Source organism: Papaver somniferum, chromosome 1 (genome assembly GCF_003573695.1).
Source record: "Papaver somniferum cultivar HN1 chromosome 1, ASM357369v1, whole genome shotgun sequence".
Lineage (NCBI taxonomy): Eukaryota > Viridiplantae > Streptophyta > Magnoliopsida > Ranunculales > Papaveraceae > Papaver > Papaver somniferum.
In genome coordinates, this window is record NC_039358.1 from 198,453,323 (window position 1) to 198,525,411 (window position 72,089).

The 72,089-nt window shown below is 37.7% G+C and overlaps 3 protein-coding genes and 2 pseudogenes across 4 annotated transcripts; 4 read left to right on the forward strand and 1 right to left on the reverse strand.

Moving 5' to 3' along the window:
- The first annotated feature begins 24,825 nt into the window (after positions 1-24,825).
- On the forward strand, positions 24,826-26,718 carry LOC113334986 (magnesium transporter MRS2-I-like). Of its 2 annotated transcripts, XR_003353090.1 has the most exons (2): positions 24,826-26,131; positions 26,285-26,718. XR_003353090.1 is itself a non-coding variant. In XM_026581208.1 (1 exon), exon 1 carries the CDS (start codon positions 25,044-25,046, stop codon positions 26,061-26,063), a length of 1,020 nt encoding a protein of 339 aa, XP_026436993.1. In that variant the 5' UTR covers positions 24,826-25,043; the 3' UTR covers positions 26,064-26,271. The 2 variants fall into 2 exon arrangements, 1 of the variants encoding a protein (XP_026436993.1); XM_026581208.1 differs by lacking the exon at positions 26,285-26,718 and having other exon boundaries at positions 24,826-26,271.
- Positions 26,719-29,133: 2,415 nt separating this feature from the next.
- Positions 29,134-30,752, forward strand: LOC113334997 (magnesium transporter MRS2-I-like). Its single transcript, XM_026581223.1, has one exon. It carries the CDS (start codon positions 29,389-29,391, stop codon positions 30,556-30,558), a length of 1,170 nt encoding a protein of 389 aa, XP_026437008.1. The 5' UTR covers positions 29,134-29,388; the 3' UTR covers positions 30,559-30,752.
- A 101-nt stretch (positions 30,753-30,853) lies between these two features.
- On the forward strand, positions 30,854-32,456 carry LOC113357385 (annotated as a pseudogene).
- A 1,029-nt stretch (positions 32,457-33,485) lies between these two features.
- Positions 33,486-38,178, forward strand: LOC113357394 (annotated as a pseudogene).
- A 14,018-nt stretch (positions 38,179-52,196) lies between these two features.
- Positions 52,197-52,970, reverse strand: LOC113357404. Its single transcript, XM_026600779.1, has one exon. It carries the CDS (start codon positions 52,968-52,970, stop codon positions 52,197-52,199), a length of 774 nt encoding a protein of 257 aa, XP_026456564.1.
- Positions 52,971-72,089: the final 19,119 nt, after the last annotated feature.

Here is a 72,089-nt window from a genome sequence, read left to right on the forward strand (position 1 = left end):
GTCATTTTCAGATGCAGCAATGTACGACGCTGCATTATACAGTCATTTTCATATGTTATTTATACGACGCTTCTATGCTTATCTCCTCACATAGTTCCAAAACCACTATAAGAAAAAGTACCGTCATAGATTGGTGCCTTTCGTTTATGTGATCTGTATTGCAGAAATGAGGATCTTTTCCTACTGTCTTACTACCTAAAAGAGAAGAACTGTTGGTCAATAACCATAGAGAACAAAAATAAATGAAACACAAATATTGCCCCCCCCCCCCCCAAAAGGAAACCATCAAATTGAATGTGCAGGGCCTTTGTGAATGGCGCATGTAACCAAGTAAAAAGGGATAGCTAGGTTTGTCATCTTGAGGACAACATGTACTTTAGATTTGGAAAGATAAAGAGGTGAAACTTTTAACATGTGATGGGGTAACCCTGGCGCATCTATCTGTTCCATAAGAATGGCTAATGACAGTATGACTGACTCCTAAATTTGTTTATCTTCACAGATCTGCCATGATTTTGCAAGCCAGTAGTGTATTGATAATATAACAACAAACAAGTTTTATTAATAACAGTGAATTAACTTACATAAAGCTGCTCCTTATTCAGACCAAAATAACTTAATAAAATGTAAAATACTGGAGAATTTTTTTTTTTTTTTTGATCGATCAAAAAAAAGCAACCCCAACCAAAGCAACCAAAATCTAGGGTTAAACAAAAAGCAACAAAGGCCTCTTGTCAAACCTTAGAAACTAAACAACCATTATTACTTGCGAGCTAAAACAAGAGCCCAAGTTACATTTAAATAGGATTTTCATCAACCTCATTCATGGTTATACCCTTGTGATTTTTGGCCATACCACTGAACATTTCTTGACGGTTTGCCTTGGAAGAAGGAAAGCTTAACCCCATTATTGAACCAAACTCCATCAAATTACCTGCTGAGATCTTACTAGGACTAGTAAGAGATTTTGAAGGGCATTTATTTTTGCTGCTAATGTCTCATTGGCGAAGAGACCAGTCACTTTTGACTTTCTGCGCAACCTAGTGTTGGCTCCTTGAACCGGCTCGGACACTGCTGGTTTGGTAATGCTAATGTCGGCGTTTTTTGAAGCAACCTCATCTTCTTCTCGGTTATATGTTCCGAATCCAGGGGGAATTGACGGATCCGAAGAAGATAAATTTGCCCCTTGTTCCATTTGATGCAATTCCTGATACTCATCCTCGAAACTAGGAGAAACTCGTGACGGTATACTAGAATCTGCCTTTGCCACTTCACAAGTTTGGTCTTCCAAAGCATCAACATGTAATTGAATTCCATGTATGATCATCTCCGTAAATTGTTCTTTTGAATCTGGAATAGCTGTCCTGTTAGGGCTTAAAACCCCTTTTGCCATATCAACTATGCAATACGCGCTAATTTATGAACATTAATAGGTAAACAAGTCGATGAACCTCTAAAACAGCCATTAGCAATTTCATGGTTAACTCTTTGAGTTGGATGATATCCATCCCAATTGCGATAAGCATTCCTGTTCGTGCAAGGTGTCTGATTCGGAAGACAAAGCGAACTCGCATTTGAAATGGAACAAAATGGCGCATTTCCTCCAGAAAAGCCTACAATTAGCATAAGGGTTTCTAACTAGGGAGTTACAGGTAGACTTCTCAACATGAGGAGAAATTTCAAGTAATGAAAATTTTACCATATATAAGAGGATTTATGTCTTGCTGGTAGGTCTTTTCAAAGATATCACCGCGAACAAAAGTGGAGCCTTTCAAGGTGGATGTAAGTTCTTGAATCATATTTGTAATTCCAAAGTTGAAAATCTTAACCAAACTATTAACACATTCTAAACATGGGGTAGTTGGTCTTGGATTAACACTGTTAACAATTGACGGTAAGCACCCAATTGGACCCAATTCAAACACTACAAATTTCTTTGCACCAATGTTGTATATATTCTTTAGATGTTATTTGAGTGTTGATACCAAGAGTGCACCGTATTGTTGAGGTGCATATATTTTGCTGCTGTTATCATTGCTACCTATAACAACAACAATAACAACAACTATGGACTTGGACAAGTATATGGATATCTTTTTTTCGAGTTTTCAAGGATTTAGGTAAGTCAATTTGGACAGTTTGTTTGAAGTAATTCACTTGTTCTTCAAAGATCAAGTTGTCTCCCTGCATTTGAAAGAGGCAATAGTAAGTGTTTACACATTAAAAACTTTCTTACGGATGAATAGTGCAATATATGTGCATTTTACGATGATTTAAAATTGAAAAAGAATAAATCAAGTGAAATTATTGTGGTCTTACTGTTGAGGTTCCTCATTCAGGAAGAATGCCAGCTGCTCCAGATGCATATTTTATACGTGTTGTTATTTTTCTCTTTTGCACTTTTGACAAACCTAAATATGGGGGTACGAACGGTAATCCAAGCCATGCAGCTGCCAAAAGAAACCAATTTATTAGAAACTTGAAAATGGAAAGCTACCACTTTGGTAACAGACACTCCTAGAGAATTGAATAGTCTGCGGTAGTGTAGCCATTGGTGAACCTTCCACTAGCCCCATAATTGACTTTCGCAGTGTTTTAAGATAATTGTTGTTGCCACTGTCAACCCAGGAATCCCCAAACACATACAATGCTGGTGCAAGCTTATTTCTGTGCATTACTGATGCAAGAACAAGACCTTGGATGGATGAAGAGAACTGATGAATTTGAATGAGAACTGAAGTAGTTTCAAACTTGTTTGCTTTTGTTTATAAGAGGTTTTTGAATGAATGTAATCAGTGTATGGGGTGTATCATTTATTGGATTAAATAGAAGTTCTAAGGTTTTCTACTTTTTCAATGATCAAAAGTATATTACATTATCATCAACTAGAGTAGAGCTGGCAAACGGGCGGGTCGAGCTGGATTGTTACCAACCCGCGGGTTACGGGTTAATACGGTCCAAAGCTTGCTGGTTGAAATTCTTCACGGGTGGTCATTTTTCCAACCCGCACCCTTCCCGGGTAAAGCTTGCGGGTTCATAGGTTAGTCCGGTTTATTTAATTAAAAATCAAATTATAATTTAATTAAGTTAATTTTTGACGAATTACAAGGATTAAACACAATTATTACAAGGATCAAACACAAATCCTTTCGAATCCTTCCCTGTAACACCTAATTACTCCATTTTCATCCCAACCCATCTTTACTTCAACCGCAGCAAGAACTTAATTAAGTTAATTTTTGACGAATTACAAGGATCAAACACAATTATTACAAGGATCAAACACAAATCCTTTCGAATCCTTCCCTGTAACACCTAACACACGTTTAATTACTCCATTTTCAGCTAACCCATCATTACTTCAACCACAGAAAGAACTCTTTACACAGTTGTGTTCTCTGCTCAAACTCAGACTCATGCAGATCAACCAATGACAATCTCCAACACTTCAATTCCATAACCTGCAACACCTTCAATTCCATAACCGTGACACCAAGAACACTGCATCACCAACACCCAATAATCCCAACAGTAAATTAATCAAGTAATGATAGTAGATATGATTTAGAAAAATGAAAAAAGAACTTTATGTTTCTTGAAACAAAATTCCTTAGTCTTATCTTCAATACTCATTCTAAAACAACCAAAAACAAAATTCAATAAATCAGTTAACCGAAATTTTGAATCAAACTGAATCCATTACTCGCATCATAGAAAACCCTTAATCAAACCAAAAAAAATAAAAATCATCTTTCTTTAAGTATGTGAATTACAACCAGAATCAATGAATAATAGTTTCAGAGGATAATCAAACTAGAGATACTGTAACCCTAAAAAATTGTTCTTCTTTCAGATCATATACTAGGGATACTGTAACCCTAAAAAATTGTTCTTCTCTCAGATCTATTATAATATATTCTTCTTCTTACATACAAGAGGAGATAAAGAGATGAGAAAGAAAAAAAACAAAACAGAAGAAAGATGCAGGTGGTGAATGGTGAGGAGGCGCATCACAATAGAGAAGAGAACACAGTTGAGGAGAATAAAGAAAAGAAAGAGGAAGAAGAAATGACCCGTCTGCTAGTTTTTTTTTTATCATTTTATATCTTAAACGTATGAATATGATTAATCCTAGATGATTTGACGGTGGAAATTAAATAATACTTATTACTTATGGGTTTTTGACCGGTTGACGGGTTAAACCGCGGGTTTGCAGGCCGGTCCGGGATAACCCGTTTTCCTACAAGCCGTCATTTCTCCAACCCTAACCCGACTTGTTTAGACACCAGTCGAGCCGGTTGCGGGTTTTTTACGGGCCGGGACGGGTAAATCCGCGGGTTTTGGCTTGTTTGCCAGCTCTAAACTAGAGGTTCTATAATTTGACAAGATTAGGTTAAGTACGGATTAGTTTAATGGATGCTTTTTACAAGAAATTAACAACTATTGAATGGAAAAGAAATCTTCAAGAGAAACGTGCATCCACGTTGGTTGGATATATTCTTTTGACGAAGACTTGAAGAAGTGAACAAGTAAGCAGCTACAACGACAACATCATCCTTCCACTTGAAGTTAGTGATATTTGACTTGAACTGTTTCATTCCCTAACGTATCTTTCAAGTCGTGCATATTGAAAATGTGTGGGTAAAATACCCGACGACCACGTGTCAACATCCCAAGGGATGAATACATAATAAGATGAGGAGGTTGGAGCACCGAATCATTCGTTGAGAGAAGGATTTGTCTCAGTCGAGGCAACTACACAAGCGCCACATGAATGACGCGTGTATGTAAAGGTCTAATCTGCTCAGAAGGTCAAGTCTAAAAAGCAAGACCGTATTTAATGAAGGATAAGAACAAGACTTGGGTAGTTGGGCATCGTGACGAAGGACCCGGACAATCTATACTATGACCCAGAGGCGGTGGAACACGAGGCTCTCCACAGAAGGGCAGCATAATCCAAGGGAGAGCGAGACAACTCGGAGGGAGGACCAAGTATGCCATCGTGAGGGACGGTATATAACGAGTCCGAGGGAGCCAGGACGATGGAAGACAGCTCACCCAACTCGTACGATCAAGTGACCAGGAGTTTATTTTGTCTATAAATACCAGTCCATGTACCAGGAGATGGATAACTTATGTAATATTAAATGGTTTTTCCACAGAGAATTCCTGAGAGCGATTTAGATAGAGAGAAAGTGACAAATCTAGAAGAGATCTGTAACACTTTCAAGGGTAAGACCTTATAATCAATAAGAAAACATCTTTTTCTCCGTGGACGTAGGTCTTCATGGCCGAACCACGTTATATGCTTGTGTCAATCTTTACATTTCATGCTATTTACATCTTGTTCATGATGAATCTTGTATGTTTAAGTAATTTTTAGTCTTTAATGTTACTTGGGTATAGTAGTCAGAAAATATGCAGCTACAGAAAACATAACTGCAAAGCATAAATGAGTATACTCTAGTTAGACGTATTATTAAGGAATACAATATGAAATATAGCACTTGGGGCAGTGCTATCCCGCACGGTCGTGCGGGAAAGCCATATGAGCTAGCGGGTTGATAGCCATCTGATTGAGCAGATCTTTTATTTTCTGTTTTTTGGTCAAAGTTACAGCTGTTAATCGCTGTTAAAAAGAAACTAATAATAAATCCTCACACCTATTTCACATTTACTAATTACTCCTGACGGCTGCTTTGCTCTGTGTCTCCATTAACAGAATTTTACCATTCTTTGATTCAAATGATAAAGATTGTAATAAACGTTGACAAAAAATTAACAAAAAAAACATAGAATTAAAAGTTAAATTTCGACCAACTTAATTAGGTTGATTACTCAGTTGGGTGTTTTTACGGTATCGATGAGATTCAGGTACAACAAAGATAAGCATGTGGAGATTGGTTTTATATACCAAAAACAACAAACTTGAATCCAGTTAGGAAGATAAGATCACCCAAGAATACCAGGAAAACAACAAGAAGAATGAACAACACATGGACCAAATTTTATAAATGACCACTAACAATCACGATATCTGGAAAAAAAATTTAATCAATTCAGTAGTTTCTTCGACAGGGTTCAGGTTGATCGATAAATAAGAATGGGAAACTCTTTCAGTCTTTCTTCTCCACCATTAAAGTAACAGAAACTTCATCTTCTTCTTGACATTTATATAAGATTGGATCTTGTTATTGTTTTCACTACCTGGACTAAATGGGGAATTTTGTCGAAAATTTCTGAATAGCCATGATTATTCATGTTCACCCGAGAAAGTGAGATTTCCCTAACTCACTTTAAAGATTCTCATAAATTAGTTTTAGGAGAAGGCTTTTTAATAAAAATTTAGAACACAAGGAGAGCGTTTGAATTTTTCCTAATTAAAATAGATGGTTTATTTATAATTAGTGTATGGCTAGTTGTACATTTTTCATCAACGTCTAATATAAGTTATATATCAAAATCCAAAGTCTATCAACCCGCTAGCTCATATAACTTTCCCGCACGGTCGTGCGGGATAGCATTGCCCTAACACTTATCTTTTGAACTTCATATATGAGACATCGATAGTTTGAATGCTATTGTGGTTATGTATGGGTATGAGGTGAAGATTTCATCCTAAGAAACAATGTTTTACATTCGTTTAAAGGAAGTAAATTCATGAAGTTGTTTCGTGAATCGATAGGGAAATCGCTAGGCTTATTGGTATTGTTATTCATTGCATATCTTTTGAACTACCAATATGTGTGATTCGTATAACCGCTAATGACTTTTTTATGTTCTTGGTAAAACTATTCACAAGGCCTGACTTTTTTATTGGTATGACTTTTATTAGTGAAACCGATCTGAAGTAATCACCTGAGATGGTATGATCGATTTGTTGTAATTGGTATGACCAACTCTAGGCAAAGGGGAACTGATCCTAGTAAGAGGAGCAACCGATTACAAGAGGGGAATCGACCCTTGTATGAGGTGCAGCAATTTTCTAGATATTGGGAACCGATCCTATGAACTTGTGCAACACGTTTTTAGATATTGGGAACCGATATTATGGACATGTACAACAAATACAAGTTACATACCATATATATGTGGATACCGATCATAGTAGCTAGCCAACCGAATTTTGGAAAGCTAGTGTAACTAATTCCAGTACCCACATGGAGGTAGAACCGAAACTTGTTTTGGTAGAACCGTGAAACCCATGTTTGGTGATTGATTGTTCTTAATCAATCACATAGTTCTTGAAACTCAGATGAACCAATTCTAAACTTGTTTGGAAGTGTGGAAAATCGGTTTCAAGATTGTAAGTATTAAAGAGGACTTACAAAGTAAAGATGTCGACATTATTTGAACATGTGAAGTAACGCTTATCTTTTATTGTTCAAAGATATTCCTTAATAGCTAAAGAAAAAAAATCCCGGATAGAAAAATAAATTGAGAATCTTTTAATTAAGGTTTTTAATTTTATTTTTAGAAAATGATAATTAGTAATGTGCATTTACTAGTTGGAGATTTTCTAAGAGATTTTCGGTGTATGTTTGGACAAAGCATTTAAAGGAATTATGGAAACCGAATTTGGAATATGTTGCAAATATTGAGAATATTTTCGGTTTTGGAAATTCCTTGGTGTCCAAACTTCCTTGGTCTATAAATATCAAAGTTTGCATTTCGAGCAAACTAATCCTCAGAGCCATCCAGCAAACCTACCTAGTTGTGTTATTACTCGTGGAGCCGCCTATTCAGAGAGGAAAATAACCTAATTAGGCAAAATCTCTTATGATCGCTCGGTTTAAAGACTTCTTTGGGACTGAGAAGCTCTATTAGTATCGTTGGTGGGAAACTAGATAATTGCGGCTTATTATGAGTTTTCTGTTGATTTGACCAACTAATGGTTGTTGGACTTTGATTGCACCTAGTTTGTTTATGCTTGAGAATCTTCTCTTCTGATATAAGATGCACTCAAATTAGATCGAAGTTTCGACGGGGATCTTTAGACTGTTTGTAGATCTAAAGACGTCTTGTGATAATCCATAACAAACTTCGTTATGTGCATAATTGATCACAAGAGATTCAAGTTGATTGTGTGCAGGTATTTATTGAAGATTTAAGAAGATTTGAAGACGAAGAAGATTTCTGATTTGGGTTCATAATCTTTGTTGTGCACAATACTTGTTTCTGTTAATGAGGATCCAACTATAATCGGTTTATACTTGTGGTAGATTGGATTGATTAGTTGAGAAGATCAGCATCAATACAATTCTTTGTGATTCAAAGTATTGATTGCAAAATCTTGACAATTACTTTGGTAGTTGTTATTAGATAGATCTAAGGACCTGACAAAGGAGTTTATTGGGATAAACGAAAGAGCCTTTTGTCGAACTCATATCACTTGGTTGAAAAGAGTTGTTACCAAACAGATTTGTTGTTCCTTTACTGTTTGGAATACAAACCAAAGGAAGTGTTCCAAGTACGTGAATTATTACAAGTTGAAGGCGTGGGAATACGACAGAACTAGGTGAACTATAACTTTAGTTGCTTGGTTTCAAACATATGAAGTTGGTTTGATTTTGTATAGCGGATTAATCCTAAGAGTATTCAATTCTGGACAAGGTCCCAGAGTTTTTCTGCATTTGTGGTTTCCTCGTTAACAAAATCTTGCTGTGTCTTTTACTTTTCTATTTCCGCAATTATACTTGTTTTTATTATAATTAGAAATAAAATACACATATGTTAATTCCTATTTACTTGATAGTAATCCTATTGTGTTTGGTTTAGTCCGAACCATTTATCAAGTAAACATACTTCGTTGTTATATTGTCTCGATTTCGTATCCATAGACGATCACACGAAGTGTGAACTGATTAATTGTAGTGTCTCGACTCGGTTTATAGACAATCACTTTCGGAGAGAGTACTTATAGGTGGAAAGGTTTTAGACTGAGGTATATTTGGTTAACCTCGTCTTTTTACAATGTCTCCTTCTTCCTCGTTCGTTAGCTTCATCTTCTCGCTCTTCCCTTTCTTTGTGAACTTCTCTGCGATGTCGCACTCTTCCTCGCCCTTCGGCTGTTTCATCATTCCCTCCTTCATTCTTCTCTCGGTGATGTTTTATACTTTATATAGATGTGGCTCTGGTAGTCTGGGTTTTCGATCTCGCTGGAGTATGTATGATTCTTTCATTATTGAGACGATGGTTCTCTTCCAGTAATTCTGCGTGATGTCGCACGAGATTTCCCTTTCTCGTTCCATCTCTCTCTCCATCCTGTTTTCTTGAGATAGTATTTTCCTTAGTTCTTTGATAGTCATGTCCTCTTCGTCGTCTGTTTCTCCTCTTTCACTAAGAACCGGTTGCTCTTCTTCGTCCATGGTTTCGGTGTCGGTCATGTAGACTGATCCTTCTGTGGACATGTCACTGTTTGGGTTAGCATTTGGCTGTCGAACTGCCCCACATCTTTCTCCGACTGATGAAGTTTCCGCAACGTTCATTCGTATTCCTATCATTTCTGTAACTATCCTTCTTCTTCGTGTAGCTATCAAGTGATCTTCCCTTGTTATTCTGGACTGAAGTTTGTACTGCTAATAATCTATATCCAAACCCTAAATCGTACGATTCAAAGTATAGATCTGTGACTCGGTACAAAGATATTCTCTGGTCTTACTCAACTGATAACAGTTTCGATATATCCAAGAATTAGAAAATAAATGTCTAATGATTGAGACTCTCAAATAAACAAAGTCCTGCTGAAATCCGTGACACAAAATAACAAACTCTTTACTCTCAGATATAGACAATGACACTTCTCCTTTACTTGAAAATTTGATAAGGCTTGACAAAACCTTAAAGGTTTCCTAGATCTACAAATCCAAAATGAAATACGTCTGAAAGTTTAAAGATCTGATGGAGTTTGAAACCAAAAATCCATAGAACTAACTTTTTGCGTATGAAAGATAAAATCAAAACGACGAACAAAAAAGATAGAATATACAAAAAAATGGATCTATCATGATGAAGAAGAAAAATTAACAAAACTAGAAAAACTCAAACCATGATTCTTAAAGAAAAATAACTCACAGGTTCTTGTCCCTTTGTCTGGTGCCAAAATGTAGCTGCAAGAAATCCTACAACTACACCCAAATGATAAATCTCGAACAAATTACTAAAACTAGTGAAGAAGATAAGATTCAACTCAGTTTTATTAGTTTTTCCAATTAAGTTTCATACACAAAGATTATGATATCTCTCCAAGGATATAAACCCTAATTCTCTCTTTACAACTTTTCTCACCAAACTTAGACTCCTAAAACCTTATTACCCTCTACAATGCCCTCTTCTTCCTAATATAGGGCTTTACATAGTGGATATTAACTAAGAAAGTAGTTTCTTCTCCTACAAACTCGGATACTCTCCGATGTCTCTTTATCGCATAATTTGGGTCAACGATAGTGGTGCAGTCATGCTTCTCATGTGTTCTTCCATGATTGTCGATGTGGTGTTCATATCGAATGTGATGAGTCATCGAAGTCTAATATTATCGTGTTCCTTCTTCATCGTGTTGCTTTCTATTTACCTTATACTTGACTTTCCTAAATATGGCGAGATAATTCGTATCCACAATTCAAGTTCATACATGCTATAATTTCTTTCCATCGGAGTTCCACGAGAAGATCTTGGGTAGTTTAATTGGTAATCCGTACTTTACCGTTTTGGAACTGGGATTCTTCTGCTGGTATGAAAATATTGTTAGTTTATTGAAGACTAATTATTTCCTAAGTTAGCCGTGACTGTTTTGGTAAAAGGGTTTCCTAAAACGGCTAGAATTCTTGGTGTCCAAGTTTGTAACCTATATAAATAGGTAATTAGGCCTTGTAGAATTGTATTGTGTAGAAAACTATTAAGAGACCAGTGAGAGATTTCTTGTATAGCTTTTATGTCTAAAGCTTAGGTTTCGTTGTGAAAGCATATTGGTGAGGAACAAGAGACAAGGTTATCGTCTCGGATAATTGTTGCGGTGTAACCAAAGGTTTGCTGGGATTCACACGACATTGTAATCGTTTCTTCATAGTGGATTGAGTTGGTGCGGCTCAAAGTGGAAGTAGACAATATATATAAGTTGTATGTATTGGTCGAACCACTATAAATCTTGTGTCTTGTGAGTTGATTTATCTTTCTCGTATTATTATTGTTGATGTGCTTGGTTTACTTTTTATTCATCGTAATATCTCAAGATCTGTTATTGCGCGGTTGTTAGTGATTTCATAAGAAAATCCTGCCAACTGGTATCAGAGCTCGGGTTAGAGCTTTAGGGTTTATCGTAGTACGATTGGAGTGGGAGTTATGGGTGATAATAACGAAAGTACGGTAGCTAGGGTTAAAGTTTTTAATGGGAAGAACTTTGCGTTTTGGAAGTCTCAGATGGAAGACTACCTATATGAGAAAGACCCTGCTGATCCATTGGGTGGAGTTACGAAAAAGGGAGCACGCAAAGACGATAAATGGAATACTCTTGATCGCAAGTGTGTAGCCGAGATCCGTAGATGTCTAATGGAGGAAGTCTACAATAACGTACAAGAGGAAACTAGTACGAAGGATCTTATGGATAAACATGAAAAGTTGTATCAAAAGTCATCAGCCTCGGGGAAGACTATGTTTTGTGAGCAATTATTTAATCTGAAGATGCAAGAAGGTGAAGCGATTTCAAAACATCTTGGGAAGTTTAAATTAATTATTTCTCAGCTTTCAAAAGTTAGTATTACTTTTGATGATGAAGTTCATGCTTTACGGTTGTTGTCGTCATTACCAAAGAGTTGGGAGACTGCAAGGACAACCATTAGCAATTCCGCAAGGAGCGAGAAGTTGAAGCTTGATGATGTGCAACAAAGGTGAATTGCTGAACATGAGAGAAGAATGAAAAAGCGGGGGTCTAACAACACCACCCAATATTTCTCTTAGCAATATGTATGTACTAACTCGAATATACTTTTAAGAGAATCAAAAAGACTCAATCAATTAAAAGTATATCAACAAGTTTATATCTCTCTCTTGTTTTTTATTTACTCAAGCTAATAGAAATCAACGAGTCCTAATCAAACACAAGGAATAACTTGGACGGTACCAAAGACCAATGTCCAAGGATCAATCAATATCAATCAACAACCACAAGTCATATTTCTAATTTATTGATTCAACCGCACAACCTGTATTATTTCAATTATATAAACAAATATAATGCGGAAATAGAAATAACACAGATACCAGATTTGTTTTAACGAGGAAACCGCAAATGCAGAAAAACCCCGGGACCTAATCCAGATTCAATACACACTGTATTAAGCCGCTACAGACACTAGCCTACTCCAAGCTAACTTCAAACTGGAATATAGTTGAACCCCAATCAGTCTCACATTGATCCAAGGTACAGTTGGACTCCCTACGCCTTTGATCCCAGCAGGATACTGCGCACTTGATTCCCTTAGCTGATCTCACCCATAACTAAGAGTTGTTACGACCAAAATTTGCAGGCTTTAAAAATAAACAAATCTGTCTCACACAGACAAGTCTATCAAAGGATCAATCTTTCTCCCACAGAAAAACCCTAAAAGTTTTAGTTCCATCTTTTGATGATAATCAAGGTGAACAGGAACGAATTGATAATCCGGTGTTATATTCCCGAAGAACAGCCTAGATTAATCAATCACCTCATAAAAATCTTAATCGTATGGTAGCGAAACAAGATGTCGTGGAATCACAAACAATGATACAAAGGTGTTTGTGATTACTTTTTATATATTTCCTATCTGAGAACTGTCACGATCTCATCCAATGAATATGATTGTATTGTTACGATAGAAGATGCAATATCAAATCACACAACTACGATAGAAGTAGTATATGTAAGTCTTTAAGTCGTTAACCTAGTTTTAGAAAAAGAAAACCAAAGGTTAAATGAGAAACGACTCTAGCAGGCAGACTAGTATCACACGTAAGGTGTGGGGACTAGTTTTGCACAATACTAGATGTCTCCTTTATATAGCCTTTCAAATCAGGGTTTTGCCTTAGTTACAAAGCAATCAATATTCACTGTTAGTTGAAAACCTGATTTAGATTCAAGCTAATATTTCTCAACCGTTAGATCGAAAACTTAGCTTGTCATACACAAATGACTGTACGCTTCTAGGTTTGTTAACCGCACCCAAACGTGTACATTGATGGTTCAACAATAGTCTACCCAAAGAGGTTAACCATATGAGCATTTCATACCAACCATGTTCTTCTTCACCATAACTAGTTCAATTGACTCAAATGGACTAGTTAAGAGAGTTGTTCAATTGCAAGGAAATCTTATGTAACTAAACAAGATATAATTGAAACAAAGATGATTTGATTCACTCGAATTAGTTCATGAACTTTAATAGCCACGGTTTGCAAATGCATTCATTATACTTTTATGATTAAGATCAGAAATCGTCTTTATATATATATAACCTTCTCAAGTTCGCAGACTAGGTTCGCGGACTTAAGACACCGGATAGAGTTTACAAACTCCAGCAGAAATTCTCGGGGTCGAGAACCACGCCAGTTCGCGGACTGGGTTCGCGGACTTGGCTCACGCAAGTAGTTTGTCAACTCCAGCAGAAATTCTTGGGTTTGAGAACTTCGGCAGTTCGCGGATTAAGTTCGCGGACTTGGCACTTGCCATACTTCCGGTTTTCTTGATAAACAAAGTTCGAAAACTTCAGTTCAAGGAATCCATTGGTTATGTAATCTAAAATCTCATTACAATCATTGGAACATTCTTAGAGGACGTTATATAATTGTCACACTATTTCTCGTCAAAGCAATTTTCAAAGTGATTGAAACATTCATGACTTTCGTCACTAGGTAAAGATAAACTTGGTCGAAGCAAAAATCTTATCAACACATATTTCGAGATATAGATAGGCAAGGTATACTCGGCTCGAAATACCAAATGTGTATCATCTAGTCTATATATATAACATACGACTTTTGTCTCAAAGATTAGGAGATACAATAGGTAAACTTTTGAGTGACAGATAAGTTCAAGTCCCCACATACCTTTTTTTCGAGAAGTTCCACTGGTTCCTTGACTAGATCTTCTACTTGTATGATGAATCTCCATGAAGTCGTTGAGCTCAACTACACTTACTATCCTAGTCCGAGACTTAGCTATAAGAGACTAGAAATCAAGACTTATAGTTTTGATCACTAACATTGACAAACATGCTTGAGATAGCAACGCATGCGAGTTTGACCGATCAGTGCTCTAACAATCTCCCTCTTTTTCAATTTTAGTGACAAAACTATCAATACATATGGAATACAAAAAATATAATAAAACTTTAGTAGCTCCTATTCCACATGTCTAATCTTCAACATTCCTCGAAATCTTCGTCACTTCCAAGTACTCCAATGATCCAAAAGGTTGTAAGTTTAGCACCATCGTTGTTGAAGATCCGTAGCCATAACAATGAGAAGCATCGGTCTCGATCATTGTTATATAGTGTCATAGTATTATTACATAGTGTCAAAGTCCGATTGTATCACAACTTCAACAATAATACTATGGTGATATGTATCACTCCCCCTTAGTCAATACTCCATCTCACATGAAAACCACTCCTCCTTACGCAATGATCCGAAAACCATATGTATTTGTAGTGTGAATTACATATTAATTCTCCCCCTTTTTGTCAATAAAATTAGCAAAGGTACAAGAACGGGATCATAATGAAATTTCAGTAAAATACATTTCATGACTGAGAGAAAAACACACACATCATCTTATTTATATGCAATCATATAGCCGAAGCTAACAACATTCATCAAGGAGTTTAAAGATACAAGATAACCCCTCTAAAATTCCACAGCCGCACACCCCTCAAGATATGACCATTAAGTACAAGTTCAAAAGAACTCTCCCCCATTTGATGTCATTCCCAAAAGAACAACAACGAGCGACCTTAATTTCAAGATAAAAGAAGGATTTTTATTGGACACCAAAACCATGAGAATGATTTTTATATCCAAAACTCAATCAAATTATTCACAAGTAAACCCATGAATAATTTAATCCGAATACATAATCAAATTAACCACAAGACTGATCAATTTAATTCATTGTGCTTAACATAAGTAAACTTACGGAGCAACGACTAAGTTAACCATACAAGAGAGTAATTGGCTTAATCGTTCATGTACTCAACACAAGAGAACTTGTGGAGTAATAACTAAATAACCAAGAAGATGATTAATTTAGTTCTAAATGCTCAACATAACGTATCTTACGGAAAAACCAACCAAGCTAATCAAAAATAATCAACTTAGTTGTATCGTACTCAACATAAGACAAATCACGGAGCTTCACGGTAATACAAAAGTCTATTCATTCTTAAACCAATATGTGAATACCGATCGTGAACGACTTTACTTTTGAAAAAAATATGGACAACAAAGTTCACGAACGTAAACAAAAATATCCCATAACAAGTTGCAATATAACAAATCAAAAATATTGCAAAACATCATCCTCCAAATAGTTTTATAATTTAAACCAAAAACCTAAAAACAGGAAGATGAAAACAATAGCTATGTATAGTCACAATCATCACTATTCAAAGCATTAGTTATTCTTCCAACTAAACCAAAAAGAAGACATACTAGGCAACAACACTAACACTGGAAGCTTGATTTAAAACACCTTAAACCCTGTCAGCAACGAGAGATTGAACATAGACGAGTTCATCAGTTGCCTTCTTTAGTTCGTTTTTCAGAAAACTAAGATTCCTTGTTGCAATCCCGAGATGCTCACGAACAACTTCAAAATCATGAAGAAGATTTCCTACCAGTTGTGAAGACAATTGAACTGGTAGTTTTTTTTCATGATCAACAACATGGAAGCATGTGATGGAGACATCAATCAATTCACTGGTCTTGTCCTGCTTGACTTCAACAACCTTGTTGTTTTCATCCATTGTGTAAAAAAAGAATTCAACTGAATCTTTTAACCTTATGGATCACAATATTTATAAAGATTTCAGAAACCCAAGGAACCATAGTGTTCGTGTGGGTCCTGTACGTGTACAAGCGGTCAACCGTCAGTGAGAGGGATGAACGCAGAGAAGAAGAGAAAAGAAAATAAATAACTCTTAAAAGAAACACAACCTCAAAGCACTCATGCCAACATTCTCAAGATAAGCAAGTTGAGAAAAAAAAGCATCCTTCTTTTTTAAAAGATAGATGCTACCCTATGTAGTCATATTGCACTAAGATGAGCATTTGGACCATCATTATTGACTTCATCTATCTCTCCTTCAAGGGGATTTAGAGAAGAACCATACATCATAGTTGAAGAAGGTTTAACAAGAGAGGAATTCTAAATACCTGAGCCAGTGGATATCCAAGTCTTTTTGATGCTCCGTTTGAGTTTATTTATGCTGATCTTAAGTTCTTTGACCCGATTATTAATATGCATGAAGTCTGGATCAAGTATCTTGGAACCACAATCTTCTTCAGGGTGAGACAAGGAATTTACCCTTCTTTTCCTATGCCTTTTTCTCTTTTCATATTTATTTAGAAAATCAGTAGCTCTGCTGTTGTTCTTCCTCCTACCTTTGTTGACCTTTTTTGATCCAGCAGCACAATCAAGAAGGAACTTACTACGGTGTCCTGTTTGATTTTAGAACCTGTTAATTGGCCCAACAAAATGAGGGACAGGTTTAATAACTTCTTTAGACACCCATGTAATAATGTTGTGAAGTTTTTCATTCCTAATCCGAAAAAAACATTTCTGCTCAGGATATCCTTTATTTCCACAGTAATAGCAGTTAAAGGGTTTGTCTGTCTTTATGCGAGTCGATTTAGAGGGAGATATTTTTTTGCCTTTAGATCTATTGCATGCTGCGAGCGGTTTTTCACATGAGGAATTTTCGCTAGCTTTACCAAAATTAATCTTATTAGTCCTTGGAGCGTCTATTCCTTTATATCCCAGACCACGTGTATCACGATGTTCTTTATATGCTCCAATCATAGAAGATAATTTTGTAGAGCTCGAATTGAACCTTCTCAGATTTTATTCCAGTGATTTTACATTATCAAGAGCAGCAACAAGATCAGTTTCCAAGGATTTTTATTTGGCAAGGAGACTGAGTTCTTTGTCATTAAAACATGTTTGTTGAGAGTCATATCTTGCATCAGCATCTACAAGTTTTTCTTTCAACAAATCGAGATTTCAGAGAAGATTATCACATTCAGACCTTTTTGTGCGTAAATCTTCATCACGATCTTTAACAATAGATTTTAGGAGTCTATACCCACCATCATATCCTTTAAAGATTTTTCTCAACTTTTTGTTTTCTTGACAAAGAGTAGCCATGTATTTTCTCAAGCAAGATGTTGACTTATTCTCTTTCAAAGCTTGATCAAACAACTTGATATATTGAGCAACTTCCTCATCAACACTTTGACCTTCTTCTGAATCACTATCATCTGAAAGATCATCCAATTATTCATGAAGATATTTTTCCCAATCGAATGCAGATTCAGACAAAGGACAGGAGACAAAGGTTTTCTTAGAGGTTTCAGGCCTTTGAAACCCATCAGAGTAATTCTGAACTGATGTTGCGTCATTAGAGATAAACCTGTCCATCCTCAGATCGCTACAAACACAGACTTTTGAGGTCTTAAACATGGTTGCCAGCTCTGATACCAATTGAAAAAGCGGGGGTCTAACAACACCACCCAATATTTCGCTTAGCAATCTGTATGGACTAACTCGAATATACTTTTAAGATAATCAACAAGACTCAATTAGTTAAAAGTATATCAACGAGTTTATATCTTTCTCTTGTTTTTGATTTATTCAAGCTAATAGAAATCAACGAGTCCTAATCAAACACAAGGAATAACTTGGACGGTACCAAAGACCAATGTCCAAGGATCAATAAATATCAATCAACAACCAAAGGACGGATTTCCAATTGATTGATTCAAATGTACAACCTGTATTATTTCAATTATATAAACAAATATAATGCAGAAATAGAAATAACACAGACACCGGAATTTTGTTAACGAGGAAACCGCAAATGCAGAAAAACCCCGGGACCTAGTCCAGATTGAATACACATTGTATTAAGCCGCTACAGACACTAGCCTACTCCAAGCTAACTTCGGACTGGAGTATAGTTGAACCCCAATCAGTCTCCCACTGATCCAAGGTACAGTTGTACTCCCTACGCCTCTGATCCCAGCAGGATACTGCGCACTTGATTCCCTTAGGTGATCTCACCCACAACTAAGAGTTGCTACGACCCAAAATCGCAGGCTTTAACAATAAACAAATATGTCTCACACTGACGCGTCTTTCAAAGGATGAATCTGTCTCCCACAGAAAAACCCTAAAAGTTTTTGTTCTTTCTTTTGATAATAATCAAGGTGAACAGGAACCAATTGATAATCTGGTCTTATATTCCCGAAGAACAACCTAGATTAATCAATCACCTCACAAAAATCTTAATTGTATGGTAACGAAACAAGATGTCGTGGAATCACAAACAATGATACAAAGGTGTTTGTGATTACTTTTTATATCTTTCCTATCGGAGAACTCTCACGATCTCAAGCAAATCAATATGATTGTACTGTTAAGATAGAAGATGCAAGATCAAATCACACAACTACGATAAAAGTAGTATCGGTATGGCTTCACAATCCCAATGAAGTCTTTAAGTCATTAACCTAGTTTTAGAAGAAGAAAACCAAAGATTAAAGGAGAAACGACTCTAGCACGCAAACTAGTATCACACGTTAGGTGTGGGGATTAGTTTTGCACAATATTAGATGTCTCCTTTATATAGCCTTTCAAATCAGGGTGTTTCCTTAGTTACAAAGCAATCAATATTCACCGTTAGATGAAAACATGATTTAGATTCAAGCTAATATTTCTCAACCGTTATATCGAAAACTTAGCTTATCATACACAAATGACTGTAAGCTTCTAGGTTTGTTAACCGCACCCGAACGTGTACATTGTTGGTTCAAGAATAATCTACCCAAAGAGGTTAACCATATGAGTGTTTCATACCAACCATGTTCTTATTCACCATAACTAGTTCAATTGACTCAAATGGACTAGTTAAGAGAGTTGTTCAATTGCAAGGAAATCTTATGTAACTACACAAGACAATTGAAGCAAAGATGATTTGATTCACTCGAATTGGTTCATGAACTTTAATAGAACGGTTTGCAAATGCATTAGTCTTTTAAGATTAAGTTCAGAAATCATCTTTAGATATATAACCTTCTCAAGTTCGCAGACTAGGTTCGCGGACTTAGGACACCGGACAGTTTTACAAACTCCAGCAGAAATTCTCGGGTTCGTGAACTATGCCGGTTCGCGGACTGGGTTCGCAGACTTGGCTCACGCAAGTAGTTTGTCAACTCTAGCATAAATTCTCGGGTTTGAGAACTTCGGAAGTTCGCGGACTTGGTACTTTCCATACTTCCGATTCTCTTGATCAACAAAGTTCGAAAACTTCGTTTCAAGGAATCCATTAGTTATGTAATCTAAACTCTCATTCCAATCATTGAAACATACTTAGAGGACGTTATATAGTTGTTACACTATTTCTCGTCAAAGCAATTTTCAAAGTGATGGAAACATGACTCTCATCACTAGGTAAAAATAAACTTGGTCGAAGCGAAAAGCTTACCAACACATATTTCGAGATATAGATAGGCGAGGTATACTCCGCTCGAAATACCAAATGTGTATGATCTAGTCTATATACATAGCATACGACTTTTATCTCAAAGAGTAGGAGATAAAATAGATAGACTTTTGAGTGACAGATAAGTTCAAGTCTCCACATACCTTTTTCTCGAGAAATTCCACCGGTTCCTTGAGTAGATCTTCTACTTGTATGATGAATCTCCATGAAGTCCTTGAGCTCAACTACACTTACTATCCTAGCCCGAGACTTAGCTATAAGAGATTAGAAATCAAGACTTATAGTTTTTATCACTAACATTGAAAAACATGCTTGAGATAGCAACGCATGCGAGTTTGGCCGAGCAGTGCTCCAACAAAGAATATAACAAGGTTACGGTTCTTGTACTTCAAGCTCGGCCTTAAGTTTGCAGGAAGAAGATAGATGCATGGGTTCAAATAGGAACAACAACAACAAATCCAGATGGAAGTCTAGAGGAAAATATAGGGGGAGATCTCAATCCCGACCTAGAGGTGTTGTTGAGTGTTCGGCGTGTAAGAAAGTAGGACACTTCAAGCGCGATTGTCCGGAAAAAAAGGTGCTAATAATGGTGGAAACAATGGTAATCAAGAAGAGGTCAACATAGTTGCAGCCGCGGAGCCGGTGAAGGTCCTTGTTGATAACATGAAGGTGATTACAGAAGGTTTCTACTACTCTATGAGGACAAGCAAGATGAGTCTTGGATTATAGACTCGAGAGCTTCTTTCCATGCAACGAGTGATAAGACTATTATGATCCCTTATAAAGAAGGATACTATGGACAAGTATTCTTAGGTGACGGTGACGCATGCAGCATCATTGGTTTGGGTGATGTGATCTTGAAAGTCAACAGTTCGACATGGAAATTCATGGATGTGCGACACAATCCAAATTTGAAGAAAAACTTGGTATCTGTGGGACACGTTTGTGATGATGACTGTGAAGTTGTGCTTACGAAACACAATTGGAAAGTGAAGAAAGGAGTTATGGTATCATCTCGTGGAGTTAGAGTCGGTACTCTATACCGGACTTCAGATGGAACTACTTTAGCAGTGGCTAGTAGTGGTGAAGACACTAACTTATGGCATAGAAGATTAGGGAAGATGAGTGAGAAGAACATGAAGATTCTATGTTCGGGAGGATATCTACCTAAGGTGAAGTCTGTTGATATGAGTTTTTGTGAAGACTGTGTTCTTGGAAAGCAATAACGGGTTAGTTTCAGCAGAGCAAGAAGAGACTTGAGAAGTGCAAAACTTGGTTTGGTTCACACGGATGTATGGGGACCAATTGATGTTGCATCTCACAGCGGGTTCCATTATTATGTCACCTTTATTGATGATCACTCAATGAAAGTGTGGCTTTACTTCATGAAGAATAAGTTTGAAGTGTATGAAGTGTTTCAAAATTGGAAATATTCAGTTGTAACAGAAACTGGTCTGAAGTTGAAGTGCTTAAGGTCAGACAACGGTGGTGAGTATGACAAGACAGAATTCTTACAGTTATGTGGTACGAATGGAATTCCTTTGGAGAGGGCAGTTCCAAGGACGCCATAGGAGAATGGAGTGGCAGAACGTATGAGTTGGACGTTGAATGCACATGCTAGGTGCATGGGGTTGCAGTCTGGTTTGCTCGAGACCTTCTGGGCACATGCAACGGAGACGTCTTCTTATATAATTAATAGGACACCTAGTAGTCCATTAGATATGAAGACACCATAGGAGGTTTGGACCGGCAAAAAGGTAAATCTTTCATATTTGAAAGTTTTTGGTTGTGTTGGTTATGTTCATCTTAGTCCCGGTGAGAGGTCTAAGATAGGTTCTCAAGCAAAGAAGTGTATATTTCTTGGTTACGGAAATGACGCTTTTGGGTATAAACTTTGGGACTACGAGGGTCACAAAGTTATTAGAAGTAGAGACGTCACTTTTAATGATAATGAGTTGTACAAGGATAGGAATAAAACACAAGTTGAATATGTCAGATCAAGCAACGTCGATAATAAGTTGTATATCGATATTGATTATGTTTCTAGAAAAAGTCTGGTACAAGAAGGGAACGATATTGCTGATGGAAGAGAAGTACAAGGTGAAGATACTTCTACTGTAGTGGGAGTTACTCCTATAGTTCCACAAGAAGTACGAAGATCATCAAAAACTTCAAAACCAAACCCAAGGTATGCTCTGAATTATATATTACTTATGGATAGAGGTGAACTTGAAGATATTAAAGAAGCACTAGCGGTTGATGATTCAGGCAAGTGGCAACTTGCTATGGAAGATGATATGAATTCACTTGAGGAGAATGACACTTGGGTGTTAGTAAAATTACCAAGAGGTAAGACTGCGTTGCATAATAAGTGAATTTTTCAGATGAAGTCTGAAGCCAATGGAGATATTCGCTACAAGGAGTGGTTGGTTGTGAAAGGTTTCCAGCAAAAACCTGGTGTTGATTACAACGAGATGTTTTCTCCAGTTGTGAAGATGACTATTATTAGAGTAGTGTTAAATCTAGTGGCTTCTGAAGATCTCTACCTTGAACAGTTGGATGTAAAGTCAGCTTTTCTTCATGGTGACCTAGATGAACAAATTTACATGAAGCAGCCAGAAGGATTCATAGTAAAAGGCAAGGAAGAGATGGTGTGCAAACTAAAGAAGAGTTTGTATGGTTTAAAACAAGCCCCGAGACAGTGGTACAAGAAGTTTGATAACTTCATGCATAGAGGTGGTTACTCACGGTGTAATGCAGATCATTGTTGTTACTTTAAAAAGTGCGGTTCTGACTACATCATATTATTACTATATGTGGATGATATGTTGGTTGCCGGAACATCTCTACAAGAAGTTGAGAATTTGAAGAAACAATTAGCAAGTGAGTTTTCTATGAAAGATCTTGGTGAAGCAAAGCAGATTCTTGGTATGAGGATCATAAGAGACAGAGCTAAGGGTGTACTTATGCTTAGTAAGACTGAATATATTGAACGAGTGTTGAAAAGGTTCAATATGGAGAATGCTAAACCAGTTAGTTATCCACTTGGAAGTCAATTTCGTCTTTCAAGTATGCATTGTGCTAAGACAAATGAAGAAAAGGAGTACATGGCTAACGTACCATATTCTTCGGCTATTGAGAGTCTAATGTATGCTATGGTGTGCACGAGACCGGATATTGCACATGCAGTGGGAGTAGTGAGGTGATATGCAAGCAACCCAGGAAAACAAAATTGGGAAGCTGTGAAGTGGATTCCCAGGTATTTGAGAGGTAACACAAACGTACCATTGTGTTTTGGAAAAGGTGGTTCTATCTTGAGGGGTTATGTGGATTCGTACTTCGCAGGTGATGTAGATAAAAGGCGAAGTACGACCGGTTATGTTTATACTATGGGGTCAGCTGCAGTGAGTTGGAACTCACGTTTACATAAGTTGGTGACATTGTCTACTATGGAAGCGGAGTACGTAGCAGTAACAGAAGGGAGCAAGGAGGTGATTTGGTTACGAGGTTTGTTAGATGAGTTGGGAAAGGAACGACGAGATAGTGTTCTGTATAGTGACAGTCAAAGTGCTATTCATCTAGCCAAGAACTCAGCTTATCATGTTAGGATGAAGCATATAGATATTCGTTATCATTTTATTCGAGATTTCTTAGAAGAAGGAGAGTCGAAGCTCGAGAAGATTCTTGGTTCGAAGAATCCGGCGGATATGTTTACCAAGGGAGTTACATCAGACAAGCTAAAGCTCTGCAAGGCTTTAGTTGGTCTCTCAAAATGAGGATCTAGGAGGGGAGCCGCACTGATAAAGAAGATGTTTTAGCACCGTCAAATCCAAAGTTGAAGAAAAGAAGAATTGAAGACAATCCATGAGTCTTCAAAGTGGGAGATTGTTAGTTTATTGAAGACTAATTATTTCCTAAGTTAGTCGTGACTGTTTTGGGAAAGGGGTTTCTTAAAACGGCTAGAATTCTTGGTGTCCAAGTTTGTAACTTATATAAATAAATAATTAGGCCTTGTAGAATTGTATTGTGTAGAAAAAGATTAAGAGATCAGTGAGAGATTTCTTGTATAGCTTTTAGGGCTAAAGCTAGGGTTTTGTTATGAAAGCATATTGGTGAGGAACAGGAGACAAGGTTATCGTCTCGGATAATTGTTGCGGTGTAACCAAGGGTTTGTTGGGATTCACACGACATTGTAATCTTTTTTCTTCATAGTGGATTGAGTTGGTGCGGCTCAAAGTGGACGTAGACAATATATATAAGTTGTATGTATTGGTCGAACCACTATAAATCTTGCATCTTGTGAGTTGATTTATCTTTCTCGTATTATTATACTTGTTGTGCTTAGTTTACTTATTATTCATCATAATATCTCAGGATCCGTTATTCCGCGGTTGTCAGTGATTTCATACAAAAATCGTGACAAATATCTTATGTCAATGTATGCTACAATGCGGGTTCTTCTACGACGGACTTTGTGACTCTATGCATCAACCACCAGCTTTAATTGATATTCAGATTTATTGTAGACCACAAAACGAGGTTGGTAGGCTGTAGCATCGTCATGTCCCAAAGGTCATAAGATTTGCAAAGGCAGTAGTGAGATTTTCAATATAATTAACAACCACCAATTAAATGATACCTAGCTAGAAGTTAGCTATAAAATGAATAGTAGAGTTATATCTTTGCTTTTAATTTCAAGAGAAATTTTGTGGAAACTGAGCGAAGTAGTAATGGAGAAGAAAACAATAGCAAAAAAGAAGAAAATGATACTGGTAATTTAAGAGAGAATGACAAAGAAATTCTTATTTCTCATAACTAAAACATCTCAACACATTTGTAGTAATCAGGAGTATTTTATTTCGTTTATCAGGAAACGACAATACTTTTTTGTTTCTTTTTCCTTTCAAAAAGGCAAGATTAAATTAAATAAGAAAGAGTATCAAGAACTCCAAAAATATACCAGAGTTTACAACAGATTATTTTCTTAGCAAATTCATCAAAGCTGGTGCATTTCATTTTATCTATATAAAAGCTTCATAGATCATAACCTTGTTCAATATATTTAGACAACAGCAAAACCATGGTTTCTTTTTCTTCCCTACGTTGTATTTCTACTTCCTCCTCAAAAACACTGTCTGCATCTCTAAAGAAGACACAGATTTCTTAAGATATATTGGGGAATGGTAGACGTCCTTTTTCTTAGGGCATATCATCTGGGAATGGTTAGCTCCCTCCCGAATCTCATTAAGAAGTTTTTCAATTCTTCATCCCCTGATCTGGGAATATTAGGAAGACATGCGTCGAGAAGGGAATATAGTAGTAGTTCCAATGGGTGTACTAACGACTGCAGCAGCATCAAAAAGTTGGGTTTCATTAGATTCTACCGGTAAAGCTACAGTCTTAGATGTTGATATTTTGCATAGACTTCAGATTCATGCAAGAGATTTCCGGATTCTTGATCCTTTATTATCTTATCCTTGTGCCATTTTAGGGAGAGAAAAAGCCATTCTTGTTAATCTAGAGCATTTCAAAGCTATAATAACTGCAGAAGAGGTATTACTTCGGTATCCAATGGATGATAATGTAATTCCCATTGTTGAAGAACTTAAAACGCGGCTTCTTCCAGGAGACAAAGAAGATGAATCTCCCTTTGAGTTCCTGGCTTTAGAAGTGGCACTCGAAGCTGTTTGTAATTTTCTCGATGCCCGGGCAACAGATTTGGAGGCTGCTTCTTATCCAGCATTAGATGAGCTGACATCCAAGATTAGTAGTCGTAGCTTGGATGGTGTTTGTAAACTGAAGATTGAAATAACGAGATTGGCTGCATGCGTGCAAAAGGTTAGAGATGTGCTTAAACAACTTTTAAACGATGGCGACAATATGGCCGAAATGTACTTATCACGGAAACTACCTTCATCATCTTCCATCAGTGGAAGTGCAGGAACATTTCCGGGAGATAATCCGAACGATGTTAAAGAGCTTAAAATGCTGCTTGAGGCATACTTCGTAGAAGCTGACCGTACCTTGAACAGATTGACCACCTTAGGTAAATATATTGATGTCACCGAGGAGTACAAGCTCAAAAATCACAGAAATCAGTCGAGTCAGTTGGAGCACCTCCTAAATTCTGGTACTCTTTGCCAGTCAATGTATTCCGCCGTGGTTGGGATATTTGACATAAATATACCATTTACATGGAATCATGCCCCATATGACTTTGTGTTTAAATGGGTGGTTATTGTCCCGGGAGTGGTATGTGCAGCTGTTTTTGGACTGATTGTAGAGTATGCCCGCCGCAAGGGTCTTGTTGGGTAATAGTTAAGAAAACCTTTCTTTCAGTACTACCACCATATTATGATCAGGAATTAGGGCTTTTATTTTTGGTAAGATGCCTGACTTTGATTTTGGATTTCAATTCATTATTTAGGTTTCCATGGTTTTTTTTGACATTTTCTTGTGAGGTATTATCTCAACTGTATGTGTGCGTTTGTTATGGATTATTTAGATTGATAGTTATTCTACATTGAAGTGTATAGATGCGAGCGCCCGGTTGTTGTTCTAGCTCTATGTCTTCTTGGAAACTTCTCTCCATTGCATCTACTTGTTCACTAGGCAACCACATTTTCCTCCTCGTCTCCGCTTGGTTGTTGATATATGCACTACTAGACCATAGCTTCGTCATCTCCGCTCCTACATATCCTATTCCGATTGCAAAAACAGACTAGCTTGTTAACAGATAGTTTCACACGCAAGCACGATGGAAAAAATAGAGTTCTTGGCCGCGAAAAATACACATGGAAAACAAACGGTTTAAACTTGGAAATGTGTCGCCGAAGGATTCATAGTGGCAGTAATACTCAAAAAGAAACGGAACATAATTTTGTCGGTGTTGTTGCTCTCTTCTTGATGTTGTACTAGTTGGGGAAGGAATGTGAGAAGTACTACTACTGCAATTACTCCTATTAGCCATTACCAGCAATTACTTCAATTAGCCATTACCAAAACCGATATCATAGAAATATCTATTCGATTGGATTGTGTAATTGCCTTAATAAACACTAGATTAGATACTAAATATAACCAAAAGTCTATCAGTCCACTACTATATATATTCCTTCGGTGATGGTAATAAGTGACCTAGCTCAAATTTACATGACTCTTAAGGCAAGAAGGAGAAAAAAATATTCATATAATTATATCCTTATAAATAATAATTAGTAAAATTAAAAATGGTTATCTCTCAAATTAATCCACTAATATGTCTCAACTTATGGATCTTAAAGACACGGTTTATAAAGGGGATACCGCTATTACTTGGTGGTGATACCAATCCATACAGGACAAATAAATATTAACAGATCCTGACCGTCGAATCACTAAATTGGTATCACCCCTCCTAATAGTGGTATCCCCTTTACAAATCATGTTTGTCATCGACCACCTAGTTATCCTTATTTTGTTGACGTATTATGTATATTATTCATTTTCATTTGTAAAATCACAGCATCTCCGATTTATATAAGAAGTTTTGTTTCTTATATACCAAATTCTATGTCGCATATTCATCTCTAAAACGGAGTTACTTTTCCAATTTGTACAATGTGTAAGGCAAGCATGTGAGAGAGCAACTTTTTAAGTTTATTTCCAAAACCACCCTCATTAAAACATTTAGTTACAATAATTATCATTAGTTTGGGAAAGGATAGTTTTGGATATTCATCGTATTATAAGTGAGAGTACTTCTTTTGCAGATACAAAATTTTTCCCGAAACCTGCACAGTCGACCGAATTTAAATTTTACCTTGCCGATTAATGTGCGTACTTTTATGGACCCAATTTTCGCCACTCGGATTGCAAGACACAATCCTCACTTTAAAAATGACATAAATTCAATATGTAACCCTTGGCTTGGCTGCAAATCCTAAATGTAGCAGAAATTGAGTGGCCATAGTGCTTGTTCTAAACTGGTCGTCAAGAAAGGGAGGAGCTATAGTATCTATTAGGTCTAAGTGCTAAATGAATGTTGGTAGTTCAAATGGAAGAGCCATGATTTCTTCAGAGCTAGGAGACCTTTCTTGGCTTCGTCCTAGGTTGTTCCTTAAGGTCAAAGTCATTTTTTTTTTTAGATCTTATGATCGGTAAAGAAGATTTATTGATCAAAAGTCATTTCCCTTAAGGTCAAAGTCATTTCGTCCTACTAGTTTCATTTACAACCAATTTCAACTTATTTATTTATTTTTACTCGCACTGCTCGTTTGATGTCATCACAACACAATGGTATAGGGATGTTTCAAATCAAGCTGATCATGGACAAGTCGCATTCCTTTCCACACAACCACATGGACCCCGATCTTTGTTATGCTTCTCCAAGATTCCCAACCCCAGTATACCCATATATAATTAACTATCTTAGAGTTAATAATAAAAACCATGATCTAGCAGATAACTATGTAAATCGAACTAGCCATCAGAAGTTTCCTTGATAGAACACATGCTTATTGGTCTAGGAGGTATGTAAATGGTGCAATAACAGATTAACAGATAGGTTTTGTACGTGCAGATAGCTGCGTATTTAGTTGATGAGGCTTATATGCAAAGCTCTACCCGAATCCGATGACCGTCCACGTAGTCATAAAAACCAAGCTAATTAATTCCACTGTGCATATAGTGATGCTGCTTTCGATCAAATTTTAGTTGGTTTCTAGCTAGTTTTGAAATTCTAGTTCACATATGCTGGTTTTCCTTTTTTTTATCCGACTTCCATGTTAAAATATTGGGTAGTTTAATCGGTGATCGAACTTTTGCTTTACCTTCTATGTATGCAAATCCAGGTTCTTCTCTTAACGACAGATTTCGTGACGCTCTGCATCAACCACCAGCTTTAACTGATCTTTAAGATTTATTGTACAACACACAACACACAAAGAGGGGTGGTAGGCTGTAGCATCAAGCCCCAAAGGTCATAATAAGATTTGCCAAGGAAGTAGTAAAATTTTCAACATAATTTAACAACCACCAACTAAATGATACCTAGTTAAATAGTAGAATTATACCTTTGCTTTCTAGAGAACTTTCGTGGAAACTGAGCAACTAGTAATGGAGAAGAAAACAATTGTAAAAGGAAGAAAATGACGATTCTGATAATTTAAGAGAGAATGACAAAAATTCTTATTTCTGATAATTAAAACATCCCAGTACATTTGGGGTTATCAGGAGTGGATTTTATTTCGTTTATCAAGAAATGACAATACTTATTTTGTTTCTTGTTTTGACGGAATCAATATCCATTTAATTGTTAGTTTGGACTTTGGAGATTAAATGACGAATTTTATTGGAGAAGGTAATGCTTGTGCAGATAGTCTAGCTAAATTTGGAGCTACTGCTACCGAAGCTTGGTGGTGGAATTTTCCACCACCGATGATATATGTTCGTAGTGAAGGTTGACAAAGACGAATTCTTTAAGCTGGTGTAAAATTCTTTTTATCTATATAAAGATTCATAGATCATAAACTTTTTCAACATTCAAACAACAGCAAACCCATGGCTTCTCTTTCTTCCCTTCACTCCATTTCTACTGCCTCCTCAAAGACTCTATCTGCATCTCAAACGAAGACACAGATTTCTTAAGGTATATTTGGGAATGGTAGACGTCCTTTTCGTTAAGGTATATTCGGGAATGGTTAGCTCCCTTCCTACTCTCTTGATTAATTATTCATTAAGAAGTTTTCCAATTCTTCATCCCATCTGGGCATATTTGGAAGAAATGCGTCGAGAAGGGCTTATAGTAGTTCCAATAGATGCACTAATCACTGCAACAGCATCAAGAGGTTGGATTTGTATAGATTGTACCGGTGAAGCTACTGTTTTAGATGTTGATAAATCCGAAAATCAGTTGCATCAAAAATTTCAGATTCATGCAAGAGATTTGCGGATTCTTGATCCTTTATTATCTTATCCTTGTGCCATTCTAGGGAGAGAAAAAGCTATTCTTGTTAATTTAGAGCATATTAAAGCAGTAATCACTGCCGAAGAGGTATTTCTGCGGGATCTAACGAATGATGATGATGATAATGTTATTCCCGTGGTTGATGAACTTAAATCGCATTTGCCTCCTGCGGAAAAACAAGGTGAGTCAACTACCTTTGAGTTCCGGGCCTTAGAAGTGGCTCTGAAAGCTATTTGTAAATTTCTTGATGCCCGTACAACAGAACTGGAGTCTGCTTCCTATCCAGCACTAGATGAACTGAAATCCAAGATTAGTAGTCGCACCTTGGATGGTGTTTGTAAACTGAAGATTGAAATGACGAGATTGACAGGATCCGTGCAAAAGGTTAGAGATGTGCTTAAACAACTTTTGGACGATGGCGACAAAATGGCTGAACTGTACTTATCGAGGAAAATGGCTTCATCACCATCAATCAGTGAAAGAGCAGCAGAAACATTTTGTGGAGATGCGAACGATGTTAAAGAGCTTAAAATGTTGCTTGAGGCATACTTCATGGAAGCTGAACGCACCTTGAACAGATTGACCACATTACGTGAAGATATTGATGTCACCGTGGAGTACAAGTTTAAAAATCATAGAAATCAGTCGATTCAGTTGGAGCACATCCTAAATTCTGGTACTTTTTGCCAAACGATACTTACCCAGGTGACTGGGATATTTGGCATGAATATCCCATTTACATGGAATCATGCCCCGTACGGTTTCATGTTTAAATGGGTGGTCATTGTCCCGGTAGTGTTATCTGTATCTGTTTTCGGACTGATCATTGACTATGCTCGCCGCAAGGGTCTTGTTGGGTTATAGTTGAAAAACCTTTCTTCTACTACGATCCGATAAAACCTTTCTTATAGTTCTACTACTACCACCATCTGATAATCATGAACTAGGTTTTTTTTATAAGATGTTTGATTTTGTTTTTGGGTTGCAATTCACATTATTTAAAAGTTTCATGACATTTCCTTCTGTGTTAGACTCTTGTTTGCTACTTTTTTTTTTAGTGCCTGTAATTTATTCTGTTTTGTTTTTGTTATATTGGTTCATATTCAAACATGGATCTTAAATATTTTTAAACACGTAAATTGTTTTAGACTTGACATCAATGGGTTCATCTACGACTAATCAGAATCCATCTTCAAAAACGTCTAATCAGAATCCAACTCCAAAAGGTCGGGTGAGTCGATCAGGGTCAGAAAATTAGGTAACCATTCCGAATGCTTAGCTGCAGCAGCGTTCAATGTTACCAAACAAAACTGCCAGTGTGGACCATCATCATGGGCCTCCGGCCTTAGTATCCCAGGTGCTGACTTATCTCGAGACCAACAAATCATAAATAGGTATCAGAAAACCTAAATAGGTTTTGCAATCAAAAGAAAAAAAATTCACCTGTGAAAATCAAACGACTAGAGTTAAAGCGGCAGCAGTCAAGTTTCATCTGATTCTCCCTGATCTCTCATCCCGATTCATTGATGAAAGAACTTTTGAATTCTTCATCTCCTCTGCTACACTTCTCTTTTCAACTGATTCTAGGGTTTGGGTTGTTCTCATTGATGGTATGTTTTGATCCTCCTTAGAACCTTGTATTTTTTGTTTTCACTTTGATATCGTTTTTTTTTCTGATTAATAAAATAAAAATAAGAACCTTAATCTTCTCTTTTTGGGAAAATACAAAAGAACTATAATTGGGACGAGCATATAGTAATAGTTCCTACGGATACACCAAAGAAAAATACAGCATCATCAGGAAGTTGGATATTGTACCGTTAAAGGCTTAAAGCTACTGTTTTAGATGTTGATATTACGCATAGAGTTCATATTCATGCAAGAGATTTGCCGATTCAGGATCCTTTATTATCTTATCCATCTGCCATCTTAGGAAGAGAAAGAGCCATTCTTGTTAATTTAGAGCATATCAAAGCTATAATCACTGCAGAAGAGGTGTTACTTCGAGATCTAACAGATGATGATAAAGTGATTCTCATTGTTGAGGAACTTACAAGGAGGCTGCTTCCCGGAGGCAAAGAAGATGAATTTCCTTTTGAGTTCCGGGCCTTAGAAGTAGCATTGGAAGCTATTTGTAATTTCCTCGATGCCCGTACAACAGAATTGAAGATTGCTGCTTATCCAGCATCAGATGAGCTGTAATCCGAGATTAGCAGTCGCAGTTTGGATCGTGTTCGTAAATTAATCAAGAGTGAAATGAGGGGATTGACTGCACGCGTGAAAAAGGTTAGATATGAGCTTGAAAAACTTTTAAAAGATGACGGCACACTGGAGGATCTTTAGTTATCGAGGAAAACGGCATTATCATCACCCATCAGACAAGCAGCAGGCCAAGTGCTGCAGCATTTTGTAGAGATGAGAATGATGTTAAGGAGCTTAAAATGTTGCTCGAGCCATACTTCATTCAAGCTGACGGCACCTTGAACAAATTGTCCACACTACGTGAAAATATTGATGTCACCAATGAGAATCGCAAAAATCAGTTGAAACAGTTGAAGCTCATCTTAGAATGTGGTACTTTTTGCGTCGGGATGTATTCTGTGGTGCCTGGGATATTTGGCATGAATATCCCGTTTAAATGGAATCATGACCCAAATGGCTTCATGTTTAAATGGGTGATCATTGTCCCAATAGTGGTATGTGCAGCCCTTTTCGCACTGATCATCTCATATGCTCGCCGGAAGGGTCTTGGGTCTTGTTAAGTCATATAGTTGAAAAAACCTTTCAGTACTACCATCTTATGCACTCAACCTCAAGAGATTTGTTGGAAGTTAAACCAAGATATGGATTTGGTTCGAGGATCAACATATGATGTTGATCCAGTCCGAATGGATCAACTGCTGCAGTTGACACACTGTGCGATGTTTGGAAGTTTGAGTTAACTAGAAGAGCAAGTTGTGTCGATTGCTTGTTTTAGAGTTTTACTATATTTAGAGTTTCTATATGTTTCTAGAAGTGTGATTTATTTAGAGTTTGATTTTATTAGGAAATTACATTGAGTGATTGTCAAGTTTGTGAGACTATAAGTAGGCTGTTAAGCCATGAGAGAATGTACACACCGAATTTGATTATCAATGTAATCGTTTATTTGCTTCCGCGTGTGCTCTCCTCTCTCTTGCTCGATCCTACATTTGGTATCAGAGCAAGGTGAGAGGAAGGGAGAGGAGAAGGAGAAAAGCTAAAGATTTTCTTTCGGTAGTAGACAATTGTTCAAAGAGAAGTTGCGCAAAGAGAAAGTTGAAGAGAAGTTTCTGCTTTTGGTGATAAAGAAGAAGTTTGGTTGTTTTTGTGCGAAGTTCTGATGAGTTTTAAAAAGAAGAAGAAAGAATTGCTTTGAAGGCATGTCGACCTATGTTGCTGCGTTGGTATTTTTAAGGTTTCTAGATTATTTTAAAAAAAAGTATTGTTTAAATGTCCTGGTTTGGTTAGCAGTTTTGGCCGAACCAAGACTATTGTAGGCTAACTAAGGTCCAAAGAGTTATGTCTCAAGAATTAGAAGCTCGAGATCAACAATGGTTAGTTTCCTAGGGCTAAGTCAAGAAGAAAGCCGTGGAAGTTTGTTGCTGTAATTGGGTGATTGTTCAAAGCTAGTATACCCAAAGAAGTGAGCCGAAGCCATTAATTTAGATGGTGGTTGATTGATGATTATTGGTGCTAAGAGATGCTTCCGATTGAATTCCGAGTTGGGATGGAGTTGTTGGCTGCTGTTTTATCGGTAGAATTTGAGATTGATGGTGGATCGAGTATTGGCTTGCTGTAATGTTGCTGCCATTGATGTTGCAGAGAAGGTTCGTGATGATGACTGAGAAAGAGTTGGAGCTGGTGACGAAAAAACTCGATGGAAGAGAAGAGAAGTTGTTGATGGAGAAAATCTTGATCTGTGATGTTTGTAGTTGTTCAAGTTTAGGAAACAAAAGATGGTTTCGCTACTGCTTCCATTGACGGAGATATGAGGTAGATTATGTTGCCCTAAAAAAAAAAGTGTTATTGAAGGTTTGTTACAGTATATGATGTGTTACATAAGTGTGACAGAGGAGTTGTTACAGAACAGTTACAGAGGAATTGTTACAAAAGAGTTGTTGCAGAAGAAGTTGTTTCAGTGGAGTTGTACAGATTAACAGAAGCGTGACAAAAGAATGGTCACAGTTTGTGACATCATATGACAATAAAAACGTGTGATGTTTTCTGTCAGAGACGTTGCAGATAGCATATTTGATGTTTGTTGGTTTTTGGGTAAGTGGTTGATTCGAAGGGTTAAGTCATGGATTCGAAAAAGATGAAAGGATCAAAGTTGGTATTGTAGTCAGAGGATTGGTACAGTTTGATAGAGGATCAAAGATGGTATTGCAGTCAGGAGGGCTGGTACAGTTTGATGGATCAAAGTTGGTATTGCAGTCAGGACTAGTACCGTTTGATTAAGGGGGTCGAATTCAGAAGCTTAGAAAATGACAAGGAAGGATTGGATGGTTAAGTTTGAGCTTAAGGGAGGATGGTATCGTATTAAGCTTAAACATGGACATTGAAGAGTTTGTGGCAGAAACTTGGAAATCTCACAAAGTGTGGAAGACTTTGTGTTAGTTATTGCTTGTGGCAGAAGCATAAAAAAATATTGTGAGAGAATCTTGAAGAACAGAGAAATGTGAAAGTTTCGACTCTAACAAGCGTGACTGGAACAAAGAAGTAAGAGAAGTAATCACCAGGGGGTGATGTGTGAGAAGACAACAAAAGGAGGTTAATACCTATGAGTTGTTGAGTTTGAGACGCCACAAGGTTGTGAGCATAAAACAATATTGTAGGCGAGCAAAGTCGACAAGTTGAGTGAAGCAATCCCATTGGGGATTTGGCTAGAGTTGTGTGAAGCAATCCCAGTGGGGATTTAGCTAGAAAAGTGAAGAAATTCCAAGGTGAAATTTGAAGTGTTTAGTGGAAATCCTACGAGTGAAGTGGGTAAACAAGTGTTGAGTTTGAGCTACAATGCTCGGTGAAGAAAATTTAAGGTGAGCTATAATGCTCGGTGATGAGTTATTGGTTTTGTGTTTGGTTAGCAAGTTGAATAGAGCACAAAGAGGTGTTTCTAGCTTGTTAAAAATGGTGTTCCGCTGCGATGAAGAAGAAAGTGAAAGAAACTTGGGCTGGTTGCGATGGTATGAAGATTGTTGTTAAGCCAAATTAGAAGATTACTTCATTTTTAGTTAGTTTGTTGTTTTAGTTTCGTTTTTTAGTTTGTGCTTTGTTTTTTATTTGAGTTTGACTTTGATTGACGGAATTCCGGTGTGATCATGAAGTTGGGATGAGCTATAATCGAGTATCAAGGAGTAAGGTTTTGTTGGTGGTGTCTTTGAAGAAGTATGAGAAAAGACAAGAACGTGTTAACATTTATCTATGGAAGAAGAGGAATGAAAAATGAGAAAAGACAAGGACGTACTAACTTCGATCAATGGAAGAAGATGAGGAGTAGAAGAGGGTTACGGAATTCTCGTCGAATGATATCTTGGTTTAAGCGAGGATGTTGGAAGTTAAACCAAGATATGAATTTGGTTCGTGGATCAACATATGATGTTGATCTAGTCCGAATGGATCAACTGCTGCAGTTGACGCAGTCAAGTTGGATCAACATACGTTGTTGACACACTGTGCGATATTTGGAAGTTTGAGTTAACTAGAAGAGCAAGTTGTGTCGATTGCTTTTTTTAGAGTTTTACTATATTTAGAGTTTCTTTATGTTTCTAGAAGTGCACTTTATTTACTGTTTGATTTTATTAGGAAAGTACTTTTGAGTGATTGTCAAGTTCGTGATACTATAAGTAGGTTGTTAAGCCAGGAAAGAATGTACACACCGAATTTGATTATCAATGTAATCGTTTATTTGTTTCCGCGTGTGCTCTCCTCCCTCTTGCTCGATCCTACAAGATTGAAGCAACTGAGTCTTTCACCGGAACACTTCTAAAGTAGCTGTTCATGGGAGACACTTGACGACATAATTCAGTTCTAAACTGCAATCATCTTTTTTTTCCCTTTGGTTTACTGTTAGGTTCTTAGTTTGATTGGATTTATTTTTTAGGTTGATATCGGAATTACTTTAATTACCTTATTAATTCTTTTGATTCAATCGTGAATGCTAGATTCTGATTCTTTATTAAGCTACTTTTTTTTAGTGCTAATTAGTATGGTTCTGGAATGGATCCGTTATTGGAGAGTTTCCATCAGTGGAAAAAGACAGTATTACTGCCTTAACTCTTGGATTGGTGGTGCAAAAATTTTAAGGTGAAATTTGTGGTAACATCGGTGGTAAGTGTAATTAAATGATTGTCATATGTGTAACAATCTTTTATTTAACAAAACTAGTCGTAAAAATCCAAGGTGACCAAACTTGTGGTACAAAAACCCCACTCAAATGTTGGGATTCATTAAAACTCCATCTTAAACTAAATTATACAAAAATCCCAAAATTTTAAAAAATAGATACAAAAATCCCAAATTTCAAAATTGGTTTAATCAAATTTTGTGATGAAACCAAATATTGGTTTCGTCAAATTCTATGAGGTTTCATCAAAATTTTGTTTTTTGGGATTTTTGTGTTGCTTTTGTTTTGACGGATTTTTTGTGGTTGGATAGTGACTCCTTTGGAGTTATAACTCGTGGACCGTTTATTTAATCTACTATTTATTTTCTTGTGAATTTGCATTTACTCTAGCTGAAAAAAACTTCAAGAATTCCTCTGTTCATTCTTTTAATGGTAGAATTAGGATAATCTCACGGAAAATAATCAAAAGAACTAAACATAGCTCTGAGCGTTGTTTGGCGACCATATAAGTATTGATGAACTCGAGGTGTATAACAAAGATCTTCCCTTGGGCATCAAAAAGGAAAGGAAAATCACCTGAGATAGCCTCTAACCCCTTAATGGCGGGTTTGGTTGGAAGGAATGGAATCTGGAAATACAATTTCATTCTCATATTTGGTAAATAGATTTAAAGAAAGGCTAGAAACTGGATTCCCAAAAAGTAAGGGTATCGTAGACCCATGGATGGAGTCTGTGGATTTAGGATTCCTCTTTTTTGGAAATAGAATTCTTTTCACACCAACCGAACACCGCATAAAAATTACTGGCCGGACACTCATGGACCCAGTTGTTCACACTTAACTGTTATCAAGGCTAGGCATTATATTACTCGGGGCGCCCTTCATCTTTGCTGTTGGTCTTCGAGGGCTGTGTTAGGGTTTGTGACATGTTTTAGAAGCCAAGTAGGATACGGAGTTCAGGCTCGAATTACTAGACTTTTGGACGGAAAAGATTATTGATTAGGTATCTGAGAGTCTCTGAAGAATCAGGAGTTGGAGTTCTACAAGAACTTTGTTTAATCTACTATATATAGACACCTCAATCACTCTAAATTTCTTCATCCAAATATTCTTTCTCTGCCTCTCTCTACCTGATGGAAGAACTTTTCAACTCTTCATCCTCGCAGATACATTACTGCTTCCTTTTTCAACTGATTCTAGGGTTTGCGTTCTACTCGTTAATGGTATGTTTTGATCCTCCTTAGAGCTTTCTGTGTTTTTGTGTCTTTCTACTGATTTTCAAAGAAAAAAAATAATAACTCTCTCTGTGAAGAAAACAAAAATAAATAAAGATGAGTCGAGAAGGGCATGTAGTAATTCCAATTGATACGATAATGAAAAATATAGCAGCAGCAGCATCAAGAAGCTGGATTTCATTAGATTCTATCGGTGAAGCTGGATTTCAAGATTAGATGAACTGAGATCCAAGCCTACTAGTACTCGCAGCTTGGATTGTGTTCATAAACTGAAGAGTGAGATGACAAGATTGATTGCACGCGTGCAAAGGGTTAGACCGTTAGATACGAGCTTAAAAAACTTTTGGATGATGACGGCGACATGGCGGAACTTTACTTGTCGAGGAAAATGGCTTCATCATCATCACCCATTAGTAGTGTATCTGGAGCACTAAACAGGCTTCCTGCTTCAACTTTCAAGATATCTACAGAAAGTCGGGGAGTTGTAGAAGGAGATGAGAATGATGTTAAAGAGCTTGAAATGTTGCTTGAACCTTACTTCGTGTAAGTTGACCACACCTTGAACAAACTGACCACACTACGTGAAGATATAGATGACACCGAGGATTACATTAAGATTCAGATTGGCAATCGCGGCAATCATTTTCTTCAGATGGAGGACATTCGAAGTTCTGGTAATTTTAGCCTCTCGTTGTATAACTTGGTGACCGGGACGTTTGGCATGAATATCCCATTTAAATGCAATCAACCCCATTATGGCTTCATGTTTAAATGGGTGATCATTCTCCCGGTAGTGGTATGTGTATCCATTTTTGTACTGATCATCTCATATTCCCGCCGCCGCTACAAGGATGATGATAACGGGTCAAAGTTGAGAAAACGTTAACCATCTTAGGCATTCAACCTCTAGAGAATATAATTAGGTTGATCAGAGTCGAAACAGCAGAGTCTTTCACTTGAAGACTCCTACAGTAACAGTTTACGGGAGACGTTTGACGACATAATTCAGTTCCAAACTGCAATTACCTCATTTCTTTAGATTTACGCTAGTTTCGATTTGATTTATTTATTGAAATTAATCTTTGATTACCCTATTATTTGTTTTGATTCAATCGTGAATGTTAGATTCTGATTTTTTATTAATCTACTTCCTTTTAGTGCACGCTAAATAGATTGGATTTAAATGCAAATATTTGTGGACTTGCAAACAGTCCCTTTTATACGCTAAAGTTAGACATTGTGCTTAAATTTACCTGAATCATGCATGCATTTATTAATTGATAGTAATCACTGTATCATCTGCAGGTAGGGTTGCTAAGTGAGACCACAGTCAAATCATCTATTTTTTCTAGCCGACAGCACCTAAATCACCATACATTAGTATCACATAACTGCAATGAAAAGGATATTGCATAAACATAATTAAGATAAACACAAATACATGCTGATCAAGTATTTGAAATAGATACTCAAGTACATGCGCTCTCCAACTTAACATTTAAGTAATAACCAGTACATATCACACATAACTAACACTATCTGGCTAGTTTCTTTTTCCCCCACCAAGGATAATGAAGTAGTTAATCAATTAGTTGTTATTGTTGAAAGTAATCTCTGAATTAGAGATGACTAGGGGAAACATCCCAACAAGGGAGTGAGGTTGTTGAATAATAGTCCTCCTCGTCGAACAAATAAGTATTGCATCCTAAAATATTGCTGGTTCCTCCTTGTCGCATATCGTTCAAGGATTACAACAGACATCCTCGTGCTTGTGGTCTCAGCGACAAAGTAATTTTTATCTGCTTCTGTTGGTGAGACTTGCGTAATGTATATCCTATAGAACCATGCATATACTTGTGATCCTCAAGCTTGCTTTTTAGTTTCATAACCTTCATACAGTAAAGAGTTTAAGACAGTAGTGTTAAGCTAAGTAATACATATAATAGCTATATTTTCACACAAAACGGGTTTGTGTTTTCATTTGTTGTCATTTGAGGCATTTATTACCTCTTGTTGGAGATGCTGGTTTTCCCTAGAGACGATTTCAAAATCCTGCTTATAGATGTTAAATTTTCTTTCCTTCTAGTCTAGCACGTCGATTTTGAAACCATATTGCTACTTGGCGAGGTTGCAGCCCTAATTCCCTGGACAACTTCATTTTCCTTTCCGGTTCCAGCTTTACCTAATTTTTCCTTTCATTGAGAGTAGCGTCCAGTTGTTGTTCCTGCTCTATCTCCTCTCGGAAACTCTTCTCCAATGCATCTACTTGTTCACTAGACAACCGTGTCTTCCTCCTCCTCATATCCACTTGGTTATTGATGTTTGCTTCATGACCTCCCATGCCATTTTCAGCCCCGCATTCATTCGCACTACTAGACCATAACTTCATCATCTCTGCTCCCACCAATCCTATACAGATTGTAAAATATTAACTAGTTATAGAGTAAGGCCCGTAAGGGTGTGTACAAATAGTTTAATACGGAAGAACGTTAAAAAGGAATAAAACTTTTAAGCAGCCACAAAATATTCAAGTGTGACCGTGCGTTTATATACATGGAAAAGAACATAGCATTAGACAGAATATAAACCTGGAAATGGTTGACCAAAGGATTCATAGTGGAAGCTGTTATCATGAAGAAATGTAACATGATTCTGTTGTTGGTGCTCTCCTCCTGATGTTGTACTAGTTGGGGAAGGAATTTTAGGACTACTGCTGCAATTGCTCCAATTCTCCATCACCAAAATTGATACAAATGTCTATTAGATTGTGTTGCGTACTACACTGCCATACTAAACACTAGACTAGATACTAAATATAACCAATAGTTTATCTATCCATACAAATGCACTACTATATATATGCTACTACAAACATTCAGGTGAGTATTTTTTATAGCAAAACTAGTGATTTGCTGTAGTTTGGTAATTTCATGCTTCAACATTTATAGAAGTAAGCCTCATGCTACAAACATTTGAATCATAAGTCCAATTTCGGTGGTCTTATGATTCAAATGTCATCACAGCGGTGATATCTTGGAAGTTTAATTGGGGAGATGAAAGACTTAGTAAAATATGGAATAATATCCCGATTGTAATATGGTGGTGTATATGGAATGAGCGAAATGCAAGAGTTTTCGAAAAAAAAAAGAAAAATTTGGTAAGCCTCATTACAAATGTTAAACTCCAAGCGTTCTTTTGGACGGAGTCGAACAGAAGGATGTTAGGTCTAACGGCGAATACGGTGATAACGCTTTGGGACTCTTTATTCCGGCCGTCGTAATCTTGTTTTGGTTTTGTTTTGGGTTGCCGAATTCCCTTTCGACTCCCTTTTCTTGTTGCTTTTGTTTGTTTTCATGGGGTTGAGATACCCCTATTAAGTACCTCATTTTCAATGAATTTCTTCTTTGATCGATCAAAAAAATATATTTATAGAAGTAAACGATGTGTATTGAATGGGAGAGAGACAAAAAAAAAAAATCTAAAGTGAAAGAGACAAGAGAGATTTACAAGCATGCATCAAAGGACAAGAGAGTACAATCACAGATAAATTGAGATGGAACGAAGAGAGAACTAAGATTTATAGCTATCACTCTGTTGCATGCGAGGTCGCACTTTCAAGTTACTATTGATTAGATGGATGGAGTGATGACAGAGTCAGAGTAAGAATCAGTCATAACCGTATGGAAAATTGATGAAGAAAATATCTTTACTAAGAGCAATTCCTACGTGAATGAACAAACCCATTCGTTTATTAAGTCAGGTGGATGATCAAATTAGGTTTTCCACTATGGTAAAGTATTGGGCGTTAGATCAATAGGCGTGCGATCCAGGTAAAACGCTAGCGTCGGTAGATCCAACGCTGGCGTTGAAAGGAAAAACGTTGGCGTCAGAAGAAACAACACGGCATCATAAGATAAAACGCCAGCGTCGGAAGAAACAACACGGCATCATAAGATAAAACGCCAGCGTTTTTGCTACAAACGCTAACGGGTAGTTTTTTAAAATTCGAAATTCACTTTTTACCTCTATAAATTACAACCATCTTCAAACAATTCACTCACACCAAAATTCACTTGAATTTTCTCTTGTATAATGGCTGAAAAGGCGATCACACTTTTTTGCGATGCAAAACTTGAAGCTGGTTATTTCTAAGTTGTGTGGGAATTTTGAAAAGATTGAAAATTGTAAAAGGGTAGTGCAAGTTTTAGAAGTTTCTCCAAGAAAATGTTCCGCTAAAAGGCAAAGAAGAGCTCCAGTTTTGAAAGTTAACAACAAAAAATTCAAAAACAAATGTGAAACTGTCAAAGAGCACGTTGAATGGAAAATACGTCAAATGAAGATAAATAGGAGGCCAAAACTTGTACTTGATTTTTATTGAATTTTTTATTATTGTCTAAGTTTATATCTTGTAAAAGAATTGGCAGTAATATCAATGAATGAAAGTGTTTATATTTTAAAATAGATTTCCACTTCAGATTAAGTGAAATTTATTAAAATTTAAACTTGCAAATAACATCAAACTACATTTTAATAAACCACAACAAACATCAAACTACATCAAATCCGCTTTCTTCGGTAAACTTGGTCTAAGAGATGGTTTTCTGTAAAACAGTTAAATAACAAGTTCACATATTTTTATGATGCAGTTGAACCCATGAGGACAAAGGTAAGATACTCACCATTTCTTCGTTAGATAATCCAGAATTTCTACGATGAACCATCCACAATACTTCTGTATAATGTTTAACTTCCTTAGTGATGAATAAAATTCTTAGTTCTAGGCATAAAGAAAATGGCTAGGATTTTGATCTCTAAAGACTAGGCGAGCTCACTAGACCATCTTCCCTTATTACTTCTTCCTTCGGGGGACGGGAGTTAAGGCGAAAGAAATAGGGACGTTCAAGGACCGAAAGAATCGAAGTCCAAACTAGATAGAGGGTCGCTGCTCCTTAACTGGTCGAGAGGTGAAGCTTACTGATTCTTATGGCTTCCTTCCGCGATGCTACTAAATGTCCTAATACTCTTTCCCAGAAATTGTCGTTGTTCGTTGGTCTCATCATACGATGTAACCAACATCGAACAAGAGCAACATCTTCTTCCATCGTAAATACCGGAAGCGGCATTCGAGTGCAGTAACGATGTTCTTGAGATGGACCATCTTTTAGAATTCTGAAACACGCTTCGTAACGAAAAGGTTTACCATGAGCTTCCTCCCAATTACCAAGAGTTGTTTGGATCACTTCATCTTCAATAACACCGACGAACTCTTCTCGATCAATTTCCATTACCATAGTAAGAAATGGCTGGACTTCAATCCTAATAAAATGAAAACGAGAATGCAATCGACGAGCATCTCGGTTTCCTGGGTTTCCCGTCAGTGAGACGAACATTGAAAAAACGTTCTCCCAAAAAGAACTGTCATGAGAAATAACAACACCAGTGATTACCCTATGAAAGAAATATGATTTGCATAGAGTTATATCCTCTTCTTGAGTAAACTTGGGACCACTATTTCTAATAGACATTTCTGTCAAAGAGGGGGAGAGATTTAATAAAGAAGAAGAAGAAGAAGAAGAAGAAGAAGAAGAAGAAGTGATTTTGCAGATGGGAAGAATGAAATTTATAGGTCGAGAAAGAAAAGAGAGCCGTTAGGAATTTTTCCGTTGGCGTTTGAAATAAAAGCGCTGGCGACTTTACTAAAACCGCCCGTTTGAATTACCAACGCCTATTTTCTATTATAAATACATCACTAGGTTTTATTCTAAACCAAACCAACCGATTTCTTTCTCAACATCCACCATGTTTTCTAAAGGAAAAGCGAAGAAAATATTATGTGTCGAAGAAAAAGAGGTTTGTCCATTATGTTTCATGGATAACCACAGTCATATGCAATGTCCTTGGATGTATTCAAAGTATCCTCGGGAAGGTTGTTCATGCATCAGAATGGTGATTGTATCACAACCGGAAAATCTCAAGTATTTGCAATGTCAAGATCCCAATTTTCCAGAGGAACGACGTATGCTCCATGAAGATTAAAAAAGAAGAAGAAGAAAAGATTGCAACACTCTGCAAAAACTTCAAACTTAAAGCCAAATTGAAGAAGGAGCTATTACACTACAAGCATTGTGGATATGGAGATCACGAATACAAATATTGTCCACAGAGAATTAGTGCATGCTCAAAGCCCGGTTGCAAGACTTTTATGCATTTGCAGACTTCTTCTGAAGAAGACACATATGGAAGGAATTTCTGGGAATGTCCTAGGTATTTTTTGGTGGAGTGGGCTGATTAAAGTTGTATGACAAATCGATTCACTATGCTATTACGATTAATCTTCACATTTGCACGTCAATAATTTAAATTTTCCTAGATTAAAAATTGCACCATCATAAATAAAAACGTACTGCGTTGAACAACCACCACATCATACATGAAAATAAAAGAAATACATTAGATTAAAACAACTACTACATATATAGGCGTCAATTCTCAGCGGGTGGTGGAATTCCTAGAGTAGGGGATTGTATATATTGAGCACCATAAGAATGTTGGAACGAGCATGGAAGTCGAAAGGACGACCGCGGTGAGTTACTGGCCACGTCACTAGAGTTCTTGGTTCGACTTCATCTTCGGCTTCACCGTTGAGCTTCTTTTTGTGATTCTCCATATAAAGCCATGAATTCCAATACATTCATACTAATTACACTAAAACGATGTTGCAATCCATGAGAATCACGCCCATGGATGTTACCAGTTTCAGCGGTGAACACTCTGTAAACTTTCTCCCAGAAAGTCAACGTCGAATCGGCTACATTACGCATGACCGCATCTGGTGTGTGAAAAACAAAGGCTCTACAAAATACCTAAATCCTCTTGTTTAGTGAATCTAACAACATGAACTCCGGGAGGCACTTTTGTAGATGATTTGAGAGTGAAGAATGTGTAGAATGTGTGAAGGAGATGAAATGAGGAGTATTTATAGAATTCAGAAAATGTAGCCGTTGGATCACAAGTTTTTTCAGCCGTTCAGAGTGAGCCGCTGGCGCCATTGGGTCAGACGCTGGCGTTTCTATTAGGGACTCTGGTGCTTTAAGTCAAGCCGCGTGTTGGACGTACAAACGCAGACGTTTTTTCTTCGGACGCCAGCGTTGGTAGCAAGCCCGCCCGTCCTTACCACAGGCACGCGTTGGTTTGTCCGTCTCTATGTTCAAATCAACAAATATATTGATTTGAACATCCATTTTTCATGTTTATTTATTCCATAACGGGAGCAAAATGAACAAACTCCAAATTCGTTCATTCCATAAAAACTGCTCCATGGCCTGTACAATACCAAGTACAATGTGTATCGGAAGACAAATCATCATTTTAATATTTCAGAATAAAATACAATAGCAGGTACAATATGGATATGCTATTTATATTTGAGTCTATGACATAATCTATGTGCAGTAAGCAGTCCTTTTCATATGCTATCCAACGGTCCATTATGCAGTATGTTATACGACGTTTCACGTTTCTCCAATAATTTATCGCGAAGTCCCAAAACCAATATATATCATCATCACTAGTGTTTAACCGGTGCGTTGCACGGGATTAAGTTTACTATGCCAAATTTGTCAACCAAAAAAACTGACAGTGGAAATTGGCATCATGGTTCCTCTATTTATTTATTTATTATTTTTTTAAGCATCTCTATTTTTTTTTTCCTGTGTAACTCAGCATTTTTTTACCTCTGTGTATGTTTAAGTTCATAAAGGTAGCTTTCTCATTTATTGGCTAATTTTCTTTAAAAAAAGTGTGAACTTCATCATCACTACGCATCATTCTTCCCACCGAATAAGAAATTAAGACTGGAAAATTTTATAATGGATTTGAGAGAGCTAATAATCCGAAAATTCCAAGTTATAATGGCTTTATAGATTATAAAATATGAGAAATTGATAACTGCAACTTTACACCTTGATCACAATATCACGTGGGCTCTTATATCACGGAAATCAACTATTGCAGTCCGTTTGTTGGTTTATTGATGTTTCTTTTGTTTGATCGCTAAACCTCCGACTTCTGCTGCATTGGGTACCCCCTACAATCATAGTAATGTACTGAATTCTTAGTGGTGAAGATATTAGCAACCTGGGAAGACGAAGGAGTCAAGGAACCATGACGTGATTCAGCTAAAAAATGTGACCGCTAAACCTCCGACTTCTGCCGCAATTGATATCCCTTACAATTATACAAATTTACTGAGTTCTTAATTAGACGATATTAACAACCAGGGGAGATGGAGTCAAGGAACCATGACGTGATTCCTCTACAAAAGATAGAAAAGGATATAGAGTTAGTATTACACCTATAAAAGGCATATCAAAATAGTGCACATAAACATAATAAGGGAGTTCATTCTAGGCACCGTTATCTTAGTTCAGTAAAAGTTGCTTTCATTAGGCAGCTGCATTACAATTCAAGGAATTCAATTGTACTAACTTCAGCAAATTGACAGCATAGAGACAAATAGTAGTGTGTTCTCGTAACTTGAATTGGGTTAGTAATTGTACATCTTATCAGATGTGCTCCTGAAAGCAGTAAAGAGTGGATGAACAACCACTAACTCACTTCAGTTAGGAATAGTCTGTATTCCTCACAGTATGCATGGTCGGATTACATCTTCTTAAATGGAGTCCTCCATTAATAACCCACAACGGATGCACATGAAAACCAAGAACAAAAACACAAAATCTAAACTACCAAACTACAAAAAAAAAAAGCAGGATAAGAGGAATTTGGAGCAGGTTAGTGAAATTAAGACATATTTGAAGTTTTTTCGTAAAGGTTTGGTTCAAAGTTTGTCATTCATCTAGATATGCCACCAAATTTATAGTTTTATAAGATCGGGTGACTAATAATGGTACAACAAAGTTGAGCCTAATAAATAGATTGAGATTGAATTGCATACTATTTCCAGTTAATGATCATAAGAAGAAACATCGATTAAAAAAAAGCACAAAAAGAAGCCCATGTTAGGATTCTTCTTGGCTGGAACTTACTAATTTCCAACTGACTAACTCGAGTGTATTCTGGGTCTTGGGTAGAAACAACAGATAGAAAAAGGAAAGTGATGAATTTACCTTCAACAACTACACGATGGAAAGGTTGTCACTCAACAACAACGTGGAAGATAGCAAGCAGTACTGGCGTAAAACTCGTTTCTAGTAACAGAAGTTGAATTGGTATTTCTGTTTCTAATTACAGATGCTTCCAAGAGCGTTGAAATCAATTAGAAGTAGAAATACTAACACATTCAGCTATTAGTTGTATTTTTTCCTCTTTAGAGATCATTTTTGATGCTCCTAAAGTGTATGAATGAGAGTGGGGCCCATATTTCGTGGCCAACACCCTCAATTTTATCTGCATACGCCATGAGTGAATCCAACCTCTTGCTAGCTTGCAACCAAGAAAATAGTATACTCAGCAACCTCAATAATCCAAGAAAATATAAACCATTTCAAAAGCAGGTAGCATAATCCATATTTCAGTATACATAACTTGTGAGTATATACTATAACTTTGTTAGTACGACTCGGAACATATAATTGGCTAAAATACAGACATCACTAATACCTTGCGTGGATCTTAATTGGATAAAGAATTGGCTATCATCCAACAAAAGATTTGCCATGACACACAAAAAGGGAACTGATGAGCTTACGCCCAAACGACAGTAAAAGAAGTTATATCTTGTTCAAATCAATTGGTGTCATTAATTAATTTTAAGAACATGGGATATACTAAAAGAATCTTGGAGCAATTTCAAAGTACATACCTATGAACTTCACGAAAGAACCAAAATCAAAATAAGCAGGCCTAATGGAGACGACAATGCTGATGCCGCAAGTGAGATATCCTTAACTATTATTTCAATACTATACTAAATGGCAATATGAGAATGACCATAACATTAATATAGAATCTCAAAAGTCAATCTGTAGTGCACTGCGAAGAGATATGATGTACCAAGTATACGCCCCCACTTACCACTGTTATGTACCAAGTATACACCGCCACTTATTACTGTTATGCTTCATTATTGTTTTTGGAAATGCCTGCCAACTCCATCCCGCAGAACCACATAAATATGACTATATGAGTTTCAAATACATTCCTCATAAAGATAGTCTGACGGCGAGTTAGAAAGCAAGTCAAATATAGAACAATCGATAACCTTAAACTGGATTCTTTTTGCTAAATACAGAAGGTGGGAATAATTACCCACCTTGCCAAGTCTACCTGGCTTGGATTTGGAATTAAATCCAAGTCACGGAAATTAAATATGCATATAGATAAACTAAGAATTGGGATTTCCCTGTTTATACTTGTCTGTGTCCCGGTGCAGTGCAAGAAATAAGTTGAATATGGTGCACTTCCTCATAGTTACCTGAAGTAACCCAGTTATAAATTTTCCCTTTTCGTGTTATATCAATGTGCAACTGCTCCAAAGCACCGGCAACAACCATATCAAGTTTTTCTTATGATTCCAAATCTGTAAAGAACCCATTAGAGGAGTGAAAAATATGGAAAACTCCAATGTAGTCGTGCAAATATCACAAATGATAAACGAGAAACCTTAAAATCAAGAATTGACAAACTCCCATGCAAATTCCGAATATAAGATTGATATTGAGGAGATACTTCCAGTGTATCAGATACTGACAGTAAAAAAAAGTTTCAATAAGCTTCAATATATCCTTCAGCTGCAAGTAAAATTTAAGACATCTTAAAGTACGAATCATTACCAAAAGAAAATCTTTCAATCCTAAATTTCAATCCCTATAGTGAACTTTAGTTACCATCATTATATCTAGGAAAAAGAACAAAATAAGTTGAAAACATATGCAGGTACACTAACAGAACATTACCTAGAAATATCTTCTCGAGATTAAAAAATAGTAGTTAACATATAATTCTCTTCTGCTAGCTCATTCTTTCTCAAAACAATCAAGTTCATGAAAATGAAAGTCGTCAAATATAACCGGTTTCAAAATAATAACTTTGTTTACTATAACCCCATCCATGTTGCATTACACCATTGTGTCGTGCCACTGGTTGTTAATGGAACTCATGAGCATCACATTACCTTAATCGACAATTTAAAGAAAATGGTAAAAAAAGAAAAATAGTAGATAGGAAAGAGTTACCAACATCATGACCATCAATTCATTTGCAACACCAATTCTGCAAATATGCGATGAGCTACCAATAACCACATTATGATTAATTAGGTTAAGGCTACATTCCAGTCTGGACTTCTTACATAAAAGTAATAAGAATAATTTTAATTTCTTGATATAAAAGCATCAGAACCATAAGAAAGGAAATAATAATTACATCTTCAACTTTATAGCACAAAACATACCACATATTTCCATAGCAATTGCAGCCAAGGTAATCCATACCTAGGAGATACTTTATAGACCTCTCCATTTCAGATAGATTCTCATTGTTATCCTTCAGCGTAAGTTTTTTAAACAAACTTGAAAGACATGAACCCATGTTACATCTTTGTGCAATATTTTCAAAGAAAAATAAGAGACAATCTGAAACGAACTATAAGCTTTCATTCCATAAACCACATAAGCATTGATAGAAAAAACTTAGGTATTTCAGGTCCATGATACGGCGAAGCTCCTTAGATGTAATTTCACCTGCACACGAAGAAGAAGAAGGAAAAAAAAACACTAAGCCATCTGATATTTGATCATAAAAATACCATAAAGACAACATAACTCGTAAAGGTGAAAAAGTATAAATTCCTAAATTGATTGTCCTACGTATGTTTTGATTTATCATTGGCGTATCGCGTATGTATAACTTTACATACTCTAACCGAACAACAAACATTCTAAACATCAGATGGGACAAATTCAAGTACAACTCTACAATAATAGCAAATTGAAAGTCTAACTTAAAGGAGAGATAACTAATGTTGTACTAACCAAAACAGCAGAGAGGAGCTTGTCCCTCTTTGATCAGTTGGATATAAGAAAGTACTGGAATACTCAAGTTATTAAGAAGCATAACAGGTGCAAAACCCTAATATTTTATATATAGCTTCTGCTTCAAATGATTTGTTTCAACCTCAAATAATGATTTCAAAAACATAATCACGGATACTTACATCATGATGTCCGTTACTTTATCAGCAATAGTACATTTTTCACACCAAAACCATAGTTGAAAAAGAATTATAGACCAACGCAGGAAGATTACTATACAGAAAAGTAACAACTGGGAGTTTTTTCTTCTTAGGAAGTACTGATCACAAAATTGACGATTGAATCAAAAGATTTTACCCTAATAAAATTACAAATCAATTTATCTAATAAGTAATAAAATCGAAGCTTTTCTTGTCCAGTGCTAGACACCATTGTATAACAGAAAGGGAAGAGAATATATTCAGAAAAGGGGAGAGACATAGAATCAATCGATACGGCAGCGGAAAGTGAATAGAAAAGAGAAAGATTAGAATTAGGGTTTTGGTTTTGATAATCTATTTGGTTGGCCAAAAATCACCGAAAATATTTCAAAACCCTCTAATCTTATTGGTTGGGGGCCAGAAACTCTAGAATTCAAGCTTTTGGCCTAACTTTCACTCTGGAGTCAATATTTCGGTCTCAAATTATATATACAATATCTCATCCGTGTAACTATGTTATGGACAAAACATTATAAGATAAAGCCTACTTGTACTAACGGTCATATATTTGTGCATTTGTTGTTTTTTCCGGTTTAGTTGCATGCATTATCCAGGCTTACGGCTTACTTACGTGCAGACACTTTTTCCCTCTCTAAAATCACTTTCGGTAAGAACTTTACTTTGTTTATATAATTTATTGGGAGGTTAATATTGCAATACAGATTTTTGTATATGATCTGCATCTGTGTGGCTAGGTATTTCTTACAACTACACTCCACTTAATCTGATTATATCTCTATGTGATCATCATGGACAATTATTTTATTGATTGAATATTCAAATCACTTACAAAATAGATGGAAACCTAACAACAACTTTTCTTGAAACCTAAACTCACTTTCTCTCTCTTCCAATCTCTCTTACAAGACTTGTCGCAGAATCCTCAGAAACAATGACTCTTTCCTTTATATAGGATTTTACATAATGGATGACACCTAAGAATTCCTTTATTTTCGGGATCACTATGCGACATATTCGCTCATATACAATCTCTCATCTTCGCATAATTCCTCACACTTTACCCGTGACTTTGCTGACATCATCTGGTGTGTCATCTCAATTTGTTGTGTGCGATGCTCCTCGCGTATGTTGTATTCTTCACTTCGCGTAGTTATTAACGTGTGCGATATTTAACTCCTACATTTGCCTCTTCTCATGTCGCTTATTCTTCAAAGTGAGCGATATGAGAAATTCTTCTTTTTTAATTCGCACATGCCTATCTCTTTCCACTTCACTGTGCCGACAGTTATCCGGGTTTCAAGTTCTTCTTGTGTACGCCACTTATTTTTAACCACTTATTTTTTGACACGTCTTTTTTAACCGCAAGTTTTTATTCGTTCATTTCTTCGCATTAATGAGAGTAAATCTTGAAAAATGGGTCGCTTTTCCCTATATATTCTTGTTTGTATGGTAAAATTACTTCTACCGCAAACACGAATTTCTTTATGATTTTGCGGAGAATCGAATCGCTGCTCCAGACTTCAAATGGATTGAGTAATGGGGAGGGGATACCTGCAAAAAATCCTACGATGCTTAAGTTAGCAAGAGATTTTTCACATGAGTTTTTAATGGGGAAAGATTGCATACCTTTTGGGGTTGTGAATCCCCCTATTTATATGATGCCAATTTCAGTTTAATATCTTTGATTTTATGATAGAAATTAATTGTTGTAACTGACCCCTGCATGCCTCCTGTAATAACTGGCCCTGCATGCCTCTCTCTCATTATTGACCTTGCATGCCTCCCTGTTATATCTTGCATTGACTGGTCCGGCATGCTACCAGAATCTTCCTTGTGGGCTGTGAAATTAGCCAAACCAAAATGGTGCAAATGGTTGGCCTAACAAATTAGTTTACATGCCAAGCCCAATAGAGGGAAGTGTGCATAAGCCCACAAGGGAGGAGTGTGTATAAAGAGGGTAGAATTCCCAAGCCCACAATGACTCAACTCGGCCAATCAGTGAGTCAACTCGGTGGGGTGAAAAAATCCTCCAGTGTTAATCTCTGGGGAGTGAATATCCTAGGAGCATGGGAGTGAATTGTGTTGTGTTGCACTGGATCAGGATTACTGAATTAAGTTGCTCCCGCTACACCGAATCAGGGTTGCGGTATTAAGTAGCATCGTGTCAGACTGAATCACACCAACTTGTCGGCGTCGTCTACTGCCGTTCGCCGCTGCCCGCCTGCTAGTGCACCGGCGCCGGACCGTTAACGCTGACTGAGAAGATGATCTGACGTCATCGTGATGTCATCTGCTGGCGCCATGCTGACGTGTCAGCTGTTGCTGACATGTCACACCCATGTTCGTTTTATCTGCTGACGTGGAAGTTGACATGGCTGGTTCTGCTGACGTGGCAGGTTCTAATTGGGTTGTTTTGTTGACGTGGCAAACTGCTGACGTGACAGCTTGGTGCTGACGTGGCATGTTCTGGTTGGACCTTTCTGTTGACGTGGCATGTTGCTGACGTGCCAGCTTGGTGCTGATGTGTCGCCTTCTGATTGGCCCACGCTGTTGACATGGCATGATGACATGGAAGTGGGTGATGGGGCTCTTCCTTAGCTTGTTTCTATGCACATGGGTTTCTCAACTGTTGGGGGTTCAGCAACGTCCTCTCCCACATATGATTATGGAGGGAGAGGGTTCTGTAATTGTTATTTATGCTCGACTCGTATGATTTGATTCCTGCTAACTTCTGACTTCTTGTACTCGTCCATTGCACTCTTGTGACACTTGTGGGCGGCCATCTGGTCACTCTTAACTTTCACGACTCCTTCAGGGACAAGAAACTTCAAACATTGATGATAAGATGATGTGACTGCATCGATCTCATGCAGCCAGTCTCGACCTACAATCGCGTTGTAGGGAGCCCTACAGTCAAGCAGCAGGAAATTGCCTAGAACATACTTGTCAACCACTGTTATAGGTATCTTCACTTTTCCAATCGCGTTTGTAACTTCGCCGCTGAAACCGATAATTGTATTTTCATCCTCCTCGATCAAGTCGTGTGGAAGATTCATAAAGGAATAAGCTCCTGAAAACAGCACGCTCACTGAGCTGCCTGTATCCACTAGAATCCGGTGTACACGAAACATGCCAATCCAAGCAGTTATAACAATAGCATCATTGTGTGGAGCATATACACCTATCATGTCTGCTACAGAGAACTCGATATTTGTGCACCCAAGCTCCCGAATTTCTGCTCCATTGCCGCTGAAAAAATCGATTTGATTTGTCAAGTACCATTCTTTTAGATGCCTGAGCTTTCTCCTGGTCTCATCTTCTGATGACCGCCTGGTCATTGAGTGGATCCTGGCGTGACTGACGTTAATCACATGCGAGTTGATCACATGTGTTGTGCCAAACTGTCCAGGACCTTTCCCAAAATCCTTTTTCACGTACTCTTGTAGCTTTCCAGCGTCTATCATTCGCTGGACCTCGATCTGTAAAGTGCGGCAATTCTCAGTCTTGTGACCATGGCCTTTATGGAACTTGCATTATTTGCTCTTATCACATTTATCACGTGTCTCTGCTGGAAAAGGGCGAGGGGGGCTCAAATCCTTGCTGATTTTCTCATACAACTCTGCAAGTTGTCTGTTCAACGGAGTCAGCTTCATATCATGGTATTTCTGGGATCCAGCTTCCATTCGTTCACTTTGGTTCTTCTCCCGGACTTCACCTCGATCATTGTGTTGGGCGTTCGAACGGTTCGTCGACTTGTCTTTCCTCCCATTATTTGGATGATTGGATGATCTGTGAACATATCTCGTCTCTCGAGCTTTGGAATCATCCTCCACTCGAGCGTATTTTTCCACTCAATCATACAGTCCTTCCAGAGTCTATGGTGGTCTCTTGACCAAGGAACCGTATATGCCTCTTTGATCATACTGGTACGCCTGTTTATAAGCTTCGATGACGGTTTGATCGTTGGCATCATCTACATCTGCTAACTCTTGCTTGAACCGTCGAGTAAACTGTCTGATGCTTTCATCCTTTCGAATTTCTAGAAGGAACAAATCGTGGCATCCCTTCCGATCACGTCTGTTGTACTTGTAGTGGGAGCAAAATTCTCCAACCAATTCATGGTAAGTACCGATCGACTGTGCAGGGAGCTTAGTGAACCATTTTATTGCTCCTCCAGCCAAAGACTGTGGAAACATTTTACGCATCAACTCATCAATGTGCTGCCATAGGATCATGGCAGTTTCATAGTGTAAAACATGCTGATCTGGATCATCTGTTTTCTCATCGAATTCCGGCAGCTTTGGAACCAGAAAATTCACAGGCGGCCGGAAATCTCGGATATTCAGCTTGAAAGTGGCTCCTGCCGATCGATGCAATCGGTCCATCTTTTCTTCTCTGGATTGCTTTTTCGATATTACTTTCTCGATCATCTTGGTAAGGAGAGCTTCTGTTATTGCGCCTATGTTGCCATCAGAGAAACTGTCTTCCTTCTCATAAACTCGATCCTCTAGAATATTAGCTTTGGATCTTTTGTTTTTCCCATCTCTACCTTTCTCCGAACGAGCATAGTAATCGTGCGAAAATTCTCTCTCATCGTGCCAATATCGAACCTCGTCATCGTCATTTCTGAGGCGTTTTGAACGGTTGGTGGTTCAGGCCTCACTATGCTGAGTTGCAACTGGTCTGGTCCCTGCTCGGTTAGGTCGTACATGCCTTCGTTTAGGAAAATCTCCAGTAGGCAACAGATTGATCTCTGGTCGATCAAGATTGATCACTTCTCTGTTTGGGTCTGCATCTTGTGGGCTAATTCGACTGCCTAGGCGTTTCCATACAGATCGACCCCGCTGGTTGTTCAGAATACCAGACCTAGGTCGAGGCTGGTTTTCACGTTCTAACCTCAGCAAAGCATTCTCCTACTCCAATTCGTTCAGACGATTGAGTAACAGTTCTTCCTCTGTACTAGGAGTCGCAGTTCGTCCGTCTCTTTGGTCCTCTCGATCGTTTTTCCTCCTTGACGGACTGCCAATTGCACGCTCTCTATTTCCTCGAACCTGTGGGTTTTCCCCATCTACATCAATTCCTCCATCTTCGTTTGCTGGTTGTTTTTCCCTTCTCCGATTCAGATGTAGAGTTCTGTCACGGAAGCGATCTCGATTTCATCCATGATCCAGGGATCTGTTGTGAGCGCGCTCTTGACCCTGCCTGTTTCCAGTGGGTACTGTTGGAGCTGATTGAATTTCAATTTCGTGCTCTTCAGCTTCACTTCTCCTGCTATGTTGGGAATCGCTAGTAGAATCATCTCTTCGCGCAGTTTTTCTGGTTACTGCCATAACTCGAGCTGGTAAAACACTATGATCTATTCTCGAAAACCTTAGCCGGCGCCAATGTTTGTATGGTAAAATCACTTCTACTGCAAACACGAATTTTTTTTATGATTTTGCGGAGAATCGAATCGCTGCTCCAGACTGCAAATGGATTGAGTAATGGGGGGGGGGGGGGGGGTATCTGCAAAAAATCCTCTGATGCTTAAGTTAGCAAGAGATTTTTCACATGAGTTTTTAATGGGGAAAGATTGCATAAATTTTGGGGTTGTGAATCCCCTGATTTATATGATGCCAATTTCAGTTTAATATCTTTGATTTTATGATAAAAATCAATTGTTGTAACTGACCCCTGCATGCCTCTTGTAATAACTGGCCCTGCATGCCTCTCTCTCATTATTGACCTTGCATGCCTCCCTGTCATATCCTGCATTGACTGGTCCTGCATGCTTCCAGAATCTTCCTTGTGGGTTGTGGAATTAGCCAAACCAAAATGGTGCAAAGGGTTGGCCTAACAAATTAGTTTACATGCCAAGCCCAATAGAGGGAAGTGTGCATAATCCCACAAGGGAGGAGTATGTATAAAGAGGGTAGAATTCCCAAGCCCATAATGACCCAACTCGTCCAATCAGTGAGTCAACTCGATGGGGTGAAAACATCCGCCGGTGTTAATCTCTAGGGCGTGAATTTCCTAGGATCATTGGAGTAAATTGTGTTGCGTTGCACTGGATCAGGATTACCGAATTAAGTTGCTCCCGCTACACCGAATCAGGGCTACGGTATTAAGTAGCATCATGTCACACTAAATCACACAAACTTGTCGGCGTCGTCTACTGCCGTTCGCCGCTGCCCGCCTGCTACTGCACCGGCACCGGACCGTTAACGCTGACTGAGAAGATGATCTGACGTCATGTGATGTCGTCTGCTGGCGCCATGCTGACGTGTCAGCTGTTGCTGACATGTCACACCCATGTTCGTCTTATCTGCTGACGTGGAAGTTGACATGGCTGGTTCTGCTGATGTGGCAGGTTCTAGTTGGGTTGTTTTGTTGACGTGGCAAACTGCTGACGTGGCAGATTGGTGCTGACGTGGCATGTTCTGGTTGGACCTTTCTGTTGACGTGGCATGTTGCTGACGTGCCAGCTTGGTGCTGACGTGTCGCCTTCTAATTGGCCCACGCTGTTGAAATGGCATGATGACGTGGCCCACGCTCTTCCTTAGCTTGTTTCTATGCACATGGGTTTCTATTTAGAGTGCTTGTGAGGCCTAGTTAGCCATACTTGGCTAACTAGATGAGCATATTAGGCCCATTGAACCATATTTAGTTATAGAGAGGAGTTTTCTAGTCCTAGGTAAGCCCATTTTTGGTGTAGAATATTTAGGGTACAAACAATTCTCTTTCCCATATATTTTATTCTTTTATCTTCTTCATTCTTTTTCACCTTCTCTGCAAATTCATATTCTTCATTGTCATTCTTTAATGGCTCCTGCTGGTAAAAAGATGGAGATCGAATTTAACAGAATGAAAACCGACTTTAATCAAAAGGGTTATGAAATCTCCCTTCCTCCTTCATGTAACTTCGCATCCAAACTTAAACTTGATCTAATTAGATCTGAGCAGTGTAGTAACCAGAAAATCATCGTTTCCTTAGGTCAACTTCAATCTCTGCCAATTCCTTTATATAACCCTAATATTCCTTTGTTCTATTGAATTCTTTCTGTTGAAAGATTCGCATGGAGAATATTTCAGCTGAGTGGTGATGCTATTAGGATACCCTTAGAGTATGCTCGTCACGCAGCTGGTCTTGGAAATTCTTATCCCGAGGAAGTGCGAAAAGAAGGTCATCGTGTCAAAGTCATAGATCCTGCTGAGTACACTCTTGATAATTTCTTTAAGAATTATTATATCGCTATTATGATAAGTAACGTGACTAAATGGGTTGTTCGCGTAAGGAGAGCAGATGGTATCGTCGAAGATGATAAAATAATGCGAGATGTGGATTGGAATTCAAACTTTAATCGTGCTGCTCGCAGATCTAATGATTCCAGTTGTCTTAATTGCCCTGTCATCTTGCAATGGTCCTTTGTATCTGGTAGAGCTGCGGATGGTTCGGACAATCCTCTTCCCGAAGATTTTCCCCCTTATCAACCTTGGGAATTCAAATTACTCGAAAATGAGGAAAAGAAAATAATGGTATGTGATCCTCTTAACCCAATTTGTAAAGCTTTGTAACTATCTTATATTTTATTTCTTCTCTTTCGTAGGATGCCTCAAAGGTCAATACTTCGCTCAAGGTATGAACTTCGCAGAATAAATAAGTAAGAAACACACTTCCTATTTTAACAATATTGTTGCCTCTGTTTCTTATCTTGATTATTCGCGCACGTGAATCTGTTGAACGAGAAAAATTTAGGAAAAAGCAAGAGAATTCCTAAGAAACCCTCTTCAAAAACTTTACCCAAGAAAACCTCATTGAAAGAGGATGTCTCTAGGAAGCGTGCGAGACATGATTCTTCTTCAAGCTCTGAATCTTCGGATGGAAATACCTTTGCTTCTGAAGAAGAAGTTTCGATTGATTCGTTTCGTCAGAAACTGTCTGATCTTTTTTGTGGAGATGCTCTTGCTACTCTTGATGATGATGAAAGGGAACGTGCCTTCCAAATGATCTCAAAGATTTGTACTGTTCCTGATTTGGGGGATCGATCTCTTCGCGGAGTTTCCTCTGCGATAAATTTAGATTTTCAATTTGCAATGAATGGCTTGGTAATACTCTACAACATTTATTTTTGAACTTTTCCTTATTTGCAACATTTGCTTATGATATTTTTATCTTTGCAGGGTTCCCGCATTTCTTAGGCAATTTCTTTAGACAATGATAGAAAACTTCGCAAGTTACAAGATGAGAATACCAGACTGAAACATGAGAAGTCTACTCTTTCAGATGCGAATGCGAACCTTGCGAACGAGAATTCAAAAATTAGAAACGAGAATTCAACTAATTCTCAATTGGTTCTCTGGTAGAGATTTTAGATAACCAAAATTAGTGATTAAATGAAACCCAGTTATATCCGCAAGCGCACAGGTCAATAGTAATATAGACAGCAAATGCGGTTCGTTCCCACAGGGAGTGTGAAATACTCTACCAACTAATACCAAAAATTAAATAATCAACAAGATAATGTTTTAAGGATTTTTAGAAATTCGTAATAAAATGAAATGACAAAATAATTTAAAGATAAACAAAACGAGTATGGGTTATTAGGATTTTCGGTTTCCACCAATTAATTATGCAAACTCTACTAATCTTTAAAAGTATATTCCATGCTTTTTCAATACTGTTTCTCCGCTATAGTTGTCTTCGCTTCATGAGTAGTGATTCTAAAGCATTACCTATCTTCGCGAAACGGCCGTCTAGCCGCGCCTCCTCCAATATATTTTGAAACAACACATAAATATAGATCACAAATGAATTCACGTTTTTCTTCTTCGTCGCCACATCACCTCCCAATAGAAGTCTGCCACATGTCATGAAAATATAAATTCACCCAATGATGTTGTGCCGCGTGTCATAATATGACGAGACATTGTAAAGTATCACCGAATCTCCACTTTCCATAGTATATGAATTTTATTTAGAAAACATGATATTTTCTTGCATGTGCTGGGTCCCACCTTAACTATATTTGCAAAATGACGCCAGTTGGCTTCAAATATTCCTGCAGATTCTTTTTATAAATATAGCAAGAGAACTTATGAAAGGAAAAGATATATTAATCTTTCCTTTTTCTTCATTTGCACGTGGTCATGGAGGTGATATTCTTCCATTCTTATGCTAACAATAATAAAGTCACTCTTGACCAATTTTAGGTGGCATTAGTGTGCTGACATCAACTCGCTTCACCATTAAGTCTCACATTTTGATGTTTATTCGCTAGATGATCGAATTCACTTGTACTTTCTGCAAAAGCACTAAAATAGTGTCATTAGTCAAAATATTGAGTTCTGGATAATATAAATATGGGTATAAAATGTATCACTTTCGTGCTTATGATTCTCCTAGATCGAGAAAGAAACAAGGAACTCATTGGTATGTAGCTCATACTTTCTCACTCTTTTTCTTTCATGTGATCATTCGAATTTCTTACTTGATTGTCTTCGCAGACCTGTATAACCTTTCAGATGAAGCGGCTAATCTTCCCGATGCTGAAACTCTTTTAGAACATCTCAACTCCTCTTTACGTAATTACCCCACTCGAGGATTTGAAAACCTTAGCTTAGAAGAATTAAGATTAAAATATACTACCCTTAGAGAACGCCATAAAAATGCATTATCCGCTTCGAACAATTTTAAACGACATTTTTATGAGGAGAAAGAAGCAGTTCAAATATTGGAGGCGAAGAAGAACGATCTTATTACTGAAAAAGATGAAATTGCTCTTAGGGGTGCGAAAGCATTAAAACAATTTCATGAATCCCTTATTCAGATTAAAATAGAACATGATTCAGCTTGTCGTGAGAGAGATATTCTTGTTGAGGAAACAAATTCAGTTCGATCTCAACTCCTTATAAAAAGTGAAGTTGAGTTCAATTGGGCTGCTAGTTCTGAACGATGCTAGAAATAATTAAGGTGTAAATGTTAGTCTTCATACTGAGCATTCTATATTGGTCGCAGACATTATTTCCAATTATGAAGGTCATCTGTTGTTCTTTGATCATCATTTATATATATCATTTTTTTTTGTTAAGAAATATTGTCTGTTATCTTAACTCTTTTGTTAATGCTTCGCAGAGAAAGAGAAGGAACAACAAAAGAGAATTTCAGAACTAGAACTCGCTTAGCTGCTAAAGAAGAAGAATCGTCTGCTCATAATTCAAAGTATCAGCAACTGAAGCAAAATTGGTTTAACTTAGTCCAGAACAACAGTAACGATTAATCGTTCTCGTGAGGCTGTTGTTAAGAGAGTTTTTGTAGATAACGACATTACTTTGTCGAAGTACCACTTTCCAGTGATCCCTGAAAATGTTCCTATTCCTGATATCCAAGTTACTGATGGAGAAGAAGATTCTGAAGAGGAAGTTAGTGATTTTGATGAGGAAGATGAAAATTGATTGCTTCTTCTTGTTTGTAATCAATTATACTTGTAAATTCTTGTAAATTCAGCTTTTATCTTTCTAATATGATCCTTCTTTTCTTCGCTTCGTATTTGTGACTTCTTCATATGCAAGTAAGACTATCAAAATGTGGCCAATAACACTTCCTTCGCATTCCCATTCTTGCCTCTTGTTATTTGTCGTATCTTTGATATACCAAAATAATTGTTATCTTTTATCCAGAGATTCTCTTGGTGCGAGCATATGGGAAACTTTTAGAATTAACTTTATGTATTATTCATGAGGTCTTATTTGGGCCTTCCTGTGTAAAAGGTCTTATGTTGCCTCTTTTATGTGCGATGAAATCGCAGGCAGTCGTTACACCATAGTGTATTGACCCATTGATCCCATCTTACCATTTTCTCTTTGTATTATTTCCTCTTCAGGTCAATTCGCATAAATATCACAAGTCTTAATACTCCCATGAGTAAAAGTCTTGGGACATTTACGTATTTTGACACAATTAAGCTCCCTAATTGAGGGTACCTCTATCTGGTTAAGATTATGGCTCTTCCCATCCGGCTTTTCAACAACCAGTTGATTTCGCAATCTCGCATACACTACCTATAGGGTTTATGGCAGCAAGATCGCACCCTAAGTGGGGTATCTTGGGACCGAGTGCATCATAGTCAGGACTTGTCAATAGTGGAAAGGTACGCTCCAGAAGTCCCGGGAATTCTTGACTCAACCGTGTACCTCGGCGCTCTGATCGAGTTTTTGCACTCCTTAGGAGAGCCTTTCTCACCTTAGGCTCTCAATCTAATATTAGTATCTTAGACTGAAAATTTAAGGTATCTCTCCCGGGCATTATCATTTAATTCTCACCCCAAATCTCCACAACTCAAGTTCCGGAGTCGGTGTAGCCTTCCCTTGAGTCATGCCTTCTAGGTCTTTCCAATTATGACGTGCGTTAGGTCTTACTATTTTGCCTCTTGCATATGAGAGAACTAGGGTGCACTCCATATTGGATTCCTAGCCAATCTGATAATAAGTATCATTTTTTGTAGCCTCTTTGTATTTTCTTATTATGGATTTACCATATGAATTTAAAGTTTTTCATTTCATTCAACTCTAGTACATAAATGTTGTTATTGAATCATCTTACTCAAAGAAAATCATACACATTCATTATATGCATTTGTCTTCTTCATTTTTGATTCTTCCGAAATTCGCACATGTTTATAATCATTCGACTGGCATTGTGCGAACATCCTTATGCCTTCCACCTTATCATGTTTTGTCTCCACTTATTTTGTTGCTCTTGTTGCTATTCATCTGCATATTTTATTATCCATTTTTACTCCTTCCGTTATTGATTTCTTCTACTAATTTTCTTCCACCATGAACTTTCCATCGAATTTTGTTATCTTTCCTCCTAGTGATTTTTGATGTTAAACATTACCATCTAATCAAACTTCAGTATTTCACATACTTGTTACTCAACTTCATATACTTCCTCATACATCAACCATTAATCTCTCTGCTCTTTTACTATCTGCTGCATTCTTTTGCTATTTCTTCGCTTAGACTCCCTTGCTTCGCATCTATTAATATCAATTTCTTGACAACTTTTACTTTCAACTGTGTCCCCTCTTATAATTCCAACACCCAACGGTAAAGGAAACTTGATATACTGATGAAAAGTTGATGCAACAGCTAGTCTACCATGCATCTATGGTCTTCCCATTAGAGCATTATATGGTGATTCAACATCCACTACACAGAATTTGATATCTGTTGGTAAGCTTTGTAGAAGAATTCTCATAGTCACCTCCCCTTTTGGTTTGTTCGCAGAGCTATTAAAACCATAGATTTTGTATCTTGAGGGGATCAATTCATCATCTCTGCCACCCAGTGTTTTGTATGTGTGATAAAATAGAATATCCACAGAACTTCCAGTGTCTATAAGAATTTTATTTATCGCCCAGGTGTTTTTCTCATTTTCTTCTTCATCTTCTTCTAATGGTTTTTGGTTAATTCCCAATCTTACCACCAACGGGCACTCATGTGACACTTCTCCTTCTGGAACTTCATCTGCGCTGAACGAAATTTTTTGCTTTTGCATGTCCTTCAAAGATGGTATTTCTGCCAGGTTGAAAATTTCCCTTCATTCATCATGTCTTGCATATACTCGACTTAAGATATTATCATGAAAATATTCTATATTTTTGAATGAATGTATGATCGAGTTACAGAATAGATTCTTTTCCTTCGCTCCCACCTCAATAACAAAGTTGTTCCTATCCATTTTGTTTCCATATTTATTTCCTTGAGATGGTGGTGGTGGTAAATTTCCTGTTTGATTTAGTAGTAAGTGGTCCAACTTCTCCTGCTCGATCATTCGCAATATAATCTTCCTCACATTTCTGCAGTTGCTTGTTGTATGACCATGGAATCTGTGATAGACACAAAATTCTTTACTCCACCTCCCTGGTGGTGGATCTTCGCCTGCATTATGTGGTTCTGGAATATCATCCATTAGGAGAGCAGCTTCCCATACTTTATCCACTGTAGTGTTTAATTTTGGCAGATTGACTTGTTCCCACACTATTCTTCCAGCTTTCTTGTTATAATTTGTTTGCTGTCCTGCAGAGCTACCTAGCTGAACTGTATCATTACTTCCATATTTTTGAAGTTGTTTGTCTCTGTACTCTTTTTCAAACTCTGCTTGATCTGCACTTCCCATAGCCACTAAATTTTGTTTTATTTCTGCATTACTCCTTGATTCCTCTGCGATATACTCGCAACAGCATTTGTGAGTCTCGGAAGTAAGCTTGTATTTTCACCTTTCGAATCTGATATTGCAACTGGGTAAGATTCCATGTCTCTTTGCTTTTGCTCGAGGACTATATATTCTTCTTGAAATTCGCGTAGTTCCGACATTGTAATTGTATATTTTACTCTGAAAATTTGGGTGTACAATAGGTCTGTTGCGAAGAGAGCATTAATGAATACAAGCATAAGATATCTCTCGTCCACCCACCTTCCCATTTCACTACACATTGTTCTCCAGCGAGTCGTTAGATGGCGTAATCTTTCATTTTTTCTTCTGCGAAGTCCAAATGCAGTTTCAATCCCCGGTCTGGAAAGATTATTACTTATGTACTTCCCCAAAAATATGTTTTGTAAATGATGAAACGAACCAATGGACTCTACAGGTAGTCCTTCAAACCACTTCAAATATTCACCTGCTAAAATTGCAGCAAAATACTTGGACATTACTGCATCATAATTTTCCCACTGCAATAAACATCTAGAATAAGCTTTCACATGTTGGATCGCACAAGCACTACCATCAAATATACTTGTAAATGCTGGTAAACTGCACTTAGATGGTATCGGTGCTCTTTGAATTTCTTTTGTAAATGGAGTTTTTCCAGCTTCCTCCACTGCTTCCTCCAGTTGTCTTCTCCCATAATTTCTTTTTGCAATCATCATTTCTCTTACTTCTGCCATCTCCCTGAGAATTTCTTTGCTGAATTATTGATCCAAATCTTCTTGCATAGGTCTTTTTAGCCTTCATTGTCTCAATTTATTCTCATGATTGTTTTGGTGTATTGCCTCTTGTATCTCTTGTTTCCCAGCTTCGTCTCTTCTTCGCCTACGCCTTTCAGTATTTGCTTCAATTTGTACTCTATCATATCTTTCTTCATTACATGTGCGATCATATCAATATCTTGATATTTCTCTTTCTTGTTGTGTCACTCGACCTTGATCCGTATCTTCTAGGCGATGACGTTCGTGTCCTCTTATTCTACTATCAATGTGACGCAATCCACTTTATAATTCTCTTTCTTCTAACTATTCCCTTCTTCGCTGTCTATATCTTGCACTCGCAACTTCTCGTTCGCTCTCATATTCACCTCTCAATGTTTCCCTACCATGTAATATCATTTGTCCTTGCCCTGGACGTTCTTCTTCCCTTTCAGAATTAGTATTTGCTCGGCGAAGAAGTTCTCGTCGATGCTCATAACGATTAGTTGCTAAGTCAATTATACATCTTCTTTCCCTGTGATCTTCCAAATTTTCATCTTATTGCGAGTTTTCTTCAATGACTTCCATATGTTGCTTTCGCCTATCGTTTCTTCGATTAGATTGGCTCTGTCTGGAAGACTTCCTGTTGGATCTTGATCTTGAGCGTGTAACACTCCTTGACCTTTGTTCTTGTAATCTAAGATTCTCTTCTCGTAAATCATCATTTTGACGGATCAAATTCGCACGCTCCTCTTTTTCTCTCTTTCTTTCAATTATTAGTTTTTTCCTAAGCTCTGCAATCGTCATATTTCCTTCACTCGCTGTAATTGGTTCTTCGTTCCCAATTCTCTGATCTTATTCCGTAGAATTTTTCATCGCATTATGGACACTCACTCTATCATAATCTATATCAGTATTTTGTCCTTGTCCTCGCTGAAATCTAATTGGATTTTCTTCTCTTTAATTTTCGTCCACTCTTTATTCTTCTTGCTCAAAATTTGTAATTCTTCTTCGTTCAGTGAGTCTGTTACTTCTTCTAGTCGTCATTCCTTGTTCCGCAACAGATTCAATCCTTACCATTTGCTAAATGTTTTGATCTCACTATTTTATTTACAATCTATGATATAGTATCAGGATTTATCATCCAGAGCTGTTCCTAGCGCCAAAAATGTAGTTGTAAGATTTCTTACAACTACACTCCACTTAATATGATTATATCTCTATGTGATCATCATGGACAATTATTTTATTGATTGAATATTCAAATCACTTACAAAATAGATGGAAACCTAACAACAACTCTTCTTGAAACCTAAACTCACCTTCTCTCTTCCAATCTCTCTTACAAGACTTGTCCTAGAATCCTCAGAAACAATGACTCTATCCTTTATATAGGATTTTACATAGTGGATGACAGCTAAGAATCCCTTTATTTTCGGGATCACTATGCGACATATTCGCTCATATACAATCTCTCATCTTCGCATAACTTACTTCTTCGCATAATTCCTCACACTTTACCCATGACTTTGCTGACATCATCTGGTGTGTCATCTTAATTTGTTGTGTGCGATGCTCCTCGCGTATGTTGTATTCTTCACTTCGCGTAGTTATTAGCGTGTGCGATATTTAACTCCTACAGTATTGACTGTCGACGTACTACCTAATTAAAGAGAGGAACTGCTGGTCAATAACCACAGCTTTTTTGTTTAGAAAGACATATATAAATTGGCTCCCCTCATAAGGAAGCCAACAAGTTGAAAGGACAATCAGAATGGCTTTGTAGACGTGGATGTAGCCGTTGTACGTACCTTCGTAGGCTAAGCATTAGGTAGACGGTAGACCTTGTAGCCAAGTAAACCAGGGATAGCTAGCTAGGTTTGTCTTGAGGAGAGATCATGTGATGGCCCTGACGGGGTATAAAGCCCAAGCGCATCCATAAGGGTTTCTATAAATGGTCTTCCAGAATGCGCCTTGTAGTAGCCAAGCCAAAATTCAAGATCCAACAAACAAACAAAAAAATGTGGAGGGAAAGAACGAGTAAAAGACTAAATTATGAGAACCAGTTTTCCCTGCAATAAGAAACACCAACAAAAAGTAGGTAAGCAAACGCAAGAGCTAAAACAAGACACCACGACAAAAGAGAAGAAAAATTCTCTAGACAAAAACCAGCAAACCCAAGCGGTCTACATGCAAACACCCCTGTTGGAAGGGACTATAGTCTATATACATGAGGTCTAGGACTTGTATATATGTGTCTAACTGGATGGCCAAGGAATCTTCCGGACATTTGTTGGAAGGAGCTATACAAATGATGGATGAGTATTACCTTTTGAAAAGGAAGGATGGATTTAAGTGAGTTGATTTGAAAATTTGTCCACCCTTGTTGGCCTTCTCCTATTATGAATTTCCGTAAATCCTAATTTATTTATTTTTGATTTTGACCTTGTATGGCATGGATGATGAAGTCGTGTTGCAGTATCTAACAAAGACGTTTCTTCCTAATCCGAAGAGTTTTTATTTTCAACATCCAAAGTTAAGAATCAAGTTTGAGAGCATCAATATTGGACATTGGTATATGGACGTTTCGTTCTTCTTATTAATGGATACTTCATGAAACATGTAAGTAATATATTGCAATTTCATTCTCAATAAGATTCCAAAAATAATATTCTGTAGGAGTTCTGGCATTTGTTTATTGCTGAAAAGTAAAAATATTGATATGAATCAGTGATGTAGTGCAAGATATGGCAGAATCCTATTTGGAAGGAAGGGATCGACGAAAGAATATCCGTTAGCCATGTATGAATATTTTCGTATTTGTTATTTTGTTAGGAAATAAGAGATATCTTGCAAGTATGGGCATGATATTATATTTAGTAGGATTTTCTCTTTATTAGCATTAATCATAAGAGATATTGACATATTCCATAAGGCCTATATATGGCCACGTCTGTAAGGAAGAAAGGGCAGATTTTGAATAAAAGAAAACTCTTCCTTTGAGAAGTTTTATACATTGTGTGATTTCTAGTACTAACATTCTACACCATTTGGTATTCAGAAACTGGGTATCGATCCTTCCAACATGGTTCATGGTAGAGGTCAGGGTGGTCCTCGCAAAGCTATGGTTGATGAGGTGATGGAGAGAACGAGATACGATGAACTATCACGCACGGTTGAGCAGCTCGCCGGTCAGGTAGCAACCCTGTTACAACGACATGAGCGCCGTCATCCTCCTACTGATGAGTCCTATTCATCTGATGAAGATGACGATATTGATATTGATAACCCTGTTGTTGGGCGTGAGCGTGAATCTAGGAGTTGGGAATCATCATTCCGCATCGAAATTCCTGAGTTTCATGGTAGCGGGTTGACACCAGAGGATTGTATCGACTGATTTTCTACTGTGGAGGAAGTTCTGGAATTTAAGAGGGTTCCTGATGATCGAGTGGTTCCGCTTGTGGCTACACGATTTCGGGGTAGGGCTGCTGTTTGGTGGCGTCAACTGAAAGCTTCCCGGATTCAAAAAGGTAAAACTCCTATTTCTTCCTGGGCAAGGCTTGAAAAGTGTATGCGTTCAGCCTTTTTTCCATTTAACTATACCAGAGAACTGTATATTCGTTTACAAAATCTTTGTCAGGGTTTTCGATCCATTGACGAATACACGAAAGAGTTCTATGATTTGGTCACTCGGTCAGGTATTACAGACACCGATGATCAGCTTGTCTCCCGCTATATAGGTGGTCTGCGTGAGACTTTCCATGACACACTAAATATGTTTGATTATTTTTCTGTGTCTGAGGTTCACCAACGAGCTCTGCGTTTGAAAAAGGAATTATCCCGTAAGTCAATTAGAGCAGCCGTTGGCCGTCCTACTATTGCTCCTTCACATGTTGCTTCCGCTCAACATAATGTTAGTACGTCTCAGAGGCCTGGTCCTAAATGCTACCGATGTGGTGAGCCTGGTCACTTGGCAAACGATTGTCGTAAGGCTGGTCGACCCGGCAAAGCTTTACTCGTAGAGACTACTGCTGCTGATGATGTCTTTGCTGATGCGGAGGAGACATCAACTGAGTTCGATGAAGTATTTCTTCCAGGGGACCAAGGTGACTGCTTGATGATTTCTCGACCATCATTCCTGACGCCGAAGGTTGACGCTGACGAGTCATGGCTCAGAAAGATCATTGACTCAGGCAGCTGTGAGAACGTGGTGTCTGAATAAGCTGTGAGAAATCTCAAGTTATCAATAGAGAAACATCCTAGTCTGTACTCTCTTCACTGGATGAGTAAAGGTTCGGAGGTAACTATTTCCAAACGTTGTCTTTTGAAGTTTTCCATTGGTTATGTATACGAAGATGCTTTGTGGTGTGATGTCGTGGTTATGGATGCTTGTCATCTGCTATTGGGACGACCTTGGCAATACGACAGGGAGGTAATTCACGATGGTAAACTAAACACATATTCATTCTTGTTCAAATCGACTCGCATCACGTTAGTCCCTGCCAAGGAGACTGTGCACAAACCACTCTCTAATCTGGCTTCCAATTTTCAGTCTTGGCGTACGTTTGAGACCGAGATGATAGATGAGGGTATTGTGTTCATCTTGTGTGGTCTTTCTCCTGCATCTGCGACGGCTGTGGAGGTTCCGTCATGTATCCAGGGAGTATTATCGGACTTTGCAGACATTTTTCATGTTGACCTTCCGGAGGGGTTGCCTCCATCTCGATCTATTCAGCACCGGATAGACTTAGTGCCAGGATCTGTTCTTCCTAATCGAGCTCATTACCGTATGAGCCCAAGAGAACACGAGGAACTACAACGTCAGGTACGGGAGTTATTAGCCAAGGGTCTCATCAGAGAGAGTCTTAGTCCGTGTGCAGTTCCGGGGTTGCTCATTCCTAAGAAGGACGGTTCATGGCGCATGTGTGTGGACAGTCGTGATATTAATAAGATTACGGTGAAGTATCGTTTTCCCATCCCTCGTCTGGATGATATCCTGTACCAGCTTCATGGTGCTACGATTTTTAGCAAATTGGATTTGCGTAGTGGCTTCCATCAGATTCGTATACGGCCTGGAGATGAGTGGAAGACCGCTTTTAAAACTAGGGAAGGACTTTATAAATGGTTGGTGATTCCGTTTGGTCTCTCCAATGCTCCAAGTACGTTTATGCGTGTCATGAATGAAGTATTAAAACCATTTTTGGGTAAGTTTGTGGTCGTTTATTTCGATGACATTTTGGTTTATAGTACTAACTTGGATATGCACTTGCGTCATCTTCGTGAGGTCTTAGTAGTCTTACGCCAGCAAAATTTCTTTGCCGCTACAAAGAAGTGTTCTTCGGTACAGACCGCATTTTGTTTCTTGGATACGTCATATCCAAGGATGGTATTTCCGTGGATGAATCGAAGGTTGATGATGTGCGTACTTGGCCTTGTCCGCAAACAATCCATGAGGCCAGGAGTTTTCATGGGTTCGCGTCCTTTTATAGAAGGTTTATTCCCCACTTTAGCACTATTGCAGCAGCAATCACCGACTGCATGAAGAATGGCAAGTTTGTTTGGACAGACGCAGCTACAGCAAGCTTCATCTTGCTGAAGGAGAAGCTTTGTTCTGCCCCTATATTGTCTTTACCAAATTTTTCTTTACCATTTGAGGTTCATACAGACGCCTCTAAGGTTGGTATAGGGGCAGTCCTCAGCCAAACCAGTAAACCGATCTCATTTTTTAGTGAGAAATTAAACGGAGCTAAGCAAAATTACAGCACGTATGAACTAGAGTTTTATGCCATCATCCAAACCCTAAAGCACTGGCGTCATTATTTGATTCATTCTGAATTTGTTTTTTTTATTGACCATGATGCTCTCAAGCACATAGGCAATCAAGACAAGATGAATGCACGACAAGTTAAATGGGCTAATTATCTACATGATTTCACATTTGTCCTCAAACACAAGGCTGGCACTCAGAACCGTGTGGATGATGGTATTAGTCGTCGACGAAGTCTGCTAACGTCACTACGGACGGAGGTCTTAGGTTTAGAGTCGTTTGCTGATTTGTACAAGACTGACCCCTATTTTGGCTCAATTCTGGACGCTGTGCATGCTGGCAACAGTGCCCAGTTCACGCTGTTGGATGGTTTTCTCTTCAAGGGAACTCGACTTTGCATTCCTGACTGTTGCTGGTGTTTACGTATCGTTCAAGAACTGCATAACGAGGGTCACTTTGGTGACAAGACCTTCCAGTTGGTTTCAGCATCATACTTTTGGCCGCGCATGTTTAAAGAGGTACAACGTTTCGTTTCTCGTTGTCATATCTGTCAGGCATCTAAAGGTTCTTCGACAAATGCTGGTCTTTATATTCCATTACCAATTCAGTATAAGCCTTGGACCGATATTAGTATGGACTTTGTTGTGGGTTTTCCTCGCACTCAATATGGAATGTATTCTGTTTTTGTCGTAGTTGACAGATTTTCCAAAATGGCGCACTTTATAGCTTGCAAAAAAACTACGTATGCGGTTCATGTGGCATTTTTGTTTTTCCAACACGTGTATCGTCTTCATGGTCTCCCAGAATCCATTGTATCGGACCGTGATTCTAAATTTCTTAGTCATTTCTGGAGGTGTCTTTGAAAATTATTGCGTACGGAGTTGAAATTCAGCAGTGCTTATCACCCTCAAACGGATGGGCAGACAGAGGTTGTTAACCGATCTCTTAGGAATATACTTCGCAGCCTGGTGGGTTCTCACACTAAACAATGGGACAGGCATTTGTTTCAAGCATAATTTGCCTTCAACAGAGCCATTCATAAGAGCACCGGGTTTAGCGCTTTCCAAGTGGTCTGTGGATTTAATCAGCGTTCACCCCTTGATCTTGCGCCTGTGCCATATTTACAACGAGTGCATGCCACTGCTGATGAGTTGGTGCATCACTTACAGCAGATACATGCCGATGCTGCTCAAAACTTGGTGGCGTCCTCTACGAAGTACAAAACGGCCGCCGATAAGCATCGCCGTCACGTTGAATTTGAGGTAGGTGATTTCGTTTGGGCTGTACTTATTAAGGAACGTTTCTCTACGGGTACATACAACAAATTGGGTCCTCGCAAGATTGGTCCTTTTGAAATTATTGAGAAGATCAATCCTAATGCTTACCGTCTGCGACTTCCCAATCATACTCATACTGCTGATGTGTTCAATGTACGTCATCTCATTCCCTACCACGACGGCTTGTCTGATGATGATTTTTCTAACCTGCCTAATTCGAGGGAGAATTTCCTCTTTCCCGGGGAGAATGATGTAGTGCAAGATATGGCAGAATCCTACTTGGAAGGAAGGGATCGACGAAACAATATCCGTTAGCCATGTATGAATATTTTCCTATTTGTTATTTTGTTAGGAAATAAGAGATATCTTTCAAGTATGGGCATGATATTATATTTAGTAGTATTTCCTCTTTATTAGCATTAATCATAAGAGATATTGACATATTCCATAAGGCCTATATATGGCCACGTCTGTAAGGAACAAAGGGAAGATTTTGAATAAAAGAAAACTCTTCCTTTGAGAAGTTTTATACATTGTGTGATTTCTAGTACTAACATTCTACACCAATCAGCGACAGTTCTGCCGCATGGAAAGGGAATGCGCTTGTTTTTTTATTTCAGGTCACACTCTCTAAATTAAGTAAGCCCATTCTCTTATATCTCTCACTGCATATGCATGTTCCACCAAATTGTCACCAACTTAATTTTTTAGGTAAGGAGTTATTAGGTTGATGGCAGTTTGGTGAAAAATGTAATGGAAGACTGGATGGTGATACTATATACTTCACAAAAAAGATACAATCAAAGCTAAAATTTTAGCAGGGGTACTTAAGGATTGCTAAACTAATCTGTGGTTTGAATGTGCAATGAAATGAACTCTTTGTTCCTTAATTAGTTTGGAATTTGTTAACACAATGTGACTCAACACGACAGTTTTTGTATATTTCGCAATCTTTGTATTTTAGGAAATTGTGTTTAGTTAGGAAAGCTAGTATCTTAAGCTTCACGTCTGTTATGCATATATATGTATCGAGTCTCTTTGTATAATCAGTCAAGAAAACTCAATAAACAGTTTTGTTCTAGTTCGTCTTCTTGTCTCTCTTCTCTTCAAGTTAAACCTAAGTAGTTAAACCTAAAACCCAACAGTTCTAGCTTGGTATCAGCTAGAGTTAGGTCCTCCAAATTCATGTCTACCGAACCTTCAATTGTTTCTTCTACCAGTGGTGTTCTAATGTCTTCAACTTCCTCTTCACAGTCTTCAGTTATGGCCTCCGTTCAATTCTCTCAACCTCACCATATCATTACAGTTAAACTTAATGAAAACAACTATTCCTTTTGGCGTGCTCAATTTTTGGTATATCTTCAGGGTTACGAACTTGATGGACACGTTACTGGTACAAAACCCTGCCCAGCTTCTCCTGTTGATGGTGCTGCTCCCTCATCGGCTTTTCTTTCTTGGACAAAACAAGACAAAATCCTAGTAAGTTGGTTATTCTCATCTCTTACACCTGCTGTTATTCGTCACGTCGTCTTACAACTTCCAAAGCAATCTGGGACTCTCTTGAAGCTCAATATGCATCTAAATCTGATGCT

Bases quoted from the DNA above. Each gene is read 5' to 3' on its own strand.
- LOC113334986 (XM_026581208.1), top strand. From the start codon at position 25,044: ATGCGTCGAGAAGGGAATATAGTAGTAGTTCCAATGGGTGTACTAACG.
- LOC113334997 (XM_026581223.1), top strand. From the start codon at position 29,389: ATGGTAGACGTCCTTTTCGTTAAGGTATATTCGGGAATGGTTAGCTCC.
- LOC113357404 (XM_026600779.1), bottom strand. From the start codon at position 52,970: ATGATAGACGCTGGAAAGCTACAAGAGTACGTGAAAAAGGATTTTGGG.